Source organism: Garra rufa, chromosome 6 (genome assembly GCF_049309525.1).
Source record: "Garra rufa chromosome 6, GarRuf1.0, whole genome shotgun sequence".
Classification (NCBI taxonomy): domain Eukaryota; kingdom Metazoa; phylum Chordata; class Actinopteri; order Cypriniformes; family Cyprinidae; genus Garra; species Garra rufa.
Window position 1 is genome coordinate 14,707,404 of NC_133366.1, and position 72,089 is coordinate 14,779,492.

Here is a 72,089-nt window from a genome sequence, read left to right on the forward strand (position 1 = left end):
ACATTTACTGCAATAAAACAATTAACCTGAGAAATTGCAGACCACCAGAAATGATTAACTAAGCAATCGGCCAGGAAAACACTCACCTGTTACCAGAGATTTAAAAACAACAGCACTAAAAGGATTTATATTATACACTAGTGGTCTAAGAAAATTTATATGAAAAACTAAACAATCTGCAGCACAGATGCATATGACACCCACAAAAATCACTCTAGAAAAACAGTGAAAGCACACAGCAATATTTACACACACAAAAAAATACATACACACAAATGAAAACTGAGCATATTAAACACCTAAACTCAAATACCTTACCAATCAAGTCAAACACAGCAATGAAGAAAAAAAAGAGAACTGGTGCTGCTTATATAGTGGCGTCTAAAACCCTGCTTGCAAGCTTGTTGCATCAGAAAGGGAAAATCACTGTTTAGGGCCAGTCATCACAGGGCAGAGCCTCACGCACATAAACCTGCTGCCCTCAGCAAACAGAGCAGGTGATGAAACACCGGCTAACAGAAAGATGGACAAATGACTTGAATTAATGGAGGTGAGAAGGAGAGACGTTTAAATAAATATTCTTTAGCAGGCCACAGTTCTTTGATGCAATGCAAAGCTGTTTGAAAGGGCAGTAATGGTTTTAAAGTAATAAGTAATCTTGTTTTTATGCTACTCAAAGTCGATAATTCATGCCTGGATCGCATGACATCTTTGGAGATTACTGGAACAGGAAATGACATAGCAACCAGCACTAAAGGGTTAGCACAGGTTAACACTCTCATTAGGACGGTAATCAACTTAACCACCTCCCACAAGGCCAAAAGACGAAGAATCTGCTCAGCATCTGACCCAGATAAATTTAGCCATTCAAGCGACCCAGTTCAGAGAGGGAAAGGAAAACACAGGTCAAACCAGGTGAAACTACTGTTCCATATTGGCCAGTATTACAGCAAAACCTAAAATCGATTTATCATCAATTCAACTGAATGCACCTAAAATAAACAAAAGCTAACAGAAAAAAAAATATGAACTAAAAATAAAGTGTTAAATAAATGTTAATAATTTCCTTAATTCCAGCCAAACATACTCACAAGTATGTACAAACAAGTAATTTCAGATGTTAAGGAACCCTGACAGAGTACACAAAAACAAGCTTACTATTTTTAAAATACAACTTGGATTAAATTATAAACAATCAGAAGCCCTCTATATTGTCCAAGTTTGACAGATGCAGACCAATTTATTATTTGTGACCCCGGACGACAAAAATAAATAGAACACTTATATTTGTAGCAATTAGGATAATACATAAGATCATGTTCCATGAAAATATTTTGTACATTTCCTTCCGTAAATATATCAAAACTTCATTTTTGATTAGTAATATGCATTGCTAAGAACTTCATTTGAACAACTTTAAATTGATTCTCAATATTGGGATTTTTATTGCTGTCCTATCAAATCACTGACTATTGACATAAACCATACATCAACGGAAAGTGTATTTATTCAGCTTTCAGGTGAGATATTAATCTCATTAATCTCAGTTTAAAAAAAAAAGACCCTTATTACTGGTTTTGTGGTCCAGGATCACATTTAGCAATTATATCCCTTGATCTCAGTAGGAAAGTTTGCCCATCCCAACTCATCTATTGAAAGTCCTGGGAGAATTTTCTCATTCTCACAAGTTGTGATTTCTTACTGTAACCGTTTCTACATAACCAAAGGTCGATGGCATCCCACAGAAGAGCGTTTTACTGAAGACAATGCGCTGGGCAGCACAATGGAAACGGATGAGGTTGCACTGCCAGGCGAGAAATCAGATACCGCATGTAATACACAAAAGCCACTGCCCTTAAATACTAGGGTCTTCTGTGGTGATATGACAGCAGATGTGAATTGCAACTAATCTAACACTCACAGCTGCTGGATCTCGACTCAGATCCTGCTCGCTTCTCATTTTGAAGCCACAAACGTGATTGTTACGCAATGTTCACATCAAACTGCACATCTAGACACCGAGCTGACTGGTCATCATTAAATGTCAGTGGCCTCCACATGATATTCCTTTAGTTAAGCGGTCAGTGTCGTAATGAGGAAGACAGGCCTAGTTACAGCGGCACATGAACTCATGTCCATCAGAAGCTAGCCAGGTGGCTAACAGTGTCTCCTCAAACATGAACCTGTCAGGATTATAAACAACACGGTCGTTCTGCTGTTAACAGAGTCTGTGTTGCGCATTCACCCGTGTCCTAACTTACCCGTCATCTCCCTTATTTTTCTGTTTCTTTCCCATTATGTCTCTATGGCTGTAACCTCCTCGTTGCGGTGCAGTGTAGTCGGTGTTAGCGCTTCAAGTTAGTCGTGCTCGCATTGCGCATGCGCACTTGACAATGAGTAATAGTGCACCGCGGCCTCGGCGCAGATCTTTAGCGCACATGGACAGTCTATAAAGCTAAATATAAAAAGAAAAGATTCAGTTTGACTGCAATTTTTTGGGAAATTTGACCTTAATATAATGTCGTTCTTGTGCTAATTCTTAAATTAAACGCACAAACGACAAAGAAAAAGGTATGTTTACAAATATGAAATTATAGGCCATCCATATGATATACTCTGTGCTAAACTGCGCTTTTTTTTGTCAGTAAAAGCGCGTCAAGAGCGCTGCGCATGGCAAACATGTTACCAGACAAATATATGAACAAAACTATGTATAATTCACATTTAAATAATTTTGTACACGCACACTTCATATTAAATAGATAGATAGATAGATAGATAGATAGATAGATAGATAGATAGATAGATAGATTATAAGAAATACATTAAGATACATTATATTAATAAAATATATAAAATAATATATATTACATAAACATATATGTAAGTATATATAAATATTTAAATAAATGTTATATATATGTGTGTTTATATCATATATACACACAAATGTATTTTATATTTTTTATATGTGTGTATATATAAATTTATTATATATATAATTTTAGATTTTTAAGAAATACATTATTAATGTTAATATGATAGATAGATAGATATTAATAATATAATGTATTTCTTAGAACATAAAAGTATATATATATATATATATATATATATATATATATATACAATTTTAGATTTTACAAATACATTATATATATATATAATTTTATATTTTAGGAGATACAATATTAATATTAATACATATATAAAATATATACATTTATAATATATATATATATATATATATATATATATAACACAGCATATATATAATATATACACACATATATATATATATATATATATATATATATATATATATTTATATATAAGTAAGTTATATATATATAAATATATAAGTAAGTATTATTATAAATATCACTCTATTAATAAGTACTGTTGTTATTGTAAGTATTGCTTAATTTATATGCTCAAGACATTTGCAAACACTTAATGGTTTAAAATATTAATTATATGTGAATTACATTTGCAGTAATACAATCTCTGCCCAACGCTTAAAATCTATTTAACCAGTTTTATCATAAAATTAGTAGCATCATTTGTGCGTTTTTTAATCTCTGTATTTGTCTGTAAAGTGTGACTGTCCAGGAGACCACTTTAAAGTGAAACAAGTATCACAAAATGCTCATCTCTAATTCAATTTTTATTCACATTACTGAAACCACACCATCGCACAATCTATGAATCTTCTCAGCAACATCTGCTGTCATTGAACGAGTTCTCATGAACGCCGCCACCAGCACCGCAGTTTCATATGGACAGTATCTGCTGCCATTCAGAGTTGAAGTAAACTCATTAACCATCTCTGGAGGAAGCCAGTCTTCTGGGATTTCAATAGCACATCGTTCTACAGTACCATTTTTGATGTCCATATCAAGCTTAAGAGTCACACCATCCACCACTAAAGATGTGCAAACACTAAATTTTGGAGTTCTGCCATAAATCCACTCCCACGTCTGGAGATCCTGCGCCATCTTATGAATCCCAGGCATGAGAGCTTCATGAGTAGGGTCCACTGTAATGACTGGGCCGTCAAAACCAAATTCATTATTGTACTGGGAAGCAATAGCATCCATGATAGTGCTAGAATCAAGAGTGGGATCCACATCCAAAAGATTCCTGACAGGGGAAGGAACACTTGGAGTAGCATTGCTTTTGATAACTTCAGAAATGTTACTCTTTAAGACTGAGGACAATACTGAACGGTCAACAGAACACAATAACGTACAGTGATGATAAGCAAAGGTTCTGCCTAATTTGGCAGCAGTGCCTGAAATCTTATAATGGCCGTTTAACAAAATATCAAATCTGTCTGTCGCTTTGACATCTAGATCGGGTCTCAGTGATTTTAGGGCACTCGTAACGACTTTGAGATTTCTGTGACGGTCGTATTTTTTCTTGGAGGTGAAGAAGGTCATGTTGATGTTTCCAAAATCGTGAAAAACCGTCCCACCTCCACTGCGACGTCTCGCTAGCGGGATCCCCAAGCGTCTCATCAAGGGCAGGTTACACTCCTGCCAAGGGTTTTGATGCCTGCCTATAACAACCACAGGTGAATTTCTCCATAATAACAGCATGCTTCTGTTTTGCAGATCAACGTGATCGTGAATCCAGTCTTCTAAGGCCAGGTTCTCAAATATGCCGGTTGACGCAGATTTTAGTATGATGCCAGGTTTTCCCATATCATCGATGAAAGTTGACAAGGTGCTTTTGAAGCGAACTGATCCAGAGAGGACGCATGCCCTGTTTGACAGTCTCAAAATCATCGTTGCTTACTTTAAGACTCACGAAAAGTCTGTGAGGCGCTAATACACCACAGGTTATTAATTTCTGCTGTGTGTAAGGAAAAAGTTTAGACAATAATGCACATGAAAAACCGATCAGCAAAGCTTATGTAGTGTTTTCACACGCCTGCAGCAGCTGAACTTTGGCAACCGGGTCGACAGGATTCCGTTTCCTGTCAAAGCATAATAAAAGTCCTGCACGAGTCGAATATTAAATACGTGCAATTTTAAGCAAAAAAAAAAAAAAAATCATGGCGACATTAAATCACAAATAAGTTTTTTTGGGTCAGGGTTGGGTTGTTCCAACGTTTGTCAAATTTGTGCGTGTGTGTCTCATTTAGAAATAGAACATTTATTAAAGGAGTACGTTAAAGTACATTAAGTACATTAAGGGACTAGTTCACTTTCAGAACAAAAATTTACAGATAATGTACTCACCCCTTTGTTATCCAAGATGTCCATGTATTTTTTTTTTTCTTCAGTCGTAAAGAAATGGTGTTTCTTGAGGAACACATTTCAGGATTTCTCTCCATATAGTGGACTTCTATGGTGCCCCCGAGTTTGAACTTCCAAAATGCAGTTTAAATGCAGCTTCAAAGGGCTCTGAATGATACAAAAAAAAAAAAAAAACGTGACTTCCCACTCGTGAACTCGTACTAGAGCGATGTACTCCTTAAGAGTTCTGACGGAACATAGTGCGAAATATCAATTCCAGCCCTAAGGGGTGCGGTGTTTATGCAAGTAGTACATGGTGGAAAAATAGAGCTTAGGACAATATAACGTTGCAATCAAATAAATAATAACATAAAAATAATAATAATTCATAAATGTGCCCAGGCAGTTTGGCGTGACTTGCCTGGAACGCTACAAAGTCGTGAGTCGTGGTTTGAAGTGGTGATTTACCAGTTAAAAAATCTGCCTGGAACGCAGCATTATCTAGCGAAACAATGGGTTATTTTCTAAAAACATTTACAATTTATATACTTTAGTTTTTAATCTAAAAAGCTTGTCTTGCCGAGCTAGACAAGACGAGCATTTGAGGTTAAGAAAGATAATAAACGGTATTTTTTTTCTAGCAATCGTTTTGCTAGATAAGACCTTTCTTTCCTTGGCTGTGATCGTTTAGAGCCATTTGAAGCTGCATTTTGGAAGTTCAAACTCGGGGGCACCATAGAAGTCCATTATATGGAGAGAAATCCTGAAATGTTTTACTCAAAAAACATAATTTCCTTATGACTGAGGAAAGAAAGACATGAACATCTTGGATGACAAGAGGGTGAGTACATTATCTGTCAATTTTTGTTCTGAAAATGAAGTACTCCTTTAAATATCGCTACTATAAGAATAAGAATAATAAAAAACTTAAAGGCTTGAGTAAAGAAAACATGTGTGACCCAGGACCATAAAACAAGTCTTAAGTAGCACGGGTATATTTCTAGCAATAGCCAAAAATATATTGTATGGGTCAAAATTATCGATTTTTCTTTTATGCCAAAAATCATTAGGATATTAAGTAAAGATCATGTTCCATTAAGATATTTTGTAAATTTCCTACCGTAAATATATCAAAACATAATTTTTGATTAGTAATATGCATCGAAAAAAACTTCATCTGGACAACTTTAAAGGCGATTTTCTCAATATTTGGATTTTTTTGCACCTTCAGATTCCAAATTGTCAAATATTGTCATATCCTTTATTCATTTTATAATCTCAATTGACCCTTATGACTGGTTATGTGGTCCAGAGTCACATTTCACCACTAGGTGGTGCTAGATAATTCCTAATGCATATAATGTAGATTGACGGCTGTAATGTGATCACTACAAGATCCATGTTACTACTCTCCAAGTAGTTAATGATTAAGATTCAGAATGAGATTAGGAAATTACTAAATTCAATCAGCATGAAAGCATGTTGGCAAATGAAACTCTTAAGCTTAGTGTCTTCTTAGGTTAATATCTGACTTATTCAGAGAATTGTATCTTCCTTGAAACAAACTGCTCTTATCTATGCTTGCTTCCTGGCTTAGATCAGAGTTAGTTATATGTGCTCCAAATTTAGATTTTATCTGATGGTTACTGAATAGCAACTTTGAACTTATTACTTCACACCATATGTTGTAATATTTCAACCGCAAGTTAGTTAATCATATTTTCTTCAAAAGAAGACTCAGTAAGTCATGTGGTAAACTAGTCAAAAGTTTTTGAACAGTAAGATTTTTAATGTTTTTTTTTTTAAAGAAGTCTCTTCTGCTTACCAAGCCAGCATTTATTTGATCCAAAGTAGAGCAAAAACTGCAAAATTATGATTTTTTTTTGGATTTAAAACAACTGTTTTCTATATGAATATATTTTAAAATGTAATTTATTCCTGGGATTTCAAAGCTGAATTTTTAGCATCATTACTCCTGTCACATTAGAAATCATTTTAATATTCTGATTTGCTCTGCTAAAAACAACATTATTTTATATTATTATTATTATGTTGAAAACAGCTGAGTAGATATTTTAGGTGTCTTTGATAAATACAAAGTTCAGAAATCCTTTGTAACATTATAAATGTTTTTATCATCACTTTTGATCAATTTAAAGCATCCTTAATAAACAAAGTTTTAATTTGTATAATTTCTTTCACCCAAAAATAAAACATTATACAGACTCCAACTTTTAAATTAATGTTGCAAAAGCTTTTTATTTAAGATAAATGCTGATCTTTGGATCTTTATATTTGTCAAATTATCCTGAAAATTATTTTTAAATATTGATAATAATAATAATAAAAATGTTTCTTGAACAGCAAATCAGCACATTAGAATGTTTTCTAAAGAATCATGTGATTCTGAACACAGGAATAAATTACATTTTAAAATATATATTAAAAATGGAAAGCAGTTATTTTAAATAGTAAAAATATTTCACAATATCCCTGATTTTGCTGTATTTTGGATCAAATAAATACAGGCTCTATGAGCAGAAGAAAATTCTTTAAAAACATAATTTACTGTTCAAAAACTTTTGACTGATAGTGTATGGTTCGCATAATCTAGAAAGCTGAAAATAGACTAATAAAAATCGTTAATCACTTTTAATTTGTTCTTTTTAGGGGTTTCTGCAAAGACAATCATAAAACATAAGTCATAATTTTATGTCAGAGTACGCTAAAAACCCAGAACGTTTTGTAAATAACAATGGGGGAGGGAATCAGTAAAAGTCAATTTCCTGAAATCTGATTGGCCTGTTTGTCATCCCTGATTGGTTGTTGCACCAACTGGGCGGAGTCTTCACAAGGCTCTGAGCGGATGTTTCCGGTATGACCGTTACTGCCTTGACAGATCAGGACGGACAGTCTCTTTCAGGTATGATTATAAACCAAACATTATGTACGATTTACTCGTTATCCGGATTTTGTAAAAGAACAGTGTGTATTTAGTAATTAGTTCACAGCGTGTGTACCGTGAGAGTTTCCCGGTTGAGGTCGCAAATGGTGCGTTGTGTTGATCTGCCGAGGTCACCGCACAGCATCACCGCCAACAGCAGCCCTCCGGCCGGATCACTTTACAGCCCTGAATGCAGAGAGAAAACATTAAGATTTTACGGCTGAGTCACGGCTTTCAATACCAGACACTTATGCGATCAGTTTTTGTTTTAGCTGTCATCCAGGGCTTGTTTGCTTGCTGACATGTTGGAACCCATGGTCAGCTGAAACATCCATGTGATGCTCTTTCATCAACATTACTCCACCAACTGATCACGTGTTTTGCGTTTTATATGACATGGTGATGAGCATAATGATGTTTAATGGATTCTGGCTTCTGGGGCATTATAAGCCACAGCAGCATGTGGCCTACAGGATGAGATAGTCTTTGGGAGTGAAAGATACAAAATCTGTATTTTGGACCAGACTTTATGCTGGACAAGAAGACACTTAATGAATAGGATACAATTTATTGTCCCATTGCTGAGCAGAGGTGGTAATTCCATTAGCTGTCCATTTACTTTTATAATAATGAGACACTTAAAGGGACAGTTCACCTAAAAATGTAAATTCTGTCATTAATTACTCACCCTCATGTCATTCCAAACTCGTAAGACCTTTGTTCATCTAAGGAACACAAATTAACCACTAAGAAGAACTGTGCCTTGTTTATGCATACATTGTGGTACTCTCAAAAATGGAGGAAGACTTGGGGGTAGAGGTTGACGATATATCGATTGGCCAATATATTGGGCCGATATTTGCCATTTTTTAATATATCAGCATCGGCTGATATCCGTATTTAGTAGCGCCTATTTAAAGTCAGGCACGTCCGCGGGCAACCCCATGTTATTGGTGCGGTGGAACTTGCTGCTGCAGCATGTGAAGGACCCCAAGCCAAAACTTTTGTAAAATTCAAAAACAGTTCTGAGAAATAAAGGTAAGGCTTAAAGGTGCCATAGAATGCATTGATACAATATTTTAAATTGTTCTCTGATATCTACATAGAAGGTATACGGCATAGGAAAGGGCAAAAAACCTCCAGAAACGGTTTTACAGGTCCACTTACAACCCTAGGATTTGTCTCTAGAATGAAATGGTCTGTTATTACCTTATTTGGAAGGTTTGTGAATATTAATGATGAGCTCTGCTCTGATTGGCTGTCTCACAGAGTAGCTCGCTCTCACACAGCTGTAAGGAAACACATGGAGGAAATATATATTTAATTATGGAGCTCGAGCCGCTATTAATATGCGGTTTGTTGTTTTGAATGAGCAATCGTTTTACTTTCACTATTGTGATCACTGTGTAAGGTTATACTGCAGTGGCTTTACTTACAACACAAGTTCAGATGCTTGTCAGTGATGCTCAGGATCTGTAAATCATTCGCCATCATCAGGCAGTTATTTCTCCATCATTCACCATCATCAGCGCAGTCATCTCTCTGTTTATGTGGTAAGTGAAATCTTATGTACTGCCATGTAACAGGCTACCACTAGCATTAAGCTAACCATGTCCCTTCAGTGGCTTGCCTTATTTTACTGATGTACTGACGTTACTGATGATTGGGCTATGCAAATATTGGGGGCGTAACTATTAACGATCGCGACTATTGCGTAATAGTCGGTGTTATGTTGGAATTTACCTGTTTTTCAGTGGTCTTTTGCAAACACCAGAATTACTATTATTATTCAACTATGCCAAGGTAAATATAGTTTTCCATTCTATGGCACCTTTAAATTATGATATGGTAAGTCCCATGACCATATATTTACTATATATTACTAGTAAACTATGAGATAAATCAATAATGATGCAAACATTAACTACATTTTCTAAAATCTGAACCTGAGTTATGTGGTCAGGACCGTGGCTCCACCTTCTTTTTAAATATACAGGTATGTGCCATTTATTTCAATAATTAGTTTCAAAAAGTGAAACTTGTATGTTATACACACAAAGTGAAACATCTCAAGCCTTTATTTGTTTAAATTTTAATGATTATAGATTAAAGATAAAAAAAAATCCAGTATTTCACAAAATTAGAATATCATGACAAAGTTCAACATTGTAGGCTCCCTATGTCCCAATCTAGTCAGCTAATTAATGCAAAACACCTGCAAAGTTTTCCTCAGCCTTTAAATTGTCTCAGTCTGGCTTAGTAGGCTTCAGAATCATGGGGAAGACTGCTGACTTGACAGTTGTGCAGAAGACCGTCATTGACACCCTCCATAAGGAGGAAAAGTCTCAAAAGGCAATTGCAAAAGAAGCTGGATGCTCACAGAGCGCAGTATCAAAGTATATTAACAGAGTGTTAAGAGGAAGGCAAACAGCTGTAGAACTCCATGCGTCAAGCCATTCCTGAAACAAAAACAACGTCAGAAGCGTCTGTGCTGGGATAAGGAGAAGAAGTACTGCTCTGTTGCCCAAATTTTGCATTTCATTTGGAAATCAAGGTCCCAGAGACTGGAGGAAGACTGGAAAGGCACAAAAGTCAAGCTGCTTAAATTCCAGTGTAAAGTTTCCACAGTCAGTGATGGTTTGGGGAGCCATGTCATCTGCTGGTGTAGGTCCATTGTCTTTTATCAAGTCCACAGTCAACACAGGATCCTATCTACCAGGAAATTTTAGAGCACTTCATGCTTCCTGCTGCCGACAAGCTTTTTGGAAATGATGATTTTATTTTCCAGCAGGATTTGGCACCTGTCCACAAAGCCAAAACTACCAGTACCTGGCCAAGAAAGGTGACATCAATGTGACATCAGTGGTTCAACTGCTGTTTTATGAAGCTATTAGAATACTTTTCATGCGTAACAACCCCCCCTCCCCCAAAATGTCAACTTTACCGAATTCTTCTCCCCCAAGTAGAGATCGAGCGGTAGGGCCGATATCTTGAAGTTCTCCCCTTTATTTGCACGCTAAAATGTCACACTAATAAAATGTCACACTAATAATAAGTGGATGCACAACATTTCTAAAGTTAACATCATCATTTATTGAATACTGACTTGAACCATCTCTCGGATCTTAATTTTGTGCACTGCATGGTATTTAAATAAAATATCTATCCAAAGTTAACCAAATGAATCAATAAACGGACAAAGTATTAAATATATAAAGCAGGTCATATAAAAAACTGTCAGTCATTTACATAAAAGTTTTTTGAGATTAATGTTTTAAATATAAAATTTTAAATACAGAAATATTAAATGATTTATATAAGTGAATGAGATCTGCAAGCAGGTGGCGGGAAAAAACACTGATTTAATTACTGAATCATATCATTCATTTGATTCGTTCGAACAGCTGATTCATTCCTGAATAAAGCAAGTTACTGTCTTTATGAATGGCAAATTGAATCATTTCACTAGATTCATTTAAAACCGCAAGCTCACTCATAAACAAAACACCACTGTGTTTGAATGGAGATGCACAGCGGCTCAGTTGTGACTTGTTTCAGACTACTTTTGACGACAAAAGAGAGCAAAATCTTACTTTTGACGATGAAATAAAACAAAATCAGGCAATAGTGTTGTTCACTCGCCACCCACCTGCACCTATATTTTTCTCTGATTTAGCTAACCGCACACGATCTTCCTATTACAATTATTCTAATTCTTAGTTTTGTATGATGATATGATGAATGGATGGTTCATTTTAAAAGCTGATCTGCACATCGCTGCACACTTATATACGCTTAATCACTTGTGCTTTTAAGCCAAATCCATGCTGAAAAGAATAACGTTTACTGACATCTGGACGTGACCATAGGTATAAACTCGCAGTTTCTGGGGTGAAGGGAGAGGATTTGATACCATGATATTGGTAATACTGTTACATCCCTACAAAATTTACGTTTTACTTTAGCTGAAAAACTAAATTAAATTCGGGTAATTGAGTGCCTGAACTCTATATGCTGTTCAGCATGTCATGTACAGCTGAACCAATTTTACATATTACTATTCTGGCATTATTTGTGGTCATATTGAAGTGTATACACACTGCCGATATGTTTGCTAGTTTTGGCTTATACACCTTGTGTGGACAAAATATACACTGAAACAGTCAAAACAGTCAGAGAAGCACCTATTTTTCAGTTAGTGGTTTTGGCCCTCCCTTTTTTCCCTCATAGTTTTGGCTGAACATTTTTGGTTGCTGATCTTTTTAGGTTGCCAAAGTTGACTGACACCACAGTTTGAAGGTTAATGGGAGAGTTCACCCAAAAAGCTAATTTTGCAATATGTTTTGAAGTCAATGGGGACCTGAAATGTAAACAACCAGGGATGTAACAATATCAAAATCTCACAATACAATACATTTTGTACATTTTAAGTTAAATTCTGCTATCTAATGCACTTTGAGAGTTCAAAATGAAGAGCTCCAACCTATGATTTTAACTAACAAAACTTTAGTCAGAAAAACGTCAGTAAATTGACTTACCTGAACTTTAAAGGGGGCTCAACCCTCTTTTTAGTTGTGATATTTTCTCTTTTAGTCTAAATTACATTCACACTGGTGTTTTAGGAAGCCAAACTAATTAAATTCTATATTATTGTTATTCCTATTACAGTAATAGCCATATATTGTAAAATAAATAAAAATGAATATTTCATTGGGTATCTTATTTTTGCTTTACACTACAGTAGGGAAATTACAATACTTTCTTCCTCATTTCTACACTTGAAAGTGATAGTTTGAATTTAGAAAGCAGTAAGTATTTAAATCGCTTGCTGTCAGCAATTCATACTGCATTTTTAATCTTTTATTAGAAACAGCAGTAGAGCTTTTATTTTGACAGAAAACTCCAGCTTCAGTAAAAACAGGCTTACAAAAACACATCTCACCACAAATCTGGTGAAATACTGTAATCAAATGTGAAAGTAAAACATTGCTGGTGGCCATTGTGTTCCCAAACATGCACTAAACTCACTGCATATGCAATAAACAAGTTCACTGCATTCACAGTGAACTGAGCCATTCTGAGGTACGAAAAACACCAGATCACAAGCTGATCGAACGAAGTGTGCCTTTTGTTTTGAATGACTTGATGAAGGAATTAAGCCATATTGTGCTTTCGGTTTTTGTTTGACAGATACTGTGTCAAAGCATAATGGCCCAAAACACAACTTTAAAGACCTTTTATGTTAGATTAAGAAGTTTAAACATATTTTAAAACTCGACACTTTTTGCCTGGAAGACCTGAAGTTTTGTACCATCATGTGACCTTGATAATATCGAGACATAGCGATACCACGATATTGACAATACCGTCCGTTACATTGCTATTTCCATTCAGAATATCTTTGGAACAACTTCAGGGTGAGGAAATGATGACACCGTTTTCATTTTTGTTTGAACTATTTTTTTGAGCAACTCCTTTCATTATTGAATAAGAAAACAAAAAATGTTATTTTAAAGAGTTTCAGGCATTATTTTGTACTCTATTCATGGATACAGCCAGCAGTTGTTTCCACCAAAGTCACACTTAAATTTATGCATGAGTGACATCTGTATGCCTAAAATTTGAAATCAAAGATGTTCACAGCGTGTTTAGGCTCTCGGTCACACTGACTGAACATGTGGAATATCATAAAGGGGTCTGCATTGCAGCTTTGACGATTCTTATTGAATCATTGAGTGTTGTATTTGTCAGTTGGGGGCTTTAAAACAAAACTGTGTCTGTCAGTGTGTGGCCGTCTTTTCTTGTTCTCTCATGCTTAAGGGCCCATAGTAAGAGCATTGTTAACTGAGGACAATGGCTATTGGAAGGTGCCCATTAGTGAGTAACGAATACTGGCGTTTCAGCCTTTCTTTCTCGTCCCCCTGTCATTACTGCCCCTTGTTATTCTATAGCATGTTATTGAATGTCAGAGTTTTTCAATGCTATCTCTGCGTATAATTAATCTAAAGACCTGTACGTCTCTTTCATCTATATAAACAGTAAATCTCTCATAGTTTGCTTACATCTCCAGCCTTTACCAATGCATTTTCTACACACTCAGATTGAGATGTGGATGAATCTCTTTATTTCTGCTGTGATCTCTGTAATCTAATCCTCTCTCCACCCCCAATCATTGCAGTTGTTGGCCTCTGGATACTGTGATGTCATCAGTGGATGGTTGTAGATGGACTGGTGTTCAGTTTTTTAGGTGTAGATGGGTGTAGTAAGAGAATGTGTGTTTTTGTTGGATGTTGGGCTCTCGCACTATAATGTGTTTATGTGCTGAATGTGAGAGGCTTGCATTGTTTGCTGCATATGTCAGCAAAATCAGTGTGTGTGTGGTTCAGTGTACATGCAGTTGGCTCGTGCAACACTGATGTGAAAGGAACAATGAAGTTATGTGGAAAGACCAGAATGAAGATCACTCCCGCTGTACAGGCGTATGTGTGTTTTATTGAGTGTCTGGCAGGGATGATGACATCAGTTTAGGAAGGGGTTGTGATTGGATAGTTTCCTCTCCTGATGTTTGGCTGGCCTGTTTTTGAGCACTGTTTACATTAGCATTACTAACTAGTCTGAAAACAGTATTTGCATATTCTCTGTTTACTGCCAAATGAAATGAATCATTTCTGGCAGCTAACTTTCATTATTACATATTCAGGTTTTTAGCAACCTGGACCTATGTATTGAGCACGGATGGATCTCTAACTTCTGCAATAGCAAAAAACTCTCTTGATATTTTAAGAACAATTACAGAAGAATAAAATGAAGCATATTTTGTTACCTTTTGAAACTTAGAAGGGTTCAATTTTAGAAGATGATTTTACCATCACTGTCATTCTCAGAGTGCACTTCCACAGTATATTGAGCATCTGGCTCAAGTCAATATTTTGATTGCTGGCAGTTTATTCATTTGTATTTTATGGCATACAGTAATTACACTGCAGTAAAGCCAATTCAAACCAGTTACATTTTTGCTGATGATAATCTTTTGTTTTATGCCTGCGATGCTTATGATTAAAATATCACTTCATTATTGTCCATCAAACAGTGCCACCTCGAGGAATAAAGGTGAATTGCATGTATTGAGTCATCAGATAGTTACATATTTTTGCGCACGACAAAACATACTTACACTATTACACACCTCGGGTCTCTTGTGACCCTTGCGAATTTTTACAAAAATTAATCAGAAAATAGATATTCTTTTATATTTAATTTTTTTCTTGTTATATTGTTTATAATTAATAGATTGAGGAATACTAAGAAAGTTGACTGAGGAGGAAGAGGGCAGTGAATGACATCCCAGGTAATGCATTTAAGGGTTAAGGGACTGAATGTTATAGTAAAAAGTGAAAGTGAAGTGGCTATTGTTATAATAATATTTAGAAAATACTTTTATATAGGTTAAGATGTTGTAAAATGTCAAGTGTCATTTTAGTATTATTTACAGAACTGTTATGTTTATGTTAACTGTTATGTTATATTTTCAGTTTAGTTTAAGTTTTTGTAAATTTAAGTAAGTTTTAGGTTTTTTATTTTACATTTTTTATTTCAGTTTTAGTAAGTTTAGTACTTCAACTTAAACATATTTTATTGCCAACTTGCCCAGGCAATATTTCTGGCAGAGTTATTAGTATTATTTACTTAACTATTATAGCTTTTATTTGTATATTTTCAGTATTAATTTTATTTTCAGTTTAAGTTTTAGTCATTGTTTAATTATGTTCAGTTATTTATTAAATGTGCTTTTGTTATTCATCTTTAGTTTTAGCAATTTTAGTACTTAAACTTTTATTTAAATTCAGTTGCCAAGGTAGCATTTTTCATTTTCATTTAAGATTCTAAAGTTTTAGTGTTTCATCTTATATTCAGCTTCATTTAAATAAAAAAACACTAACATAGAGAAAATTTTTAAGAAATTAACCTTTTCATTAAGGTGCATTTTTTTCTATTTGTGAGTTAAATTTCTATAATCCACTTATTATTATTATATATATAAAAAAACATATGTTGTCTTTAATGTCAAATACTTATATTTACCAAATTGCTTCAATCAATATTTTAAACTGTTTAAAATTGTATCTAAATTATACATGTAAAAAACAGGAGCTTGTAGGGCTGCAGTATTATGACAAAAATCATTATTGTACATTATTGCTCTTTATATTGTAATAATGATTGCTTTGGGCATGTCCGTGACGTTAGTCCAGTCTAGCACAAGTTCTAGCAAAACCTGCTGTAATAATCACTAAAGCTGTGAAATGAAACATTACATCGCTTTCTACACTGTGTTGTTTATTATGAGGAAATTCGTGAGCGTGCACATTCATCAACAGCTCCAGCATTTTCAGCGTAGACTAATCTAAGCGCCTCTGATTGGTCAATGCATTCCTAAGTTCAACAGAAATGTGTTTGATTGGTTATAAGGCTCAATGCTGCACAAAACAGCGTGTAAAAGCAATCTGATGCAGTGTGAGTGAATCTAAATGTAATTGATGCTTTGCATTTATTTTCACATTTTAATCGCGATAGCCGTAATACATGGTTTAATAGTGCAGGGGCATTTTTTGCCCCTTTGTCTTGAATTTATGGGGCATTTTTGTTCATTTTGGTGGCATTTTTGCCACAAGCCCTCATTTCCGACCCTGACATAGAGGAAGTTTTAACAATAACAGCACGATAAAATGGTTTGTACATAATTTTAATTATTATTAATAAGCAAATTGTGTGCTATACTGTAGATATTATGACACTGTGAATTTTAGCCTGGCTGCAAAGCTTTATTGTTATCTTGTACTGGTTTATTTTAATATAAAATGTGTCCAGCTGATCTCTGTAATGTGCATGAACTTGAACTGAATACGTTCATAGCAAGCTTTTTTTTCAACCTGTAGCAATTCTTATTGAATGTGTGTGTGATGCTGATCTGTGCATGTTGTATGAAGCCTGTTGTCTTGCTATGTGTTGCAGTGGCTGTTTTTGATGGCCCAGCTATGCGTTGAGGTAGAATGGGACAGAGCACATCGGGCCCAGAGTCCCCAGAGCCTCCACAGGTGAGCAGCACCACCCTAATGCTTTACCTTACAGATATACACAAACCTGAACAATCTCTGAGTTTTCACACGTTTCCCAAATTACACTGTGGCCCAGTTTACCTTTGTAATTTACCCTGGTTAATGTTCTCATTTGGATATTAGTACAGTACATGACAAGCAAGCTGGCTGTTCTGATAACAGTTAGAAAAGCCTGCTGTAAATCAATTGTCTGCTAAGTGCATGAATATTTATTGAGGCATTATATGAATGTCTGTTGTACTACTATAAGACGTTTCTCAGTCCTGAGCTAAAAAGACATTAACCCATAGATAAGTATAGTGTGAAATTCCCTGAGGTTTTGAACTCTTAGCTGAATGTCTTTATCCATACATAGATAAGCAGCTGCACTGCTTTCCTATCATGCACCTTGCACCTCATTTATATTCTTTCAGAAACCCCGCCCCGCTTGTACCAATCTGTTCATTCGTCTATATCAGCAGCTGTTCGCTTTTGTTTTACCACCTACTTTTAAAAATTTGTGTAGGTCATTGACAGCTGTGTTTTGTAGATGGGCAGATTGTCTGCAGTTAATCTGATTATGTGTCTTGTTTAGAAAGGTTTGTTGTGTGAAATCTGTTTTTTGCTTTGTCATGATGGGCAAAGTATAGAAGATGCAAATAGATGCCTTGGGGTAGTCATGCAGAATTGCACAAATTCATAGCTTGGTCCAAAGATTACAAAATCGCGAGGGTGTATATGCTTACGACAAATGAATGTTGGACTGTCCCTGCATTTTTCAGCCCAGAAAGAGTTTATATTAAGGTTTTGTAAAAGTGGACTAAGATGTTTGTATAAAAGTTTTAAGTGCTCTATAGAAGGCTGGATTTATTGTACATACATAGTATCCCACTACTTCATCTCTGTAACCCTTCAAATGTTTAGTGCACATTTAAGACAATAGGCAGACACTCCTGTAATAAAAAAGTAAGTGACATTTGAGTGAGATTGTCAATACACTCTCTGAATTCGTAAATAATTATGTCAGAGGATGTGTTAACATTCACGCGCTTTTGTGGTTTCCCCCAGAGACATTGACGATAAAACTCACCCCTTCTGTTTTTTAAGTACTTCTACATTTAGAAAAATGTTGCAATCAGATACAATGCATACTAAGTTCATTTAAATAAAAAAAATCTGCAAAAAAAAAAATCATTACAATCTTAATAATTACAAAGCAAAAAGCTATTTTGTTGCTTGGTATTTTTGATTATTTGTAATCTTAACATTCTTAAATTGAGATTTACTTGAGAAGCTAAATTATTTAAGGTTCTAAAGCAGGGGTTCCCAACCTTTTTTACTCCGGGGCCCCCCTCCTTCTCCGGACAATTTTGCAAGGCCCCCCTATGCCTGACATGTCCTCTTATACTGTACTTCCGCAGTAAAGAAAAAGTATTTATTTTGAAACCTTTTTTTATTAACCAAAACATTTGTTTTGCCTTATTATTCTTCAACTGCATGTTATAAAAAAACTCAAAATTCAAACAAACTTTAAATTAAAACTTAAAATAAACCTTATAATCTTTAAAGAAAACCTCTGCTCAATTCTAACTTTTAAAATTATTTTACTTTAGACATTCTTTACAACTTCAGAGTACTTTTTTCTTAAATAAGTGAACCTGCAGTATAACAGGGAGATACCAAAAGACCACTAAACCTATCCCTTTGAACTTGACTGACTGAATATCTACTGTTTGTATCCATTAAAAACTAATACACAAATTCAAAACACAGCAAATACATTCTAAATCTGTTAAAACACATCGATGTGAAGGTTTGGGATCAGTGAACTCTGTCAGTGCGCGCCTGATGCTCATAAACACCGAGCCTCACTCCTCTTCTATGGGCGAGCATCCATTATAAAACACTCACAGGACAATAATTTGGACAACTAGGCAAATGTTTGAAATTTCACGCAAAAATAAGATAGGGATCAGAGCCCCGAGAGCGCGCATAGTTTGTGAATCAATAGCGGACTTGCGTGTCTCATGTACGACTTTGACATACACGAGTGTTATACATTAGGCACGCGCAAGTTCGTTATTATGACACTAATCATTTTTACCTTTACATTAGAGCGACGGTTTGCTTCATGCATGCAGCTGAGAGATGTAACAGTAGTTTGCGTACAGCGTTTGGAAGTTTTGAGCCGCCATTTAGTCTGTATTTAACAGTGCGATGAGGTTTGCTGTGCCAAGTCTGAAGCAATCAATCACAGAACCCGAGAGAGGCTGTGCTTTTATTATTTTCATTTAGCATATTAATAATGAAATGAAACAATTATAGGATAATATTTAAATTAATTTTAAGATATCTTGCGGCCCCCCTGGAGGATCACTGAGGCCCCCTAGTGGGTCGCGACCCCCCGGTTGGGAACCGCTGTTCTAAAGTCTTCAATTATTTAAGTCTTCTAAAACATTTCTAAATTAAGTCAGTTTGATAGTTTTTTTTTCTTCCAAAAAACAAAATATCTTATGTAATTTTTTTCTCAAGCAAATGCTTTAAATGTTTTAAAGATGTTGAGGTATTTTACGAAAAAACAAGACAAAAATACTTTTAGAAAATAATTGTTGGCATGTTTCTTTTTTTTCTTGTTTTACAATAAAAACTTCAACAGCAACATTTACTGGAGAAGCACATCTGCATGAAATAGTAAGACTGTTTTTTAGAGAATATTTATTCAATTAAGTTCATTGAAGATTATTAAAATAAGTTAAAGGAGAAGTTCACTTCCAGAATGAAAATTTCCTGATAATATACTCACCCCCATGTCGTCCAAGATGTTCAAGTCTTTCCTCCTTCAGTGAAAAAGAAATTAAGGTTTTTGAGGAAAACATTTAATGATTTTTCTCCATATAGTGGGCTTTAATGGGAGCCAGTGGGTTGAAGGTCCAAATTGCAGTTTCAGTGAAACTTTAAAGGTCTCTACACGATCCCAGCCAATGAATAAGGGTCTTATCTAGTGATTTTCTAAGACGTGTCGTAGATGAAAGTACTGACCCACTGTTTTAAAACTTAATTTCTTTGCAACTGAAAAAAGAAAGACATGAACGTCTGGGATGACTTGGGGGTGAGTAAATTATCAAGAAGTTTTCATTCTGGAAGTGAACTTCTCCTTTAAATCAAGATAAACTGGTTTAAAGGGTAGTTCACCAAAAAATATAAATTGTCATCATTTACTCACCCTTAAGTTGTTCCAAACCTAGATATTTTACATGAAAACAAGACAATTGCATTTAAGATTCATAACTGATTCTCCACTTAGCACACTAAACTACTGTAGAAACAGTTCTGCTGTTCACTTTAGAAACACTATGGGCCTTGTTAACAATGCTTTATTGAAAAGAAATAAGCTGAGAAAGGAAGAAGGAAGGAATGAGTGAGTAGGAGAGGTAGAGTGGGAACGCTTGAAGGAATGACGGCAGAAGTGGAAAGGAAAGGTTGACATTATTTTAGGACAGGAAAAAAATGGTTGTGTTCCAGTAACAAATGTTCATCTTTTGCGTATTTCTCTTCCTGTCCTTCACCTTTTCATTATGTCTCAATTCATGAGCCAGATCTTTAGCTAGTCTTTTCCTCATGTTCTCATTTTTAACCCCAGCGTTGTGTTTTTATAAACAGCTGTTTGTAATAACATCCTGTGTGTTTTGCAGCAGGACAGATTTGGAAACATCAAGAGTTTAGTGGAGGAGCAGCTGCAGACAAGCATGGTCAGTAAACACTCACTTATCACTGTTACACTGAATCATAGCCTTTGCAGAATTATGCAAATATTTAAAAAGTGTGTAAAGCAATATTAAATATGTGTTCTGAGTTTGTCACGCTACAGAAAAATGTTATTAACCACATACAGATAAATTTAAATAGCGAGACTGAGCTGTTAATATGCATTTACTAGACAAAGGCATAGCTAGCTAGCAAAAAACCTTGAACACAAAAATTGTGAAAAACTCCACAATTCAGAACTGCATAGTTCACAGTCTTTGTTACGTGTTTTCAGCAATACATTTCTAACATTTATAATGTATTTCTATTTCTCTGAATTGCCTTTACACAGACTTTACTTTTTTCACTATGAATTACCAATAAACACATTATTTGGGGTATTTTCGAAAGCAAAAGATGATATTAATCAATTTCAATGTCTGACATGCCACATTTGTATAAAATAATATTGTGAAAAGTATTTGTACAATTTAAATGAACTTTTTTCTATTTTAATATATTGTAAAATATATATTGTGATGCAAAGCTGAATTTTTAAGTCTTCAGTGCTTCAAAAATATCCTTCAAAATGATCCTTTACTGTCACTTTTTAATAAAACTTATATCCCAAACTTTTGAATAAAAGAGTGTATATATTAAATTAACCAGATTCAATTTTAAAGCCATTATTTATTTTTAGTTTAAATGATAAATGTTGCCATTAATTAAAATTAAAATTTGTTTTGAATGTTGCCCAACCTTGGTTTCATGATTCATACTGTCAAGTATACACATGTATCTCACACTGAAAGAAACTGACACAATTTTTTTCTTTCTTTCTTTTTGTTTCTTTACAGGTGGTGGGAATTGTAATCGGCGCTGGAGTCGCCATCGTTCTCATCGCTGTCCTCATATTTTTTGTCCTGCGCAGGATGCAGCTCCGCAGTTAGTTCTCAAAAATGAATTTTCTTTAATTAGTCTTAAAGGATTAGTTCACCTAAATTCCTAAATTTACTCAACCATATATCATCCAAGATGTTCGTGTCTTTATTTTTTCAGTCACAAGAAATTAGTTTTTGAGGAAAACATTCCAAGATTTTTCTCCATATAGTGGACTTCAATGGTGGCCAACGGGTTTAAGGTCCAAATTGCAGTTTCAGTGCAGCTTCAAAAGGACTCTACACAATCTCATTTGAGGAATAAGGGTCTTATCTAGCAAAACGTATAAAAAAAAATATTTTTTTCGCTAGATAAGACTCTTATTCCTCAGCTGGGATCTTATAGAGCCCTTTGAAGCTGTATAAAAACTGCAATTTGGACCTTCAACTCATTGGCCACCATTGAAGTCCACTCTATGGAGAAAAAATCCTGGAATGTTTTTCTTAAAAAACTGAAAAACGAAAGACATAAACATCTTGGATGACATGGAAGTGAGTAAATGATCAGAACATTTTTATTCTGGAAGTGAACTAATCCTTCAAAAAGTCTTGCAGACTCGCAGAAGCTCTTATTTATTTGTATATACATTTGCTTTTTTTTTTTCTCTCAGAACTTGAGGCTCAGGAAGCCCCGAAGTATCGTTTTCGTAAAAGAGACAAAGTCTTGTTTTATGGGAGGAAGATAATGAGGAAAGTGTCTCAATCCACCTCTTCACTAGTGGGCTCCACTTCTTCCTCCAGGCCCCGCCTCAAAAAGAAACAAAAGATGCTGAACATTGCCAAAAAGTAAGTTTCTGTTGCACCATTATTGGGTCATATTCATTGGCTCATGCAATACAACAGCATGTCTGTTTTTCAGGATCCTGCGCTTTAAAAAGGAAGTGCCCATTCTGCAGATGAAGGAACCTCCTCCGTCAGTGCTGGAGGCAGATCTCACAGAGTTTGACGTGGCCAATTCTCACCTGCCATCTGAGGTGCTCTACATGCTCAAGAACGTGCGGTATGCTCCAATTGTATCTGAATTTATTCACATCGAGTGAATTAAAGAGGTTATGGACATATGATACGATATGTAATGTATGTATTTGGTCTGGCGTGTCTCCTGCAGCGTGTTGGGTCACTTTGAGAAGCCGCTGTTTCTGGAGCTTTGCAAGCACATGGTGTTTCTGCAGTTCCAACAAGGCGAATATGTCTTCAGACCTGGCCAGCCTGATAGCAGCATATATGTGGTACAGGATGGCAAGCTGGAGTTGTGTCTTACTGCACTGGTGAGTGTGTGAATGCCAAGAAAAATCACTCAGTCGATTATTATTTTAGTGTCATTGCAATACTATTATAGATTTGATTCATTTTAGTAATAAACGAAAATCAGAAATGCTTCCTTGGCAGGTGCCAGATTTGATTTGCTTTGAAGCAACCTTTTTTTTTTTTTATTATGATTTTTTTAATGGGTTTAGTTTTAATAACCCTGAACTCTCTCTGTCATAAGGATGGAAAGGATGGAGTGGTCAAAGAGGTTTACCCTGGAGACAGTGTTCACAGTCTACTGAGCATCCTTGACGTTATCACAGTGAGTCACACCCACAATTACATTCTCAGCATTCTTATGCTGTTTTATAAAAGGTTACACAACCTTCATTTGCCTCTTATTATCTCTATCTTTTCCTACTTTTCCCTGTTCCCATTCCTTTTTCTGTTCTTGTTTCTTCCACTTTTTCCTGTCTTTTCTTTTCTCTTGTCCTGGATATCGCCACAGTTGCAATTTTTGTGAAAATACTCGCGGGAAATTACATATTCTGGATATTATGCATAATTCATGGGTGAAAGTGGTTTGAACGTTTGTGAATTACAGGGTCACCAGAGACCATATAAAACGGTCTCGGCAAGAGCGGCAGAAGTGTCTACTGTCCTCAGACTGCCTGTCGATGCATTCCTGTCCATCTTTGAGAAATACCCAGAGAGCCTTGTGCGGGTCGTTCAGGTCTGAAACCTTAAAATTGCTTAAGAGATTCCATTATTGTCTGTAAAGACACTTCACATAATTGGGAATATGTTTCCTGTTGTATCCACTCTGCAGATCATCATGGTCCGTCTTCAGAGAGTGACTGTTCTGGCCCTGCACAACTACCTGGGGCTCACCAACGAACTCTTCAGCCATGTGAGTGAACACACATCTAGACTTGATGCACACACACTTTCTTTCTTTCTTATGATTGCTTGCTAGCACACAAAATCTATACACATTTTCTAAAGGTTCAAATATTTTGTACTATCCAAACTATTTACTGTTCCTCCCTGTCCATCTTTCCATAGGAAATGCAGGCTCGTCCCTCTCCTGTCTCTCCCCATCCAACACGCTCCAGTCCTGTACGACACAGCAAACGCTTTGGCAGTCTCACCGTTCCTGATAAACATCGCGAGGCCGCTGTTCAAAATGCTACTGGTGAGGCATAATATAATTATATCTGTTTATTTACTATATAGTTGAAGTCAAAAGTTTACATACACCTTTCAGAATCTGCAAAATGTTAATTATTATACCAAAATAAGAGGGATCATAAAATATGCATGTTATTTTTTATTTAGTACTGACCTGAATAAGATATTTCACATAAAAGATGTTTACATATAGTCCAGAAGAAAAAATTATAGATGAATTTATAACAATGACCTCGACAGAAGGTTCAAACACTCAAGATCAGGGTACATTTAACTTACTTTGTCTTCTGGGAAACATGTACGTATCTTCTGTAGCTTCTGAAAAAAGAAGTTATTTAAGCAAAATAAGAAAGAAGTACACATCTTTAATCTGGCTCTCAATGCATTGTTTTTCCTTCTGGAGCATCAGTGAGCATTTGAACCTTCTGTAATAGTTGCATATGAGTCCCTCAGTTGTCCTCAGTGTGAAAAGATGGATCTCAAAATCAAAGAGACATTGTTGGAAAGGGTTCAAATACACAAAAATGCTGAAAAACCAAAGAATTGGTGGGACCTCAAGGATTTTTCTGAAGAACAGCAGGCAGTTTAACCGTTCAGTGTGTATGTAAACCTTTGAACAGGGTCATTTTTATAGATTCAACTATTATTTTCTCTTGTGGACTATATGTATATGTCTTTTATGTGAAATATCTTATTCAGGTCAGTACTAAATAAAAATAACATGCATTTTGTATGATCCCTCTTATTTTGGTAAAAATAATTAACATTTTGCAGATTCTGCAAGGCTTATGTAAACTTTTGACCTCAACTGTATATGCCTCTATTTGTTGGTGTTGGGAGACGTTAGGCCTTAGATTTTTGTTAAACAGTGAATGTTGATCTTTGATGAACCGTGTCTGCAGGTGGGGATCATGGAAAGGATGGTGGCGCAACACCAACCCTCAGTAGGACCATATCCATGCCTGTCGACATTGCGGGTAAAGTGCATGTGTCTTGACTGGATTTACGCTACTATTCAAATGTTTGAATGGTAATCCTGAAAAAATATCACCACTCCTTAAAAAGCTGCACAACTAATTTTAACATTGACGATGATAAGAAATGTTTCTGAAGGATCACGTGACACTGAAGAGTAAAAACTGCTGACAATTCCGCTTTGAGACCACAAGAAAAACTATTAAGTATATTAGAAGAGAAAACGATTTTAAATTGTAATAATGTTTCACAATATTACTGTCATTACTGGTTTTGAAATCAAATAAATGCAGCCTTGGTGAGTTCTTTTAAAAAGCCACAGATATCTTATAGACCCCAAACTTTAAGAATGTATAAAATACAATATACACAATATTCTAGAATTTTTGCAGTATGTATAGCAATATATAGAAATGTATAATGTATCATGCCTATGTTGGTGTCATGCTGTGATGTTATTGCTGACCTTATATGTGTTGTACAGGAATTCAGAAGAGTCTGCGTTCAGATTTTGACATGGCTTATGAGAGAGGCCGTATCTCTGTTTCTGCTGAGGATGGAGTGCCCATTCCACCTGCTTTTACACGAGTGAGTTTGTTTTTTACACACTTTACACACTAACATTTGAATTACAGTAATGAGAGTCTAATGAGAATAATCGTTAAAGAGAAAATCGTTGAGAGTTTACCCAAAAAGGAAAATTCTGTTATTAATTACTCACCCTCATGTTGTTCTAAACCTGTAAGATCCTCAACAGAATTTTCATTTTTGGGTGAACTATCCCTTTAAGAATAAGAATTACGAAAATTAAAGACCTTTTGGTTTCACACTGAAATATGACCCCCACACAGTTTTGAAACTTTTTAAAAAACACTTTTTTAGTCTAAAGCAGGGATGTGATTTTTCCGGATTAATCCGGAATTCCGGATTTTTCGACCTGAAAATGTACCTATGTCACGTATTTGCGACCGTTCGCAAATGGCGGATGGCGAAGTATGATTCCGGACCGCAAAGATGCGTCCATGCGGACCGTGAAAGCTTTTGACATAATAATAATAAAAAAAAATGCCAAACGCTATTTCTAATAAATACATTTATATCAAGCACACCATGGTCAGCGTTTGGGTGCAATCTTCCGTGCAGTGAGGAGAGCAGAGATCGGCAGACAGATGTAGCTTTCAGTGAGTGAAAAACGTTGATGGAAAATGCATTATTTTGGGGTTACGTCGCAAAATATTGTAAATATATCTTTTTATACTGTATTTTTATACATATTTATATTTTAAACCACGACGGTGAGCCAATGGATATCACACAAGCAACGTGAAAACTGCGTATATTAAAGTGAAAGTAAAAACAGCGCTTTCAGCATCTAATGTGCACATTCTCTAAGAGACAATGATAGACGAATATACTTCATATGCTGATATTAATTTACTTCCCTAATATTTCTCTTCTGCAAAATAAAAAGAAACATATTTTGTGTAGGCTAAGGGTTTTTGGAAGTCAGTTCTTGAAATAAAGCTCTTCATATTTATTGATGACTGTAGTGTTATTAGGGGTTAAGAAAGACTAATTATTTCAGGTGGTCTTAAATGTGGGGACTAAAAGGCAAGAATTGCGATGGAACTTTATAAGGTTATCCATTGAATAAATATGAGCGCTGCACGTTTCAAAGTCAGCTGCGGCGCTGCTTTGTGTATCATTCTGATAGCGCCTCCTGCTGGAAGAGAATGATCTGAGATTTTTTATCAGCTCGAACGTCTACTGTTGTCAAAAAGACCAATGTAAACAAATCAGTCAATGGTTTTAAGCACCAAACACGTAGAGTTGTAAATGTTATCTGATGGATCGACAAGATCATGTGTTATACAAATTTAAACAATTAAGGCAATAAAATATATGTAAATTAATATAATACTTGATTGACAATAATTGTTTAAATTAATATAAGAATTGATACTTTTGACTCTTGAAGGCTGGAATGTGAATTTTATAATTTAAGAAATCTTTTTTGTTTTGGGAAATCTGCATCTCAATTGTAAATCATGCTTTTTACAGTCATTTTAATTATTTATTTATTTATTAATTAAATTTTGTTCAGGTCTTTAAAAAAGTATTTAAATGTGTAGAATTTAAGATTAAATATGCTGCAGATACCCTGGTCTCGCGAAAAAAAAAAAAAAAAAACATAAATAGTTTTTTATATATAATTGTCTGGACCTCGAGCCGTTTTAGTTGAAGACCCCTGGATTAGATGATCGATTTTGAGTGATTTTCTACTATGGCAGGATGTTTAAGCTGCATTAACATTAACTTACTTGTATTTGCTAGCTATTAGGGATGCTCATTTCGGTTAATTTTCCCAACCAACATCCGCAAATCATTATCCGGGGTTGGGGGGGGGGGGGGTTGGGGGGGGGTCTTAGTATATTTTCCTGCTTTTTTGTCCTTAGCCAATCACATGCCTGCTAAAGACATTATGTTTGTTTTCCATGATACAGGAGCAGCGGGAGAGAAAGGTGACGGTGGATGAGATTCCTTCAAGTGTGTATTTGTATCCTGAGGAGGAGTCAGGGATGGAGAACATTTTTTGTCCATTTCAAGGACGACCTAATGCTACACAATTCGAGGAGGCCCAGAAAGAGATTCTCAAACTCATGAAGATTGAGGTATCTTCACGTACTTTAGTTCTCTGATTTCTGATGATCACACCTGTCTCTCTGATGTTGGACTGGAGTGATACTCTTTCCTCATATGCACTCTTTCATCTTCAGGACCCAGCACTGCTGAATGGGAGGGTGACGTTTCATCATGCTAAGGCTGGATCTGTGTTAGCCAGACAGGGAGACCAGGTGCTCATCCTGTCTAATCTCCTTTCCCTTGCCCAATTTAGTTGACAAACCTCAGATCTCTTATATTGAAGAAACAAATATTGAAATACCCTTCTTCCTTTTCTGTAGGATGTGAGTCTGCATTTTGTCCTGTCTGGATGTCTTCACGTCTATCAGAAGATGATTGACAAGCAGGAAGCAGTGTGTTTGTTCGTGACCCAGCCGGGTGAGATGGTAGGTCAGCTGGCTGTACTCACAGGAGAGCCGCTCATCTTCACCATCAAAGCAGAGCGTGACTGTACCTACCTCAAGATCTCCAAATCTGACTTCTATGAGTGAGTGTTTCTATACAGTCCTGCAGCCGATTTCGATTTTGGATGGCACTCTAGCTATTGCAAATCTCATAAAAAACAAAGAGGAAATCTGCATCAGTAGACACCAGAGTAATATTGTCTGTGTTTGTGCTGCCCCCTGTAGGATCATGCGTGAGCAGCCAAGTGTAGTTCTCAGTGCAGCTCACACCGTGGCTATCCGCATGTCCCCGTTTGTACGTCAGATGGATTTCGCCATTGACTGGATGGCTGTTGAAGCTGGACGGGCCCTGTACAGGTACCATAATATATATATTCTGCAAATATTTTTGAAAGAAGTCTCTTATGCTCCCTGCCATGCTCTACCATTTAGTGTTCTCAAAAATATCGATATTTCGATAAATATCGATACTGAAATATCTGAACGGTACCAATACTAATTTCCCAAAGTATCGATACTAGCCAAGCCGTCACTTTCACTTCTCTCCAAAGGCGCGTTGACAAACACCACACGTGACCGCAGTGCCTGTCTCATCTCATTCACTCTGGTTAAATAGCATAAGTGAAGCGAATACAAAGGCGAGTGTGGCGACCCTGTCACCGGCTTTGGCTGATAAAGAACACAGCAGCAGTGCTATCTGGAAATATTTTGGAAATAAATCAAATGATCAGTGATGCGCGGGTCAATGTATAAACAACCCGAACCCGACTGACAAAATAATAATATTTTATATATATTAATTGTATAGCTATAATAGTTGTATCAAATAAGTAAGGAAATTATAGTGCCTTGAATTTATTAAGTAATGTTTAATTTCGTTCATTTCGCTCTCTGGAAATGTAAAGAAAAAATGCTGTTTTTAATTGGAATTCGTTTTTAATCCCTGGTTTTAAACAAGCATACATGAGATAATTTATATATTATTGCTTGAATAAACGTTTACAAATAGTGCTAGAAATTTTATAATTAAGGAAATTAAACAGACCCAGGCCTGTGAAAAGACATCGTGAAATGTGTCTAATAATTCCAAAAAGAAAGAGAAGCATTTGACATAATCAAAATATTCGAGACATTTATTAGGAATACCATTTTCTTAACAATTAAGATGCTGCGTGTGTTTATTCAGTCTAATCGAAGTGTGCGACTTTCCCAACAAAAATCCCACCCCCTCTCAGAAAATACATAAAGCTGACATTACTGAGCTACATGCATTTAAAAGTAGTCTATTAAAATGGTACAATGGCATTGCTCAGTTCAACGTGTCGGGAAATCGGGCATTTTGTCCCGTGTCAGCATTTATTCAACAGTTAATAACGCTCAACATTCAAAAGGAAACTATTATTCAGCCTATAAAGTGTAGGTCTATGTATTTCATAGAAAATTGTGTCTAGTACTATATAAATTACAAAGGTTTAATTGGCATCTTTATTTCAAACGACTCGACCGACCGCAACCCGAATATCATTAAAAATATTTTTGGATGACTCGTAACCGCGGGTCACCGCAGGCACCCGCTCATTTTGGATCAACCCGCGCATCACTGGTTGCTACAGAGCAGTGCTAACAAAAGGCGCTAACACTACTAATTTCGCAAAGCACCTGAAAGACAGACACCTGGGTCTATATAAAGAATTTCGAGAGGTTGGTAACTGTTCTCATTTTAACATTACTGAATCATTAAATAAGATTGCCTAGCTGATATGTCTCGTTTTTTCACCGTAATTCGTTAATATAATCTGTTGAGGAATCTTAGACAAGTAAATACATCTTATCTTTATCTTTATCTTTAAATAAAAAAAGAAATTTACCCCTTTAATATCGTGGCAGTTTTTTTCTCTGTGGTATCGAAAATGGTATCGAATATCGATATTTTTCAAGGTATCGTATCGAAGTTAGAAATTCCAGTATCGTGACAACACCATTGGTCTTACAGTAAAATAGCAATATTATCACAATGTATACATTTAAAACAAGAGTTTTCTAGTTATATGTATTTAAAAATGTAATTTATTCCTGTGGTGGCAAAGCTGAATTTTTAACAGCCACTACTTCAGTCTTCAGTGTCACATGATCCTTCAGAAATCATTCTAATATGCTGATTGGTTTGTCAGTGTTGAAAACAGTTGTGCTACTCAATATTTTTCTAGAAACCATTACATTTTTTGTCAAGATTCTTTGATGAATAGAAGCGATTATTTGAAATAGAAATCTTTTGTAACTTTTGTAAATGCACACTAAAGATATTAATTTCTTTCAACAAGCATGTACAATTAATGTGCAAATAATTAATATCATTAAATTTGTTGTGGTCCATAGGCAAGATGATCAGTCGGACTGTACCTATATTGTGCTGAATGGACGTCTGCGTTCTGTCATCCGAAAAGCAAATGGGAAGAAGGAGCTGGTTGGAGAGTATGGACGAGGAGATCTGATTGGAGTTGTGAGTCTAAAGCTCTGGAGTGAAGGTTAAAGGGTCTAAACTAACCTAATTTACAATGCCTTGCGAAAGTATTAATTTTTTTCACATTTTATGTTGCTGCCTTATGTTAAACTGCTTTAAATTACTTTTTTTCTAATGTACACTCCATACACCATAATGGCAAAGCAAAAAATCATCTTTGCAAATTTATTAAAAATAAAAAACTTAAATGATTTCATTGCATAAGTATGTTTATAATTAAATTTAGCTCAGGGGCATTCATATTTCTTGTAGATGTTACTACATTTTGAGTGAAGTTAACCTGTGGCAATTTCAATTGATTGGGTATGATTTGGAAAAATTGAACAGCTAAAAATTCATATCGGAGCAAAAACCAAGCCCTGAGGTAAAAATAAATTGCCTGTAGAGCTCAGAAACAGGTTTGCATCAAGTCACAGGTCTGGGGAAGAGTTCAGAAAAAAATCTGCTGCATTGAAGGTTCACTGAAGCATGTCGTCTCCATTACCCTTAATGGAAAAAGTTTGAAACAACCACAACTCTTCCTAGAGCTGGCCTCCTGGCCAAACTGAGCAGTTGATGGAAAAGTGCCTTGGTTAGAGTGGTGACCAAGAACCTGACTCTAGTTGAGCTCCATGATCATATATGCAGATGGGAGAAACATACAGAAGGACAAAGATCACTGCAACACTCCACAGATCTGGGCTTTATGGTGATGTGGCAAGACTTAATCCTCTCCTCAGTAAAGACACATGAAAACACTTGGAATGTGCAAAAAAGCACCTAAAGGACCTTCAGACTGTGAGAAACAAGATTCTGTGGTCTGATGAACCCTAAAGAATCTGATGGTCTGATGAACCCTGATGAATCCAAGAATCATGTTTGAAGGAAACCAGGCGCTGCTCATCATATGCAGTGTACCATCCCAAAAGTAAAGTGTGCTGGTAGCCGCCTCATGCTGTGGGGCTGTTTTTCAGTGGCAGGGACTAAGGGACTCGTCCGAGTAGAAGAAAAGCTCAATGCTAGGGCTGGGCGATTTGGCCTAAAATCAAAATCTCGATTAATTGAACATTTTAACTTCATTACGATTAATGAACCATTATTTTATTTATTAATAAAATTATATTTAATTATATTTATATAACATTTATATAATATTTATATGTATGTAGATTGATGTGGGGAAAAAAATAATTTAAAACAGTTTAACATAAGGCAGCAACATAACAAAATGTGAAAAAATAGGGTATGAATACTTTCGCAAGGCAGTGTAGGATCGCTGAACTATGTCTCTCCAAAGACTATAGAATACCAAAGACGTCACTCCTGTAGTTTTGAATGGGGAAAAATGCAACGGTCATCATGGCCGCGAAGCTCCGCCTTCTTAGTGAAAGAGCCAATTGTTGATTAGTAAAGTCAGCGCGTCACTGCAGCTACCGTGAGAAGTTCCGGTTGCTATAGAAACAGTCGGCGCTCTAAGACGTGCGTTCAGTACTGCGCATGCGCACTGGCTCATCTAGCCGGAAAAATAAGCGTTTTTTTTAAAGCTATTAAAGCACAAGGAACTATATTTATGAGGCAGTTCTTGTTGGATTTCTTTGGAGATTTCAAATATGAAATTTAATCGTAAGTTTGGCAAACAGTTTTGGAGAATTTGATGTTTCCCCATTCAAATAGATAGGAGCTGCACTTGGATGCCCGAGAGGCGTTTCAAAGATGGCCGCCGAGTGACATGACTTGTCTTAAAAGGACTTTGGTCTCTCTTTCTCTCAGGTGGAGGCTTTGACTCGGCAGCCTCGTGCCACCACAGTCCATGCAGTCAGAGACACTGAGCTGGTGAAGCTTCCAGAAGGAACACTCAACAACATTAAGAGAAGATACCCGCAGGTGGTGACACGCTTGATCCATCTGCTGGGCCAGAAGATTTTGGGGAACCTCCAACAGGCCCGTGGACCTTTCTCGAGTATGACCAAAACCTCTTCTTTCACATCACATTCAATGCTTCAGTACAGTCTTGAGAAGAAATGTAATCTTAAGAACAAAGAATATAAAGCAGAGCTTTCTTTCATTTCTCTAGGCTCTGCCCTTGGTCTGCCAAGCATGGCGTCGAGTCCAGACGTCACTAACCCAGCCAGTAATCTCTCCACTGTGGCCGTGCTTCCAGTTTGCGATGATGTGCCAATCAATGCCTTCAATCTGGAGCTCAGCCATGCCCTCAGCGCCATAGGTACACTTAAGCAGTGATTGATATTCAAAACCCATGATCTAGACACATCTAACACACTTTTATTCTTTAATTAGGACCGACCTTGCTGCTCACCAGTGATATCATCAGAGAGAGACTTGGCGCTTCTGCTTTAGACAGGTGTGTGTATATATATAAGATCAGAACAACATGTATTTATCTCGATGATTTTTGATTTGTGATCTGAAATGCTTGTCTTTCTTTAGTATTCATGAGTACAGGTTATCAGGTTGGTTGGCTCAGCAAGAGGACATTAATCGTATAGTGCTGTATCAGACGGACAGCGGTATGACCCCATGGACTCAACGCTGTATCCGACAAGCTGACTGTATTCTCATTGTGGGGCTTGGAGACCAGGAACCTGCACTTGGAGAGGTACTTGTTTGAGTCTAGTGTTGTTTCTGTCCACATTCATGTGAATGTGTGAGGGGGAAGTAGTGATTGAAGATCAAAGCTATTACAGGCTGAAACCCCAGAGGGAAAGATTCAGAAACTTTTACTTATCAGCTTAAGCAAGGCACAACTGCAGGTTGTGCAACTTGGCACATTAATATTGAATGTGCAGCCACTACAAGTGTAACAATTCATTTTCTCGATGTAAATGTGAATCCTATTGTGAATCAATTAAATTGTTCTGAATTTGCAAAAATTATTCCTGAAAAGAATTAAGAATTTATCAATTTTGAAACAGTTCAGTGTCTATGCAAAGATGTATACCTAGTGCTTTAAATAACTTCAAATGGAGCGTATCCAATCAGAATTCAGATTCAAACTTAATAGTAAATGGTTCTGTTTTGATTCTCCGTGTTCTTACCTTCTCAGTTGGAGCAGATGTTGGAGAACACAGCAGTACGAGCTCTGAAGCAGTTAGTTCTGTTGCATCGTGAGGATGGGCCGGGCCCGTCGAGAACCGTTGAGTGGCTGAACATGCGAAGCTGGTGCTCTGGACACCTTCACCTCAAGTGCCCCCGTAGAATTTTCTCACGAAGAAGCCAATCCAAACTGGTAAAAAATAAACATGTTTAGCTTTCTGTTGCTTTCAAGGACAAAGATTGTTAGTAACCCTTGTGTTTGATATGTACGTGGTTGTTGCCTTAAACAGCGAGAGGTATATGAAAAGGTTTTCGAGAAGACTGCAGACAGACACAGTGATTTCTCACGGCTGGCCAGGGTACTCACAGGAAACAGCATTGCCCTTGTACTGGGCGGAGGCGGAGCCAGGTAAGTGACTTTAACTAGTCGTTATACCCAAGATGGTCTTATTGGGAGATAAAAAGATCCACAGCTCTACCTTTGATCTTCTTCCCTGCAGCATTACGTGTAACACATTTAATAACCCTGTTTTTTGTTACAGTAATGCTCAAAGTTATCTTTAATTTTGCAGGGGTTGCTCTCATGTTGGTGTAATCAAAGCCATGGAGGATACAGGAATTCCCATCGACATAGTGGGAGGAACTTCCATTGGCTCATTCATTGGTGCTTTGTATGCAGAGGAGAGAAATGCTGTTCGGGTCAAGCAGAGAGCAAGAGAGTGGTCCAAGGTAATGTGACTCTATCCATTAACTGACAACCTTTACCATGCTTTGAGCAATCAGATAAGATAGAACATGTTTAGTTATTAATCACTGAAATTTCATTTCATCTTTCTCAGGCAATGAATTCTGTATTCAAAACAGTACTGGACCTTACTTATCCAATCACGTCCATGTTTTCTGGCTCTGCCTTCAACACCAGCATCTCAAAAGTCTTTGAGGACAAACAAATCGAGGTGAGAGGTCACCATAGTTTTTTAGGGAGTGCATCGGTTTCAGAAATCTAACCTAGTCCCTCTACAACACATATGTGACCCTGGACCACAAGTAGCACGGGTATATTTGTAGCAATAGCCAACAATACATTGTATGGGTCAAAATGATTTTTCTTTTATGCTAAAAATCATTAGGATATTAAGTAAAGGTCATGTTGCATAAACATATTTTGTAAAACTTCTACAGTAGATTTCCAGATTTTCAAATAAGTGTATCACGGGCAAATATTGTCCTAACAAACCATACATCATAAGACCCTTATGACTGGTTTTGTGGTATATATATTAGTACTTAAAATGTAACTTTTTTAATCTTCAAATTAGCTGATATAATTAGGATAGGTGATTATCATATTTATGAAAACATGTCATGTTTTTCTTGCTTGTATTTGTAGGACTTGTGGCTGCCTTACTTTAATGTGACCACAGACATCACAGCTTCTTCCATGCGTGTTCATAAAGACGGTAAGTAATGACTGAACTTTGTTCTTTTCTTACTTTAGTAAATAGCTTTTCAAATGTTTAATAGTAACATATAACCTTGATAGAAATTTGGGATGTTCAGGCTTCCTCATTTTTGTTTAAGTTATTAATTTGTAATAATAAAGAAAGAGAAGCTAATGTTGCATGTGGGTTATGGAATTTGCTGAAATAACTGATGGCTTCTGAGAGAGATCTAGAAAATGCCTGTTAACTCATGCACCTGAACGAAATGCGATTGAATTGATTAATTTCCTTAACTGTTTGTCAAATGCATAATACATGTTGGGATTGACCAATGGCATATCATGTATCTCTGAATTCTGAGTTTGGTCCCCAAATTCAGTTAGTAATATATCTGTTCCCTGTGTTTATGAGAAATTAATTCACACTTGCTAAATCAATTAATGTAATGTTAAAAACACTGAGTACAGTTTAGTGCTGTAAAATGCTGGATTTGGGGGCCTTATAATGGTCATGTGTTCACCCGTGTTTGCCTAAATGGATTGTGGGACTGAATTTGCATGTCTCACTAACTGCAAGGACAAAGCTTGTCTCTGTTATCTTTCCCACTCCATTTTCTCCCCCTTTTGTCAAAGTTTTTGTCTGTCTTTCTTCTGTCCTACCCTCTGTCCTAACCTGCTTTTTGTGTCATAGAAAAGACTAAGCTCTCATGCACTGTCGTCCTTTCCATATATCTTGATCTTTTTTCTTTCTGTAAAATTCTAAATGCCCATGTTGTCAAGTATACACCATTAGCTGTTGTAGAAGGTAAAAACCCCTGTTAGTGGTGTCTGTAGGATCCAGAATGCATCACCCATTTGCTTCCCCCTGTGCTCTTAATGTCACTTCCTCTTCATTCTCTTGTTGTAGCATTGCTTAGACACACCTCTAAATCTCACACTGCACAACTAAGACATAACAGTTCCAAAAACTTTACTGCAACTTACAGTATGCCTTCACTCCAGCTTCTTACATTCAAATAGTTTCAAAATGTGAGAGCAAGCCATGTCTGCTTATTGAATAAGAGAAGTTTGTGAATTACCAGATCTATTGCTTTGTCAATGGATAGCGGACATATTTTGTTCAAAGCTGAATTTTCAGCGGCTATTACTCCAGTTTTGAGTGTCACATGATTCTTAGGCTATGTTCACACTGCGAGCCTTAGTGCTCAATTCAGATTTTTGCTCAGATCCGATTTTTTTGTATAGCTGTTCACATTTTTGATTTAAATGTGGCCAATATCAGATTTTCCAGTGTAAAAAGATCATGGTTCTGAACTGACCATGCACAGAAGAACAATACGAACAGAGTTGGCAAGTTTTAAATTGCTTCTCAAAACAAGCCCAATCAACCTACGGAGTTGAAAAATAACCTGCGGCAACAGTGAAAAATTAGCCCAGTTCTGTGGGAAAACTGTGGACTTGGCAACACTTGTGCAGTGTGCTGTCATATGAAAGTAAACATGGAGGACATAAAGTAAGCAATTATGTGTTTATTTATTGTGTGATCTGTTGCGGAAGACAGTGAAATTATGTGCAGGCAGTATGAAAAATAAAGAAAAGGATCTGACAGAAGAGAGCAGAGTTTTTAAACTTATGATATGAGCTCTCAGTTTGCTTGCATAGAGTTGTTCTTGTAATACTTAAGGACATGCATAAGGAAACTTCACTGTACTTCCAATGACTAGCTTTCACAACTGTCTTGATAACTTTGGGCATGTCAAATCTGTGTCTCCCATGAGTGCAGAATCGTGACCAATGTTGATCTAGTGACATAAAAGTGGCATTTTCAGACTGCGATCGCATTGCAAAACATCTGACCTGTATCAGATTTTGTACCACATATGGAAGTGGCACAAATCGGAATTGAAAAGATCAGATTTCATGTGATTTGTGCTGTTTACACTGTCACAAAAATCACATATGAGCAAAAAAAAAACATCTGAATTGGACCGCATTTGCCTGCAGTATGTAGCTAAAATCATGTGCTCATTTGGTACCCAAGAAACATTTCTTTGTATTATAATTGTTAGTTTAAATTCTTTTAACAAAGTTTGAAAAACTGCATTTTTTTAAAATAGATTTCTTTTTTGTAACATTATATATGTCTTTACTATCATGTGACCAAAGATATATAAAACTGTTTTTCTGTCCTGGAAAAAAATCTTAAAAGTCATTAAAAAATTTTTTTAAGTGAGCCACGAGAAACACAAATCACAGTGCTCAACACGCTCTTATCGTTATTGTGTGCTATAACACTTAACAGCCTGCAGATCTCTCAAATCTCACCCTCTCTGTGCTCTTCCACCTCTTCGCGCCCTTTCCAAATCTGTTTTGTCTATTTTGGCATGGCATAGACTTTACATTTCTAATAAATGCAGTTTATATTCATATAATCAGCATTCACTCCTTCTTTGGATAGGTAAACTGTTTAGACATTTAGAAATGTGATAAACTGCAATCAGGTTTTGTGTTTTCTTGTTTAAATCGAATGAAATTGTCTGATTGGCATAACGTGATCTCAGCATGATGTCCATGAAACTACGGAGAACTACAGGCGGAGAATTTTGGGTCCCTCCTATCATTCTCACTCATTTCCTGTTGTTGATTGTCCCTCCCTCCTGTCTCTCTCCACGTCTTTTCCAGTTTTGATTTACTCTCCATCTTCATTTTGCCAGGCTGTGTTTGGCGCTATGTTAGAGCCAGTGCCTCCTATACCCCTTATCTGCCTCCTCTCTGCGACCCCAAGGACGGCCACCTCCTCGTGGATGGTTGCTATGTTAACAATGTCCCAGGTCAGGATTTTGCCCCCTTTTCACCAAAACCTCCCAAAAGCCTAAAGGAGGTTTTTAAAAAGTATCCCTGCGACAACCAACCACTCAGTTACCCTTTGCTTTTTATTGTCTCTTGTCCTGTTTTAAACGAATTAACCCCCTGCTTACATTGGGAACCCATGGTTTGGAAGGAACACAGGATAGTTTTCAATGAGAGAAAGAATAGTGGAGAGAGACGGTGCTTTCATAAACACGATAAACATTACATTGAGTTGGATCTGATGAAAAACATGGTCTCATTTTTTCCCAAAATCAACAGTTTTTGGATTGTGCATAAATATGGCCTAGAATTTTTTTTTAATAGTGAGGTTATTTTTCATGCCAGTTTTACACAATTATTCCCCATATAATTTGTCCGGATGTATGGTTTTATGTATATAATTGTTTGTTGTTTTTCCTGCTTAATTGCCATGAGTGGTACAAAATAGGCTTAATGGTAGTAGAATAGGCTTTTTATTGCATTTTCTTTTAGCAAAATATAATTTATTTTTCAGGGTGAATTATGACTTAGACATTTTCTTTATCAGTTTTGTAAGATTCAGTTTTTCTATTTCCACCTAGTCATCCATTTGGCTCTTTTGTAAGACACTTCAGCCAATGTATGGTTACAAATACTTTACCAGTCAAAAGTTTTTGAACAGTAAGATTTTTAACGGTTTTTTTTTGTTTGTTTTTTTAAAGAAGTCTCTTCTGCTCACCAAGCCTGCATTTATTTAATCCAAAGTACAGGTAAAACTAAAAAATTATAGTTTAAAATATAATATTTTTACTATTTAAAATAAGTTTTCTATTTGAATATATTTTAAAATGTAATTCATTCCTGTGATTTAAAATCTGAATTTTAGCATCATTACTCCAGTCACGTGATCCTTATATAATATTCAAATTTTCTGCTCAAAAAACATTTATTATTATTATTATTATTATTATGTCGACAGCTGAATAGAATTTCTGGTTTCTTTGATGAATAGAAAGTTCAGAAGAATTTATCTGAAATAGAAATCTTTTGTAACATTATAAATGTCTTTATAATCACTTTTGATAAATTAAAAATTTTTACTTAATTTCTATCATTTGTTTCCTAAAATAATATATTGACTCCAAGCTTTTAAATAGTATAGTGTAAAATGTTACAAAAGCTTTTATTTGAGATAAATGCTGATCTTTGGATCTTTTCATCAAAGAATCCTGAAAAAAAATCTACTGAACTCTTTTAAATATTGATGATGATAATATTAATAACAGTTAATCAATCAGCATATTAGAATTCATTCTGAAGGTTCATGTGACACTGAGGACTGGAGTAATGATACTGAAAATTTAGATTTGATCACAGAAATAAATTACATTTTAAAATATATTCAAATTGATAACAGTTATTTAGTTTAGTAAAAATATTTAAAAAATTTACTGTTTTTGCTGTACTTTGGATTAAATAAATGCAGGCTTGTTGAGCAGAAGAGACTTCTTTAAAAAACATTCAAAACTTTTGACTGGTAGTGAATGTGCATATACATTATGTGTATTATTACAAAGGCTGTATGTAATAGTTATTGCAGTAACTTTTTTTATTTAATGTTACATTTAGCATTTTAAATTTGGTTTATTACCAGTAGGCTTCCAGAAACTATGGCATTGATTTGTTTATTCATTGTTGGTTGGTGAATATTGTTTGGCAGTCTAGTGTCAGTTTCTCTATTCTAAACCACTGCATATGTTGATTTGCACTAAGCTACAATCAACATTGATGCTGTGATGTGACTTTCAGTATTGACAAAGTAAATGTTGTCTGCTGGCCTGTCGATATCTGCGTCATTGTTTTAGTTTTGCTGTTGAAGCTGGTGTATTTTCCCCATGCTCTTCTATCATGTTCACATCACGTGCACTCTTCCCATCTACCTTGAGCTTGGCTGTCACAAGCACACCCTATGTGCATGCTGCTGCATGTTTATCTATTGTAGGCCTTTATGCTACACGTATTCAAAATTTATAAGGATAAGTGTGACGGGGAGATGTTGTTCTGGATCCTACAGCACAATTAGCCAGTAGCCAAAAGGATAACTTTTTTTAAAAGCCACAAAAATGTAAAGATGGTTGACCCAAAAAGGACAATTCTGTCATTAATTACTCGCCCTCATGTCGTTCCTAACCTGTAAGACCTTTGTTCATCTTCAGAACACAAATTAAGATATTTTTGATGAAATCTGAGAGCTTTCAGACCCTGAGGCAAAGACTGAAACAGAATAGAAGAAATTGTTGAATAAAGTCATTATTTAAGTTTCCTTTGTGCACAGAAGTATTCTTATAGCTTTGTAAAATTACGGTTGAACCATTGTTTTCTATGCAGGGTCAGAAAGCTCTTGGATTTCAGCTAAAATATCTTAATTTGTGTTCCAAAAATGAACAAAGACCTTATGGGTTTGGAACGACATAAGGGTGAGTAATAGATGTCAGAATTTAAATTTTTGGGTGAACTATCTCTTTAAGAGTGCCACATGCTGAATGCATGTGCCTCTGTGGATTTTTCTCTCTCCTTCCAACCCATGTCACTGTCGAGCCTGTCCTGACACCTGATGGTTGAGTGTAATACTACAGGCTAGGACAGGCTGGCAGTGCCCGATGTTTCACTGACTGTTTTTCAACTCTGTCTCCTCTTTTTTCCTGAAAAATACATCATTATTGATTAATAGTAATGTATTTAAGTGAATGGATTGTAAGAATATTAGATAAATTGGTATCTTTTGCATACTCAATAACATTTTTGATTTAGAACAGTGAGACAAGGTTAAAAGACAAGTCAACCTTACCTCATAGGTGTTTACACCTCTGTCGAGGTTGGATTCACTGAATGAGGCAGGCCAAACTAAACCACCGCACACCGTCCTTGGGGTGACCGTCACTGTATCTCCCTGCTGGTCTGTGCGCTACTAACCACAACTGTGACTTCAGGGACACCTCGAAACGCTGCCGAGGCGTTACGTAAAGTACTTTAGATGTTATTAAGAGGTTATTGTCCCCCTCCCGGTGTGGTAGGCTCCCTGTGGCGCTATGTCAGGGCGAGCATGACCCTTTCCGGGTACCTGCCACCCCTCTGCGACCCAAAAGATGGAAACCTGCTCATGGATGGAGGATACATCAACAACCTGCCAGGCAAGTACGGCCCAGGGCAACCCTAACTCCACTCAGAGAGAGAGGGCCACTGGGGCCAGAAACACAATCTGGTTTGGTCAATCACTTAACTTTTTGGTTTTAAAGAGCTACATGGCTCTGAGTAAGTATACTGTGATTTCTCTGTCATTTTGAGGGTAGAATGAGTGGTTTTGCTTTATCCATTTGAACTCAGAATGCATGTTTGTTTTAATATGTTAGTCAATTTGGCATTTTGGAGATTTCCAGCACAATTCATTTCAGGTCTGTTAAATTAGTTTATGAATTGTACAGAGACAAATGGATAAAGTTTAGCAGGGATTGGTTGGTGTGGACAAAGATGCTCAGTTGACTTCTTGTCCTGACCAGCCTATTAAAAACATACAATTTTATCAGACTTTAAATATCAATAATTGCATGCTGCTGTTGCTGTCTGGTATACAATTGGTCTTAAATTGTGAGTATAAATTTTTTGTATCTCTTCTTTACAATATAGAAAAGTGTAATTTAATGTAGTCAAATTTTAAATGGAATAGTTTCCAAAATACAGTGGTGGCCAAAAATATTAGTATATGTAGTATTTTTACCAGCTAAGAAATGCAATCTTTTGTTGTAGTGTGTCAGTAGGAGATAGTGGTTTACATTTCTGAACATACATTTTGCCATTAATTGTAATAATTCAGTGAGATTTTTGTTTGCACAAGGAGTCTGACAACAGCCAGTGCTCCACACAGAGATCTGATCTCATCATCATCCAGTCTGTCTGGAATGACATGAAGAAACTGAAGAAACTGAGACAGACTAAATCCAGAAGAACTGGGGCAACGTCTCCAAGATGCTTCGAGAGACCTACCTGCAAAGCTATCTGAAAAACTATGCGCAAATGATGGTCACACCAAATGTTGATTTAATTTAGTTAATAGAAGTTAATTGATAAAGAAAGTCTATTTATGACATTATTTTTTGACAGAATCCTCATTTTCTTTAAGCGCTCATGTCCTCAAGTGCCTAAAACTTTTAACAAGACTGTAGCTTTGCAGGTAGGTCTGTCGAAGCATCTTGGAGATGTTGCCCCAGTTTTTCTGGAGTTATTCTGTCTCAGTTTGTTCTGTTTCTTCATGTCATTCCAGACAGACTGGATGCTGGTGAGATCAGATCTATATGTGAATCACTGACTGTTGGCAGACTTCTTGTGCAAAATAAAGTCTCACTGGATTATTACAATTGATGGCAAAATTAATGTTTGGACTGACTCACTCATAACTGACTTAAAACCATTTAGCTGCTGAAAATACTAGTGTTCTAATAATTTTGGCCACCGCTGTATAAAAAGAAAATCTAAATTAACAGACAGCAATAGCATAATGTCCCTCAGTTTGCAGTGCAACATATTGTGTAGAAAGATATAGTTCCCATAGTTCAAATGTTGCATTTCAACTGGGGACATCTTAATTCAGGGGGAAAAGACAAGATTTTGCATGTGACATCACATTCTGTGTTATAATTTGATTTAATATAATTTAATGCATTAGTTAATCAAGCAGTTTGCACTGATAAAGATTATTCCTTGCATTAAAATCATCTGTGTAATTGCCTGTAAAGCAGATGTTAAAATTCCAAGGAATAGTTCTTAACCTTTTTGTAAATCATTACTTACTTTTTAAGCCTACATTGTTAGGTTTTAATTGCATCTTGTCTTGTCATCTTTAAACAGAATTGTCTTTTTCCACCCTTTATTTGTACTGATCACCTGCAAGGCTGTTTTACCACAATTCTCAGCTAATATTTTTAGAATCTGCTTAATTAAAGTTTTGTACTTAAAAGGATTCTTACTGTTAAACATCAATTTTTATTCGAATATATCACTGATTAAAAAAATGACAGCTTTTTAATAAGAAGTTTGGTGAAACAGTGTTGATTGGTGATCAATTATTCATTTAGGGATTATGCCTAAAATATTAACAGTACTTTGATTCTTCCTGCTACCTTGTGGATGTCTGTCTGTGTACGTGTGCATTTGTTTGCAATTCGACTGGCACTCTAATGCCCTGCAGCGGACATAGCTCGTAATATGGGCACAAAAACAGTCATCGCCATTGACGTGGGCAGCCAGGATGAGACTGATCTCTGTAACTACGGTGACAGTCTTTCGGGCTGGTGGCTGCTATGGAAACGAATCAACCCGTGGGCGGAGAAAGTGAAGGTGAGTCAATGTTGTGGGATATTAAAACACTTATGTAGAGCCGTTTCAACTTGGTATCAGAAAGCTTCTGGACTGCGATGACAAATTACTACTTAAATTCATGAAAGAAATTTGATTTGATTGTGCTAGCTCTGAATAAATGGTTTAAAAATGTCCTTTATTTCATAGGTACCTGACATGGCTGAAATCCAGTCCCGTTTGGCCTATGTATCTTGTGTACGGCAACTGGAACTTGTCAAGAAGAGCGCATACTGCGAGTACATTCGGCCACCCATAGACCGCTTTAAGACCATGGACTTTGGGAAATTTGATGAAATCTATGTGAGAACAAAAGCCCACATCTACAGTAAACACATGTAGTCTTAATTCTAAAAAATTAATAGAGGTATAGTATTTATTGTAGTGTACATAAAGCATGACCTCTCATAACTGATATATTTAAAGTTTTTCTGTTTTCTCTCAGGATGTGGGTTATCAACATGGTAAACTGGTGTTTACTGAGTGGGCTCGTGGGGACATTATTGAAAATATGCTGAAAGACCATCGCTCAGCGGACTACAATGACAGCAAGAAGACTGATGTGAGTTTTCTTAAAGGAGACCTATTATGTCCTTTTTTCTAATATGTAATAAGTCTAAGTTGTCCCCAGAATGTGTCTGTGAATTTTCAGCTCAAAATACCCCACATACTTTATTACTTCATTCTGAAAATACCTATTTTGAGTGGAAGCAGAAACACGCTGCTTCCGTGCATATCTCTTTAGATGCAAATGAGCTGCTGCTAGGGATGGGGCCGATCCGATCCAGTATCGGTATCGGGTTCCGATACCAGCTTAATTAATGGATCGGAAATTTCCGATCCAACCTAGAGAAATTTCCGATCCAGAGTTATGTCTACGTACAGTGCTGTCTGCTGAAATGACTTCACAAGTGATCCCGGGCTAGGTGACGTGTCTGTGCTCCAATGAGACACTGAGAGAGATGACATGCCTCCTTTCAGAAAATCTTCAGTTTGCAGGTAGCAGTTTAGCATTGAGCGTCATACATGTCCGCTGTGTGGAAATACTTTACGGTCGGAAACGCCGCAAAGACAGCAACGTGCAATGTTTGCAAAGCCGTTGTTCCGAGAGGTGGCACCTCGTGGATTTATTTAGTAGATTAACTGTTAAATATTACCCATCATAGAGTAAAAGTTTATAATTTGTAGACTTCGTGCGTGTCATTTTCTGTTTTTAACGTTGCCGCACACACCTGAAGCGAGCACGCGCACAGAGAGAGAGAGAGAGAGAGAGAGAGAGAGAGACGTGATTCAAACTGCGCGATTCACAGACTGATTACTCTTTAACGTCTCTTGAACAGAAACATTCATACAAAGTTATGTTTAAATACCCGTTGTTTTATTCTGGTAACACCGTCGGTTATGTCTTCAGTGAACCGAAACAGCTGAGAAGGAGATGCGTGCCAGTATTACGTGCATTAGGCCTTAAAGAGACAGCATCCTATAAATACCTGCAGTGAGAAGCACTAGTTATTTATCAATGAATTATTAAATTTCTGCACCTGAATACTAGTATTATTGATTTTATTAGTAACTTTATGTTGTATTCATCTACACTTGTCATTTGTGTTAGTGTTCTTGTTTTGTTACTTATTATATTAGTTCAGCTAGTTTTTGCTGTGGATTAGAAGTACTTAAAGTAAGCATTCAGTAATTAATAAACAACAAACTTTTTTTTGTTTTGTTTGTTTTTTGCTGATCCGAAAAGTGCACTTATTGCACTTTTATTCAAAATGTTTAACATTTGAAAACCTTATTTTGTTGCTGCTACACAAGCAAGAATTTACTGAATTTATGTTGATCAGATGCACATTGTTCTATTTATAGTGTGAATATTTATTTTTTATTTCAAATATTTGAAAACCTTTTTGTTTTATGCAACAAGAGTGTATATTGCACTATTATCTAGTAACCCTGTCTTGAAATTTAAATAAATATCAATTTAAACCCTTAAAGTTGCATATTTGTTTTCAGGATGGGATTTCTGCCATTTTCTAACCTCATACTTACCTCAAGTTGCTTTTTGGGAGATACTTAGACTTGCTTGTAGAGAAGTTTGTTACAGCCTCATAAAATCAACAATAATGATAATAGTCATAGTGATATAAAAGCAAATAGAGCTCTGGTATCGGAATAGTATCGGTATCGGCAGATATCCAAATTCAGGTATCGGAATCGGATCGGAAGTGAAAAAATGTGGATCGGTGCATCCCTAGCTGCTGCTTCTTGCCCCCTTTTTTAGAATGAAGCTGACTTTAAAGATCGTACATCAGATACATCTATTTGGTTTTGATTTTCATGTCTATCACAATGAAATAATGCGTTTTAAACCATATTAGTATACATTTCTGATATACGGTTTTCTGAGCGCACACATCCAAGGCACGCGCACAAAAAGCAAAGTTCTCTTTCATGTTGTATTGTGCTTAAACTGTCAAATACACACAAGTTTATGTTAAAAACACACAGGAGTAACACAAACAGTCATACAGGTTATGTCTGTGAAAGTAAACAGCTAGGAAAGAAATTGCATGTTTATATTAGTAAATAAATCAATGAATCCACTGCTCTCTTGTCTCCTCTGAGGCTGGGACTCTAAATAGTGTTCTGTGCTCATCTGTGCAGCCAACGACAGAACAGTTAGCATGCTTTGCTCGAACTTTCAATATGGCGTTAGAACTGGTACACCATTGTCGCTTACGAAAACACAATGACAGCACCGTGGGTGGAAACTTGCAGATTAAGTGTTATAATAAATATATATATAATATTTATAAAATATTTTATAATATTATAATAAAATCCCATTTCAATGTCACGAGGGGAGCGAAATCTGAGCAGCTTGTTTTTTCACATGCTTGCAGAACAAGGCTTTCCACAAATAAAAAACAGGGTTCTTTTTCACATTTTCTCACATTTTCTGGCTTTCCGGTTTCATGATATGTCATCTTATTTTATTAATTAAATTGTGTATTAAGTTGTAATTTGTCTATTAATATCATTCTGTATTGACTGTTTTATTGCTATTTGTTTCAGTCCTGCACGTGTCCTAGTGCAGACTTCACTGATCTAGCTGAAATTGTGTCCAGGATTGAGCCGGTGCAGAGCTACTTAGGAGCCGATGGTCAGTTACTCAAAAACAGTTTAGCCCATTACATTTATTTGAAGATGAATTGACAAGCTATTTAAAATTACGATGATCAGCAGAGTTGGGATTATGTACTTACTGTATATGTCCTTATTGTGCTTGTACATAACTGATGTTGATGTGTCTAGCAGAGGAGTCTGACTATGCGACGGAGTATGAGGAGGACGGGATGGACATAGTAAGAGAGGAGGAGGGTGAGGAAGAGGAAGAAGAGGAGGCTGAAGACCCTGAAGACCAGTCTCCTGGAGAATGGGGACCAAATGGGATCTTTACACCAGTAAGTATAAACACATGACCTTTTATATATATGAACTTAAAGGCCAGTGAAATTGAAGTCAAGTGATATTAAAAACAAAATGATTTGTGTAGGATGAAGAGAAGACAGTCCGTCAGAGGAAGAACAACACCAGGGACCCCAATATGGATTTCTCTGGAGTGTCAGATTGCTGAAAAGGGAGTAATGCAGGGTCAGAGGGCACTGGAAAGAGAAGTAGAGTCCCACCAGGGGCTGAAGAGTATAAAGACAAATACAGAAGAAAAGACTTCTGAATTAGTAGGATTTCTGGAAAGTCACCAAAGATACTGTGATTTAGACCCTATTAACACTACATTACCCAAAACTTGTAACTCTGTTTTACGTCTTTGGGATTTTTTTCACTCAAAGACTCTACAACAACAGGGTCCAGGGACTGTGGGGCCCACCAAGGCAGAGGAACCATTCACTCCAAGAGATACTTTGCCACTAAAATTAGGGGCTCTACATCTTTTGGGAGTTTCTTGGGGAATGATGTCTACAGTAGTGGCCAGTATACACTATCCTTAAGTTCTGGTTTCTCGTCTGTTTCCAGACGATACCAGTTCAGTAGAGATAGTGTGTGGTGTGACTGATTTGTGGCTTTTATTTAATTTTATTTAATTGAATTATTTTTTTTTGTGTGTGTGTGTGTGTGTGTGTGTGTGTGTGTGTTTGTGTCCACAACCTAAACATTCATTGGCAACTTCTCCCATTAAATGCCTTCTAGACTGAAAATGGCTTCCTAGGATGCATTGTTGAAAGTCTGAAGCTGAGACAAGATTGTTGTCTGAAACACTTCAAGAGGGAGTGATGCTGCTTCATAGAGACCCAGTTCCATTACAATGGTTAGATTGCGTTTAGATGGTATTTGATGTACATTTGCAATGCTTGCACATAGGGATGTGATGAGATCCAACATGTCTCACGATATCTGACTGGTCTCGCGAGAACATGACGATATCCTCACAAAACATTTTGCGGTGTTACATTAGAGCTGCTCGATTAATCGTTAAAATATCACGAACTCTATTCAAACACCCACGCAATCTTATTTCTGAATGACAACGATTCACATTTCACTGCTCACGCTCCACTGACGCTTACGATGTGAAACAGGTGTTAAAGAATTCAAATCTGCATTCATGCTGCTGTTGATCCAGAAAGAGCAACACAAACGGTCTTTTCAACCACATAATGATAATTATTTCTGTTACATACATTTAGTAACAGAAGTTCTAGGATAAAAGTTTGTAGTTTGAGTATAAAACACTTATTGTCTACAGTAACGATTAAAACAAAAGTGTCTTAACATGTACGTATTGTAACGCTTATTCTTCTGCCAGGACGTGGCGACAACTGCACATTTAAAAAAGTATCTATCATTGAATCAATTTATTCAGGAGATTGCAATAGTGAAACAGGTCTTCATTAATTGAGACACTGACTTCTGTTTGAATATATATTTTTAAAAGATTTAAGCAATTGACATTTTGTCAGAACCACTAGTGAATTGTTGTTTTGTTTAGATTTTTTTTTTCTTCAGAATCATGAGAATCGTGATCTCCAATTTATTTAAAACACTTGTGTTTTTCAATATATCCAGAATCATGCAGCTTTAGTTTACATGTTTATTTTAACATATAATTCATTAAAATAGAAGTTTAATTTCATAAAGTACATGTTTATATCAAAATGCACATGCATTTTGTGTTTTTCAGTTGAATAAAATACTAGTTTTCCCTATATATTTCATGATTGAGGAATTCTTTAAAAAGATTAAAAATCTCATCTTGTTTCGTTCTCGTGAACCCAGTCTCGTGTCTCGTCTTGTGGGATAAGTGTCTTGTCACACCCCTACTTGGACATTATTAGGAAAAATCACTGCAGTTTTTGCAGGTAGTGAGCAAAAAGTGATTGCGGTAGTGAGCGAAAGAAATGACTGCGGTAGTGAGAGAGGAAGAGAATCTAGTAGAGAGAGGAGTGATTGCGGTAGTGAGTGAAAGAAATGATTGCGGTAGTGAGCGAAAAAAATGACTGCGGTAGTGAGAGAGGAAGAGAATCTAGTAGAGAGAGGAGTGATTGCGGTAGTGAGTGAAAGAAATGATTGCGGTAGTGAGTGAAAGAAATGATTGCGGTAGTGAGCAAGAAAATGAATGCTGTAGTAAGCGAAACAAATGATTGCGGTAGTGAGAGAGGAAGAGAATTTGGTAGAGAGAGAAGGAGTGATTGTGGTAGTGAGTGAAAGAAATGATTGCGGTAGTGAGCAAAAGAAATGACTGCGGTAGTGAAAGAGGAAGAGAATCTAGTAGAGAGAGGAGTGATTGCGGTAGTGAGTGAAAGAAATGATTGCGGTAGTGAGCAAGAAAATGAATGCTGTAGTAAGCGAAACAAATGATTGCGGTAGTGAGAGAGGAAGAGAATTTGGTAGAGAGAGAAGGAGTGATTGTGGTAGTGAGTGAAAGAAATGATTGCGGTAGTGAGCAAAAGAAATGACTGCGGTAGTGAAAGAGGAAGAGAATCTAGTAGAGAGAGGAGTGATTGCGGTAGTGAGTGAAAGAAATGATTGCGGTAGTGAGCAAGAAAATGAATGCTGTAGTAAGCGAAACAAATGATTGCGGTAGTGAGAGAGGAAGAGAATCTGGTAGAGAGAGAAGGAGTGATTGTGGTAGTGAGTGAAAGAAATGATTGCGGTAGTGAGCAAAAGAAATGACTGCGGTAGTGAAAGAGGAAGAGAATCTAGTAGAGAGAGGAGTGATTGCGGTAGTGAGTGAAAGAAATGATTGCGGTAGTGAGCAAGAAAATGAATGCTGTAGTAAGCGAAACAAATGATTGCGGTAGTGAGAGAGGAAGAGAATCTGGTAGAGAGAGAAGGAGTGATTGTGGTAGTGAGTGAAAGAAATGATTGCGGTAGTGAGCAAGAAAATGAATGCTGTAGTAAGCGAAACAAATGATTGCGGTAGTGAGCGAGGAAGAGAATGCGGTAGAGCGAGGAATTGTTTGATTTAGTTCATTCACAGTTGTTTTCCGGAATCTGTGCATGCTTTACACACAACCCGTAAAGACATGTGACGTGAGGTATAATGTGACGTGTACATTTCACTAAACTTAAACTAACCTGATGAACAATCTGTGCTTCAGCGCTGATAGTGAGGAGCTCCCTGATCGCTGCTTCATTCCACTTTGCACGTATTTTTTCGTCGTGAAGAGTCACACAATAACGTGCATCATCACTACAACACTGCCTTTATGGCATTTGGTTCTGGCTTTTGTTCACACAGCGCTCGTTCCCGTAATTTTCCGGAATCGGTGCGCAGTGTGAAAGGGGCTTTACTAAAGCAACAGTTATGTAGCTTACTGCATTCGGTGTTTGAAAAAGAAAGAAACATTAATGATCATTCTGAAATATCCTGTTGAGTATCAGCAGGCTAGGCTCTGGGCTAGGCTACAGCATACATGACCATAGTTACTTGTGATTGGCCTGGCTGTGCGTCACTCAGAAAACAACAGGCCAATCAGAAGAGAGGCTCATGAATATTAATTAGACGGGCCAAAATCGACCTGTTTTTGACAGAGCTCCTAAAAAAGGAGCTGTAAAAATATATTGAGATGGATTTTGGCACTTATACCGCAAATATATATTCTTAAGGACATCAACAACTAAAATAAACCTCCAGAAATGTGTACAATATGGGACCTTTAATCAAAGTTGTCCTAAAACCAACAATACCTGTTCTTGTCTTAGGACAACGCTGATGAACTTTTTTTGATTCACTTCAAATGTTGACTACTGTATAGAGTGATAAAGGTAATGCGGTAAAGAGGGGGGAGCGATTGTGGTAGTGAGCGAGGAAGTGAGAGCTGTAGAGAGTAAGGAAGTGGGTTGTGGGTGTGAGCCGAGGAAGTGAGTGTGATAAGGAGTCAGGAAGTGGATATGGAGAGTGAAAGCGGTAAAGAGTGTGAGAAAGTGCAGAGCGGGAGTGATCATGGGAGACAGCGAGGACATGAGAGCAGCAGAGAGTGAAAAATGAGTGACGGACTGAGAAAAGGGAATGCAGAAGGCTTTCATGAGGAGTTTCATTAATGCCAAAAATATCTCATGTGGAATTGGATGTATGTCTTTTGCCTGTGTGTGTGTGTGTGTGTGTGTGTGTGTGTGTGTGTGTGTGTGTGTGTGTGTGTGTGTGTGTGTGTGTGTGTGTGTGTGTGTGTGTGTGTGTGTGTGTGTGTGTGTGTTTTCAGCCTTTCAGAAATGCAGAACTACTTGTGCTTCAGGTAGACAAGGTGGATGCCTTATTTTATTATTGCACATTCACAAAGCAAAAAAAGAGATGAACAAAGACACCTGTAATATAATGCCATGAAGACATGGGGAGTTTAAATTGTTGTATTGCTGAATGAGTGCCAGGAAAGCAGTGTCTAGTACTGGAGCAGATCTTCCTTGCACTCCGAAGCCAAATGTCATCCTTCCTATATTCGCAAATCTAAAAATTGTCCGTAATCAATGTATATATCTCTGAAACCTCACTGAGGTGTACAAATTCCTCAACCCTGATGCTTTTGCTTTGTTTCAGTCTTTTGTGCTGAGACAGTTTATTTTATATGTTAATGAGGACTGAAAGGATTGCCAACTACTATTTAATTTATCTGTTTTACCACTGGCTTTTTTAATAGCTTTTTAAAACACTTTAGAGATCATAGAGAATAACAGTAAGCGGTTTCTTATTTTGCTTGATTAGCATTTTTGCACTGATGATAATGAAGAAATAATTTTGAATGTCTTTACTGTCTAATACGAGAGGTGGCTGAGGTACAGACATGTCATGTGTATGACCATTTGAAGCCTCAGAAATAAATGCTGAATAATGAATAATAAAATCCTATTTAATGTCATGCTGACTAAATCACTTTTTGAAAGATCTGAATAAAATGTATGTCTTTTTAAAACGTAAAGCAACTTTATTCATGGGAAAGACTTAAATGAAAACTATTTTTTAAATTCTTTGTCAACATACAGATAATTGTAGATTTAATAAATAAACGGTCAGGTTTATTTACATTAACAAACCTGATGAAGGAAATGAAAACTCTCTGGGTCATCAGGATACGGCTGCTCCTTTGATTTGTCCCTCTTTCTGTTTCCATCGGGTCTGATGTGAGATCACAAGCATCTGTTGAGATTGGTGAAGAGAATATTAATATGAAAGGTTTGTTTGTGTTGTGTGTAGGTTTGAATATACTTGGTGTGAGATCTAAAATGTCCTGGCTATTCAAAAATGTCCTAATAGTGTAGGTGAGCCTAGGGCTGGGCGATAATTTGATAACGATAATTATCACGATACAGTTTTTTTTCTCTCTCTCTCTCTCTCTCTCTCTCTCTCTCTCGATAAAACGCTAATGACAGTTCGATAAGCGCTCGATAATGTTTACGCACTATCCGTAACGCTGCGCAAGCATTTTGCAGCCTGCACTTCCGGATGCCGCAAGCAGTATTTAGTTTACAGAAACATGGGCTCTACAGTGCGACCATTTCACTCGCATCGTACGTGCAACTGTAAAAAAAATTTAGGAGCACCATGTGAGACTGACCCGATCAGCATATTCAGCGAGCGTTGTTGATTATAATACAGTGCTTTGTGATATCGCGAACTAAGATGAGTGACAGCTTTTAATAATTTTTAAGGGAGTTTGTAAATGAGATATTGATTTAATACAGCAGTTAAATAAACAAGAAGTTATTATTAAGTGACTTACACTGACTGACTACAACAGGGTTGGGGCCATTCATGAATTGAATTGAGAATGAATGGTAAATTCTAATTCACTTCCTGGAATGGAATTGGAATTGCATGCAGCTGACAGGAAATATAATTGGAATTGAATTGGAATGCCAGGAAACAGAATTGAATTCAAATAAATTCCACTAAATTCCACTTGAGTTGCTAAATAAAATAATTTGACTTGATTTGCTTAATAGTTTATAGTACATTAAATATTGTAAATCACATAAACAACAAACATATAAAAGAAATACAAAGTACTGTATGTTTAGTATGTTAAGCGTGATCATTTCACATGACAAATTTCAGGAAATGATAATTCGATGCAATAAAAAGTGAATGAAATACATGAATGAACATGACTCATTTTTTTGTGAGTTGAGACATATATCATGTGGTAATCATATATTGAATGTATAGTACATCCACAAACTTATCACCACTGTCATTCAATTATTAATTCATAATGTACAGTTCTCATTTTTATTTACTTGCATTTGATCAACTCTATTTAATACATGGTATTTGTAAAGCATCATAAATAAAGTTCAAATTTATGTCTCTAAATGTAATCACAAATAAATGCTCAGAAACAGCAATAAACAGAATTCAGTGGAATTTCCCTGAATTGAATTCCACTTCCTGTAATTCCAATTCAATTCCAACTCTGTTTCCTGTAATTGTTGTTGAATTCCAATTCCAATTCTTTGAATTGGAATTGTTGAGTTCATTCCTGAATTGACCCCAACCCTGGACTACAACACTATTGCCTGATTTTGCTCTATTTCGTCGTCAAAAGTAGTCTGAAACAAGTCACAACTGCGCGCATTTCCATTCAAACACAGCGGTGTTTCGTTTATGAATGAAACGTGAGTTTTTAAACGAATCTAGTGAAATGATTCAATTTCCCATTCATAAAGACAGTCACTCGCTTTATTCCCGATCCGTTCAAAGGAATCAAATGAATATGATTCAGTAACTAAATCAGTGCCTTACCCCCACCTGCTGGCAGATCTGTTCAGTTATTTAAATTTTTGATATTTCTGTATTCACATTTTTTTATTTAAATCATTAATCTCAACATGAATTTATGATTTAGATTTTTTTGCACTCATGTCACCTCTGAGCCTCATTAAACATATGAAAAGGTAAAAACAAAGGTAAAAAACAAAATTCCCCTGTAAATCACTTTGAGGAGTCAAATATCTCTGCATAATAGGAAGGCAAATTTTTATCAGAGTTTGGATTATTGTTTAGAATGTGCTCCTAAAATTTTGACTGTGCTCCTAATTTTTTTTTTAAGTTAGGAGCACAAGTGCTTCTAGCAAGAAAAGTAAGCGTAGAGCCCTGAGCCATTTTTTTTATATTGTCAGACAGCTAAAACATTTGACAAAATGTGTAAAATCAGCTACACAAAGGGATTGGCATGCTGAAAAGATTTGTCTATTTTTATTTTTGTTGAATGATAAATATACTTAAAAATCACTTTAACTCTGCATTTACAGTCGTTTTATATATGCTATTGCTATTAATAATATTGTATTCTATCGATGTTGATTTTACTAGTAATATTCTAATCTGTATTCTACCCACTGATCTATATAATATATAGATATAGTTCTCTATTATAGATCAGTGATTCTACCTCAATTGATCATTGTTTGCAAAGTATTTGTCATGTTCTGACAATAAACCATAAATAATAATTAACTGTCTGGTTTTTCTTTCATTCAGGAGTAAAAATCTGCCCTTAAAATGGATAGATATAAAGACTTGTCATTTATCGTGATAATTATCGATATCGACTGTTATGATAAAAATGATCGTGATAATTTTTTTTTTGCCATATCGGCCAGCCCTAGGTGAGCCTAATCACCAGTTAAAACGTTTTAGAGATCTACTTTTTGTATCTGTGTTGATTTTTGTAAACCCTTTGAACCATTTTTAAGAACGAGTTTAACTTTTATAACTAGGAAACAGGTTTTAAAGGTATTATGTACATTTGTCTTACCTCTATAGGTGCGATTTTAAATCTTTTTTGACTGACATGTTTAATAAATTAAAATAGCATGTGTTTGTCAGTAGATGTGTATGTTAATGTACAGTGAGTACAGTCATACTCAGAAAATAGACATGAAATATTCATGAGAATATAAAAATAGTCCAAACAATGTAGTAAAACTCGACAACAATTGTCTCTTACCAGTTCCCATGTTCTTTTGCTTTGCTTCCTTGCTTTTTAACCGGAAATTATTTGTATCTAATTATCAAAAGTCCTTCGAGACCGTTTTATCGTAGACAGTAACGTTAACCGTTGGAATCTTGAAGACGCAAACGTTGGCGCCAACCTTTTTAAACCTGTTTATGTGAAGTGCTCACGCGGATTGATACAAGAGTTGTAGAAGTAGGACCGGTAAAATGGTACCGTTTTAATTCTTTCATTTAAATTCTCTTTTATCAAAAGACTGTATACATATACATTTTTCCATCGAGAATACACAAAGCCTTAAATTAAACACCAAGGACAATGAGGATGAGTTTGTCGAAATAAGTTAATTAAATTAATTATAACTAAATTTATGATTTTTTTTTCTTTCTGGCTTTTTGCATTTTGGGCCGCTGTGCCAAGAGTGTGTTTGCATTAATTTAGTACATATGGCAATTTTAGTACCATAATATTTTTAGAGTAAAGACAAAATTAGGAGATTAAACTTCTGTTGTATTGCCTGAATAAAGTTAATCAATAAGAAAATCCAACCTACTCAAAACAACAAAAAGGTCTGTAATAGTTAAGTGACTTATTTATGAAAATAAAAGATTATAACTGTAATGCTATTTACATGCCTTTCACTGACGATTTTCAAACATTGATTGATCGATTACATGAGACATTCGTTTTATTAGGCTGTTCTGAATTTTTTTAAACATGACTTCTGATATTATGTCACGATTGGTCCGTTACCTGGATGCGCTGCCATATTGGAGATACTCAGATGTAAACAACAGCATGGATTACACAGTTAATGTACTACAGAATTGCTGTTCTGCTAATTTATGCTGTCTAAACCATGGAACACGTGTGAAAGCTGCCAAATCATATTGAAAAGGACTTAGTAAGCAGGAAAAGTTGCAATATTTTGACAAACTAAAATTAATATTTGGTAAAGATACATACAAGCAGTATTAATTAAGATATTAGCCTAATATTTCACCTACCTGACTGGAAATGATAAGAACAAACACAAATGTTGTCAAGATTCTTGCTCTGGAAATCCTGGTTCAGTTTGGCCAACCACAAACGCCTTCATTCCTCAGTTCATTGCACTCTTCTCCAGAGCCGTGCAGAGACCTTTAAAGGGGCAGGTGCTCAAAGTATAAAAAGGGCATCTGGAACAAGGCATTAAAGAGCCCCTCGGGTCCATCACCTCATTGTAGGCATCCAGTTACTTACGTAATAAGTAACAATGTCATTAATAAGACAAATAATGCATTATTCGAAGTTTTAATTGCATTTATGTTTAGTTCAGGACTCAAACAATAGAATTAGTAATATTTTTGTTCACTATAAAAGGGGCTCCCTAAATATGGCTGTGCTCAAAACATCAGTACAGCAATACTGTACTGTAAATTGTGACACATTCCTTGCTGATATACGTATTATTACAGAGGCTTCTAGCAGCCAGTGCTGTGAAGCAGTTTTGGAAAAGAAACGGAACATAAAAGACCATTTTAATGTTTAAAAGATTAAAAATATTTTCTTTGGACCTATTCATTTTGATTAGAAATTGTGTATTAAATTGTCAAACCTAAAGATTTTCTTCTCTCTGTTAAACACAATAATAAAGAACAGCTGTTATATTAAACTCCGTGTGGTCACTATTGAAAATATATGTGACCCCTGATGTATTGTAAGATTGTAGACGGTAGAATATTAAGGCATAAAATGGCATGATTTATAATTCAGGTTCACACAAAAACAAAATATCTTATACACCTTTATACCATTAAAAGGGATAAATCGAGCTTATCATTTATTATATTTATTTAAAACATAAATATTAGTCTTAATTGTTTAGATTTTTAGAAGGCACATTAACTTATTAACATTGACAACTCTGTGTTTGCTGCATAAAAACGTAGGTCGATAATTGCAATGATTTGACCATAAACAGCTGAAAAAATGTGGAAATAAAAATTCTTTCTCTGTCACAAGGGGGCGCTTTAGGAGCGCTGAAATATTACGGTTTCCCTAGTAACGGCTGTATACAAAGCACCATTAACGCTGTTTTATCAGGCATCAAAAATGAAAATGCCAAATACACGTTTCTGAGGACAGTCGGTTCCCTTCAGATACATTCATATAAAGACATCCGTGCCGCGTTTTGACTTTGAAATGTGCAGCGCGCATATTTATTCATTGACATCATTGCCTTTTGAAGTTTAATCCAGCCCTATCGCGATTCTCGCTAATTATTTGCACTACAAACCAGTGTTAATAATTAATTTAATACATTAAAATAGTATGTGACCCTGGACCACAAAACCAGTCATAAGGGTCAATTTTTTGAAATTGAGGTAAATAGGACAATATTTGACGATCAGGGGTCCGTTCTTCGTACCTCGCTTACTACATCCAAGATCAAATGACACATCCAAGATCAAATCATCGCGCTAACTATGAGCTCGCTATTCCGGTTCTCCGATCGCACCTGTTGTTGATGATTAGTATAGCTGGATGAAGTTATTTGAGATCACTGGGTGGCTTAAAAGGGGATACGTATCGATAGTAGAAACATTGATGGGCAACGCTTTGATTGGTCGGCGAACATGACGAAGGAGCGCGCTCAGTATTTTTCTGCAGCAGAGCAAGAACTCTTGATTGAGGGATTTCAGGAGTTTCAGAGTTTATTTAAAACGCAAGCAAGGGAACACTGCAAAGGCTGGAAAAGCAAGGAGAGAGGGCTGGCAAAAAGTAGTGAACACATTAAATGCGTTAATGCTGCCCATGTTACATGTTTTTTCCTTGATATGTTATTTTATTTATATTTTTATTTTTTTATACACTACCGTTCAAAAGTTTGGGGTCAGTAAGACTTGTAATAGTCTTTAAAGAAGTCTCTTATACTCATCAAGGCTGCATTTATTTGATTAAAAATACAGAAAAAACAGTAATATTGCAAAATGTTTTTACAATATAAAATAATGTTTTTTTTTATTATTATTTTAACATACTTTAAAATATAATTTATTTCTGTGATGAAAAGCTGAATTTTTACCAGCTGTTACTCCAGTCTTAAGTGTCACATGATCCTTCAGAAATCATTCTAATATGCTGATTTGTTACTAGAATGATCAATGTTGGATAATATCAACAGTTGTGCTGCCAAATATTTTTTGGAACCTGTGATATATATATATATATATATATATATATATATATATATATATATACTTTCTTGCGAGATACTTTTTTTTCCCCACATGAGTCAGTCCGCGTCAGTCGTGCTCTTTAACCAATCAGATGTGACTTCGCCATTTCAACCAATCATAACCCGCCAGGAGCGCACCCTAAATCCTGTTTACATGAAATAAACCTGCTCCAGAGCAGGTTTAAGCTTGCGCACCTGTTGCTATGACAGCAAGTCCCGGATGAGCTTCGAAGAACCGAGCGATCCAAGATCACGCAAAATCGTCAACAATCAAATCCAGCTAACTTAGTTAGCGAGGTACGGAGAACGGACCCCAGATTTGAAAATCTGGAATCTGAGGGTGCAAAACAAAAATCTAAATATTGAGAAAATCGCCTTTAAAGTTGTCCAAATGAAGTTCTTAGCAATGCATATTACTAATCAAAAATTAAGTTTTGATATATTTGCGGTACGAAACTTACAAAATATCTTAAGGGAACATGATCTTCACTTAATATCCTAATGATTTTTGACATAATAGAAACATAATTTTGACCCATACAATGTACTGTTGGCTATTGCTACAAATATACCCATGCTACTCACAACTGGTTCTGTGGTCCAGGGTCACATATGGTAACACATACCTTGAGACTAAAATGTACAAATGGCTCTTTTGTGAAAATAGGTGGATAACCAAAAGAAAACTTGACTAATTTTGATTAACATAATTTTTGAAGAATTTTTAACCACCACACTTGCAACCCATTGTTGCAGAAAGCTCAGTAAGAGTCTGATTGTAGTAGCCTACATAAAAATAAACCACACAAACACTTTTTTTGTATTTTATTTGTTTTAGGTTTTTGAAAGTTTAATTTTTCCCAAAAGAAAAAAAAAATCCTGAGGTATTCACAATATAATGGCATTTCTTTCATTTGAAATGAGGAAACAACAAAAAAGTGGGGAAGGGGGCATCAAAACAATGATAAAACTGTGATGGCTGTCTCTCAATACAATACAACAGGTTGGGATACTTCTGCTCCATATATAATATTAAGATGATACCCCAAAAAAAGCTAAATAAATTAAAGTAAAAAAATAGAATAAGACAAGCTACATTATTCGTGCTTGGCTGTTGTATTCGAGTCTTAATTTTAACATACCACATCAAATGTCTTAGTTGAACTCAAACTAATCCCAAAACGTTAGCAAAAATGTTGCATCATAATATCTATATTCTAAAAAATTCATATATCCATATACCAGAGAACATGTAAGGTCTAAATTTGTTGGCACAAAGCATTTTTTGCAATGTATTTTTTTTCCAAGCCAACAAATGGTTCTTTTTGACTCAAACGGCCACATCAGAAGAAAATTAGCAGGTTTAAACATTTTTAAACTCCATCTATCAAGCCAAATAGAATTTGGTGAAGTACATGATTCTAAACTCCATGTCAATTAATAATAATAATAATAATAATAATAATAATAATAATAATAAACCTCCAGTGCAACAGCAGCTAAAAATTGTGATTTTCCACATAAAAACACAATGTAACCATACAGCAAAACAGAGCTCTAATAACAGCTCCTGGGCAAAAAAGGCCAATGCGCTATCCCAAAAAATAAAATAAAAACAGCAATAAATGATTGCTTAGCTTCAACAGAAAAAGACACACCTTTGACAGAACATTCCCCAGAAACATTTTGAAACACAACTCGCAATCTATCCCACTTTTCTCTTAATTTGGTGTGATCTTAACCCTGAAGATAATAGTAATAATATCCATAATAAGAGCAAACAAAATGGTAATTGTATTCAAAATTGAAAAAAAAAAAGGTTACAAAGGACAAAAACGCATACAAAACAACAGACTTTTGGTTTTCTAACAGCTGAAGACACAATGTCTTGCTAAAACCTCTTTCAGCACTCATTCATAGATCAAACACAAATACAACAAACAAAAGGTCAAGAATCAATACAAACGACAATATCATTAACAGCTTAGAATCAGCCAACAATGATAAAAGTAAAAATTCTATAATGCATATTAAGATCAAAAAGTCAGAGATAAAAAGGCAAAAGTGTGTCTTTTTCTAAAAAAAAAAAAAAAAAAAAAAGAACGTTTTGGAAAAAAGTACAGTATATATATATATATATATATATATATATACACTGACACTCAAAAGTTTGTGATCAGTAAGACTTGTAATGTTTTTTACAGTCTCTTACACTCATCAAGGCTGCATTTATTTGATCAAAAATACAGAAAAAAAAGTAAGATTGCAAAATGTTATTACAATACAAAATACAGGTTTTTATTGTAATATACTTTAAAATATAATTTATTCCTGTGATGCAAAGCTGAATTTTCATCAGCTGTTACTCCAGTCTAAATGTTACATGATACTTAAATCATTCTAATATGCTGATTTATTATTAGAATTATCAATGTTGGAAACAGTTGTGCTGCCAAATATTCTTTGATGAATAAGTTAAGAACAACAGCATTTATTCAAAATATAAATCTTTTCTAAAAAAGTAAAACTATGCCATCACTTTTTATTAATGTAACATCCTTGGAGAATAAAAGTATTAATTTTGTTCAAAAAAAGAAAGAATGAAAATGTACTGAGCCCAAACTTTTGAACAGTAGTGTATATTGTTAGAAAACCTATTTTTTTTAACCTTTTATTGATCAAAGAATCCTGAAAAAAGTATCACAGGTTCCAAAAAAATATTAAGCAGCACTGTTTTTAACTGATAATAAAGCATTTTAGAATGATTTCTGAAGGCTCACTGAAGACTGGAGTAATGACGCTGAAAATGTAGCTTTGTATCACAGGAACAACTCACATTTTTAAATATATTCACATAGAAAACAGGTATTTTAAATTGAAATATTATTTCGCAATAGTACAGTACTAAACACAGCCTTGATGAGAATAAGAAACATCTTTAAAACCATTCAAAATCTTTCTGATTCTGAAACTTTTAAGCAGCAGTAATCATAAATAAAGATGAAATATTTATGCATCCCCTCCCCGCTCCAAAACAAAACGAAATGTAAAATCAATGGCAGTTACTTCAGAGATCATAACATGCAATTGATATACTTACAGCACTGGACAAACTATTTCTCCAAACTACCAAATCGAACCCCAAACCCATCCCACCCACCCCATCCCATTACAATCCTTAAATATGTCAGCTCATTGAAGAAAAACAAAAGAAAACACTCTCTATTGATCGTAAATTCTCTCTCCGCTCTAGCTGAGGATGTGATATTCACTCGCTCATCATGGAGACTCCAGTAGTTGCGTGTTTGTTTGTGTCTGTGTGTATATATACACACATATCTATATACACACACACACAGGAAGTTCCAGGGTAAAAACGCAAACGGCCTTGATTTGAGTGACTGCATAGTGAGTATTTGGTTTAATTACAGATGGGGCATCATGATAATTTAACAAAATAACAATAACAATTCTAAAAAGTAATAAAGACTTACAACATGACGGCGAGGTACACGCCAGAGCACACACTCCAAAAATAACAGTGATGCTGCAACACACACACACACACACACACACACACACACACACGCACGCACACTCGCATAGACAGATAAACAATAACTAATGAAACAGCAGCACGCACTGGTTTAGTTAACATTTGGTGTTCAAAACGTGTACGACTACCGTCAGCAGAAATGGGTTTGATATCTCTGTCCTATTCACAGAAACGCCTATTTCAGCAAATCAAAACACACACACACACACACATTTATATAAAGAATTGATGCTTTGATTTCAGAGAAGCAAATAAAAAAATAATTACAAATTAAAAATAGTGCCAGAAAACAACAGTGAATGGAAGTACACTTTAAACCAAGCATAAACCATATAGATTAGCATCTCAGAGGCGTGTTTGTATACGTGTGTGTCAGCAAAATAAACCCCAACAGTGATGGGTGAGCCATCACTGTTTTACAGGAAATTACATCCATGAAGCTGTATATCCCTCGGAATAACAATCCAGCATCATCTAGTATAACAGTAATCATCCTAATGACAACAACGCCACTGGTTTGAATTTGTTTTATTGATGACACCTTTGGTGTGTAATGCTGCGGTCGTATCTATAAGGTCTACTGAGAGAATGACGGACAGACAGACAGGCAGGCACCACAGTATCTGTGATGAACATCAACACCAAACAGGAAATCAGAGTTATGTTGACGGGAAGAGAGCCCTGTTAGAGATTCTATTTGGCATCTGAGTGAAGAAACTAGTGGGAGGTAAAGAGTTACAGATTGTAAATATAGTGTTAGGACAAGGAAACATTTTACATACACTTCCAGTCAAAAGTTTTTGAACAGTACGAATTCACCTGCATTTGTTTGAATCGAGGTACAGCAAAAGCAGTACAATTTTGAAATAGGTTTACTATTTAAAATAACTGCTTTCCATTTGAATACATTTTAAAATGTATTTTATTTCTGCGATCTCAAAGCTGAATTTTAACATGCGAGTTAAAATAACATTACCATTTAAAACAACTGCTTTCAATTTGAATACGTTTTAAATGTAATTTACTTCTGTGATCTCAAAGCTGAATTTTTAGCATCATTACTCCAGTCACATGATCCTTCAGAAATCATTCTAATATTCTGATTTGCTGCTCGAAAAAAATTGAAAACAGCAGAGTAGATCTGAAATTATCATCACTTTTGCTCAATTTAAAGCATCCTTGCTAAATAAAACTATACATTTCTATCATTTCTTCCCAAAAAAGGAAAAAAAAATACTGCTTCTAAGGTTTTGAATGGTATAGTGCAGGGATCACCAAATCTGGACCTCGAGATCCATTTTCCTGCAGAGTTTAGCTCTTACCCTAATCAAACACACCTGAGAATGCTAATCAAGGTCTTCAGGATCATTAGAGAATCACAGGTAGGTGAGTGTGATCAGGGTTGGAGCTAAACTCTGCAGCGCATTGGACCTCCAGGGTAAGATTTGGGGAACCCTGGTATAGTGTATAATGTTAAAAGCTATTTATTTCAGATATTCATCCAAAAAAAAAAAAAAATGTACTCAACTGTTTTAAATATTATGATAATAATAAAAGCAAAGCGATTTCTAAAGGATCATTTGACACTAAAGACTGGATTAATGATACTGAAAATTTAGCTTTGAAATCACAGGAATAAATAAAATTTTAAAATGTATTCAATAAGCAAAGAGTTATTTTAAATAGTAAAAATATTTTAAAAAGACTGTTTTTACTGTACTTTGGATCAAATAAATGCAGGCTTGGTGGGTTAAAAGAGACTTGTTTAAAAAAAAAATCTTACTGTTCTAAAACTTTTGACTGGTAGTGTATTTTCTGACCTTTTGATTGATTTGTTAATTCATTGAAAACTAACAGACTTCCAAAATAGCACAATTTTGGGCTTCTTTGACTAAAAAATTTAAATTCAACACAATAGCATAACCAAAACAGACAAAATATTAAAAGAGGAGACTGTATTACAACTAATGAGTTCGATTAGAATAAAACTCATGAGTTCATCCACCGCAGGACGGACACAGGAGGACAATTACAAACATATCTGCCTGCGTGACCCACAGCTAATGGTGGAACAAAGGAAATCTAGCTCAAATATATATAGATAATACCTGGAAGTAACTGGAAGTCATTCTGATTAGTCGCCTACAGTGAGCGGTGACATTTGTGTGAGTTGGCATAGTGGCGTAGTTTCAAAAAACAAACTATTTCGATATAAACATAGCTATAGGATATATATTCTCCGTTTATTTCACCTCCTTGTTTGCTTTCTTTTTGCCTCTTAAAGGACGGCGTTATGCATCTTACAGGTAATTATTATCGTATTTGGTAAATGTGTAGACATTGCAGAGTTTTATGCATTTGGTTCAGAAACAAAAAGGATTTTCCTTTGGGGAATATAATCACTGACAGCAGCATCTAAAGTAAACAGTAGCAGCAAGTAAGATAATAAATAAATATAATAATAGTAATAATAATAGCAAACAAAGTTTCAAGGATAATGAAAAAACAGTAAGACGCAAAACATCAAGCTAATCCTAATCAACCCCTAGAAATAAAAATTGGTACGTTGGTTTAAAAATCAAAAGCTTTTATGCAACATCCAGCTAGCGTTCTAAAAATCAACCAATCTTAGCAAACCTCCATAACTTTTCTCAAGACTTCACTGGAGACTTTCTTGAATACTTTCTATATGCCTTCCCCCCCTATTTTCCTCTCCTACGTTCATTACTCTTTCTTCAATTCCTTATATAACACCATACTTCCCATCTCAACATACTGTTACCCTCTAAATCTCTCTTTGCTCATTCGTTTAGTCACCTTTTCGTTCTTCTCGCACTCAGTCTAGCAGTGATTTGGCTTTTTAAAGCAATGAATCTCAAACTCTACAGCTTTGGTTGTGAAAGTCGCTGAACATTATCAGCACGACCCACGAGCAGGTGCTGAAATCCTCTGAGAACAACAGCTGGCCAGAAAAAAAGCAGTGCTGTGTCAAAAAAAAAACAAGCTTTGGTTTGCAAGAACTCAAATGCTCATGGGAAAAAGAGAACGGTGAAGAGAACGAAATGATGAACGGTTGTCTGGGTAGATGAGCCGGGTGAATCAGAGCAGAAATGTCACAAAAAACGAGCCGTTTTTATCCGCGTCGAGGAAACACTCAAAAAGAAACCGAACAAACTCCAACTCCCCCGCTGGTATCTCAACACCACTCTGAGTGACTATGACAACATCTCTCATCTATGCTTTTTTGGTGACTCGACTGCAGTTTCTTCCACACTCTAAGACTAAAACACAGCTAAATCTGGTTAAAATACCCATTTCTAACACTTGTCTTCCTGAGGTGTGCATTGTGTATGACTTTACACATTCTGGGCTAATTTTTTTGTGTTTTCTCTAGTGATAAACCAATACAAAGTCCAATATTTTTTTCAGGTTTTCCAGAACATTTCCTCTGTCTGCAATTGGTCAGACAAAGCAGATAGTCCCGTCCCAAAGTCAAAAATTGTCCGTTTATAGTTGTCGCCGCTTATTAAATTGAATCGGTCAACCACTAGTTTTATCTTAATATACAACCGTCTCTCTTAGCCAATATGTCGATTTCAATATATGAAATTCCAGACCAAACTAGTTATAACAATCTAAACATCAAGGATTAGAAATTCTACGACTAAGAATCACGCTTACAGGTTACAGTTACTGAAATATCTGCTGATGCTTGCTAGCAAAAGAACACTTCTATAAAACATAGTTTTTGATATATCACACTGCTATTACGTTGCTAATTTCTATTTGCTTAGAATCGCCTAACGGCTAACTGTACTTAAACCGTACAGGAAAGTGAAGAGCTAGGACTAATAAACGGATAACACACACACTCATACACACCATTGCACAGTGTTGTTCGACTACTCTGTTCAGTCCCTGAGTAAGGGGCTACGGAGGATTTCATGACTTGTGGATTTTGAAGTGAACGGACTGTATGCTCAACTCTTAATATATACGGTGGTTTAGTGAAACAGTGTGTTACTGTAAATGTGCGTGTGTCACAGTGACTGTGTTAGACTGCAACCTGTAATGGTCCATCCTGTTCGATGGGTGGATGAGAAGGACAAAAATATTTCCGATTTACATCAAACCTGCCCAGGATTGTCTGTCGATCAGTCAAACTCCCAAATGAACATTCTCTCTCTTTTGTTTCAGCCTTTTCTCTCTCTCAAACGGTCCATTTCCACACTTGTGTAGAGTTGTCAAAAAGTACAGAGTTCGGTACTTTTAGTAGTGAGATTTTAAGAAAGTCCATTTCCGGCTCAACAACGCTCAAATCTGAACGGGAAATGGACATTTTTTAAATTTCAGTACTGTTTTTGACAACTCTACTCTTCCGTTTACATAATTTATATTTCAGACCTGTCCATCTGTGTCTCTAAATCAACCTCTCATAACCGCATCATGCTTTCTCTCCCGCCATCCCTCCATTTCTCTCGTTCTCCGCCTGGCTACCTGCTGAAGAGAGAGTGGAGCTGGTGATGGTTGAAGCACTGGCTGCTGCGAGGAGACTCTGTGCGCTCCATCACCGTCTGGAACCAGCCCGCCACGTCTACTTCTGACACCTCGTAACGACGGATGAAACTGTGTTCCTATGGAAAAATTTAAAAAATGATCAGAACAGGCTATACAAGATGTTTGACAAATGCTTCAGTTACATGGGAGATTAAGACTTACAAGCAGCTTGTGGTATTTTGGCCTTTTTCTGTGATCCTTTGTGAGGCTGTAGAGACAGAGATAACTTAGATGGGAAGAAAACTCATGCATAAACCCAACAGACAGATACTGGTGCTAAAATTGTATGTTTGTGTTTATGTAATTTCATGTGAGTGTACCAGTCTTTGACGAAGGACTGAAAGTCAGGGGAAAAGTCCATGCTGAGAGGAAGGACCGGCGGGTCCTCTTGCAGAACTTTGGTGAGAACCTCAAAGTCTGTCTTGCAGTTCTTGTAAGGAAACTGTCCCGTGGCTAGCTCCACCTACAGGTGAAGAGGTATAATTGCTTGTAGTTTAAAAAAAAAGATAAATTATGTTTTAAAGAACAGCTATTTACTTACATTGACAGTACTATTCAAAAGTTTGAAGTTGGTAAAAACTTTAATGTTCTTAACTAAATTTAAAATAACTGAAGGCAAAGATGAATTTTCAGTTCCTTCAGTTTACTTCCAGAATAGCAAATTTCCTAAAATTTACTCACCCTATGTCAAGATTTTTATGTCTGTCTTTCTTCAGTCATAAAGAAATTAAGGTTTTTGAGGAAAACATTCCAGGACTTTTCTCCATACAGTGGACGTCAGTGTGAAACTGGTTGAAGGTCCAAATTGGCTATACACGGATCCCAGCCAAGGAGTAAGGGTCTTATCTAGCAAAATGATCTGTCAATTTCTAAAAAAGATGTACAAATGTATATACTTTAACCACAAATGCTCATCTTGCACTAGCTCTGCATTGGTGACTTAATGTATTACTTAAGTTCTTATGTGAACTTTCCCTTTTTTTTCTCCTCCAACTTAAAATGAATGTTTTTCCATTTTTTGTAAAGGGCGTTTGACTTTCTTTGCACGTTTGCTTTGTAAACACCGGGTGGGTACCTCCACCTTTGTCACATGTGAGCTTTCCAACGTGACTACGTAATATGTGAAGTGGAGTTAGTGGAAGATGAGCATTTTTGGTTAAAAAGTATATAAATTTGGATTTTTTTTTTAGAAAATGAACAATCGTTTTGCTAGATAAGACCCTTATTCCTCGGCTGGGATCTCATAGAGCAATTTGGACCTTCAAACTGTTGGCCACCATTAAAGTCCACTATATGGAAAATTTCTTTGCAACTGAAGAAAGAAAGAGATAAACATCTTGGATGACATGGAGGAGAGTAAATTATCAGGAAATGTTTATTCTGAAAGTGAACTAATCCTTTAATTTCTTTCCCCAACCCCAAAAGTTTGAAAGGAAGAGTAAAATCCACATCTGAGCAAATTAAATGATTGATAATATTTAATTATGTAACACCCCTACACAAATCCAACTGCTGGCCAGCAAAAAAAATCAAACAAGTGTTTGCATGCTCAACAAAACGCAGAAAGAAAAACTCACCAGAGAAATGCCAAGACTCCAAACGTCAGCTCTAATGTCATAGTCCGGCTTACTGGGGTCTGGAGGGTCTATTCTCTCAGGCTAGAAAAAAAAATGCATGATGCATAATATTTTAATTTTACATCTTAACATTGATTTATTTAACATTTTTCAACTCACTTAGAAACTCTAGGACCATGGGCTTACCGCCATGTACGCAGCACAGCCAGCGCTGCGAGTCTTGGCCTTAGAATCTACAAGTCGGCCGCTAATGCCAAAATCACACAGTTTGATCTGCCCTTTGGCGTCCAACAGGATATTAGATGGCTTCACGTCTCGGTGGATGACACCATGTTTCTCTTTTAGATAAAGCAGAGCCTTTACAATCTACATATGAGAAGAAAAAAAAGCAAGATGGAAAGAGAATCTGAGAGGTTCAACTTATAAACAGATCAGTATCTAACCAATAATAGATGCCATTCTACATCAGGTGAATTTAAATGAAGTCTTACGGCCACGGTCATCTTTCCCAGAATGGCCTCTGGTATGGGCCCCTGGATCCGCTTCTTCAGCTTCTCTGCACACGTGCCCATTAGTTCCATGGCGATGAACACATCAGTCTACAGAAGAAGAGAAAACCATTGAATGATTCAAGCAATTCAATACATTGAACATAATAGAGTTCAAGCACTGTAAATTTCTTTGCAAGGAAATGTCCTAAAAATTAATAATACAGATTTCAGAAATATTCCCAAAATGTCAGGTTGGCAGCTAAAACACTGTAATTAGTCCTTAACTGTCAAAGATTGTTGATTTAAGACCCATTTTTTTTTTAAAGATTTTAAAATAAATTTTTGAACCTTCACAAAGGCATCAGACTACTTGCACTATTTTTAAGAGTAACAATGCCTGATTTAGATCTAATAATGATTAATATAACTAAAATACTAATAAAATTAAATCAGATCATGAGTGTACTACTCACATTGGTGACTATTGCTCCATAGCACTGAATGATGTACGGACAGTCATGACTCTTCAACACAACATCCAGATCCATGAGGATTCTCTTGTTCTCGTCTTTATTACCCGTCCTTCTCATTTGCTACAGGGAAAAACACACAAAAGAAATACACTCAAATAAACACTACTAGACTACACCAATCAAGAGCAGTGATGTAATTAGTAAACAGTAATTACTAATGCGGAGTACTGTTGTTTTAATGACTCGGTAAATACAAGGATAGTTTAAGACGGCAAACACATGAATACACAAACGCCTTCATCCAAAAATCTGAATAATAATAATAGTTGCCAGATAATATTTGAATTTCTTTTGACTTTAGTACAATGACAACATAAATGGCAATTACTTTAATGTTTGCTATCACACCTACTATTTATTTTTTAAGTAAACAGTGGTGGCCAAAATTATTAAAACACCAGTATTTTCACTAACTAAAAATGGTTTTAAGTCAGTTATGTATATCTTTTGCTATAATTTGTCAGTAGGAAATATCAGTTTACATTTCCAAACATTCATTTTGCCATTAATTGTAATAATCCAGTCAGACTTTTGTTTGCACAAGGAACAACAACCAGTGCTCCACACAGAGATCTGATCACATCCTCATCCAGTCTGTCTGGAATGACATGAAGAAACAACAAACTGAGACAGACTAAATCTAGAAGAACTGTGGCAACATCTCAAAGATGCTTTAAGAAACCGCACTGTTAAGTTTTAGGCACGTGTGTAAAAATGCTGTAATATGAGGATGCTGTCAAGAATAATGTCATAAATAGATTTTCTTTATCAACTAACTTCTATTAACTAAATTAAATCAACATTTTGTGTGACCATCCTTTGCATTTAAAGCAGCTTTTGCCCTTGGTGCACATGCGCATAGTTTATCAGGTAGCTTCTCTTGAAGCATCTTGGAGATGTTGCCACAATTCTTCTGGATTCTGATGAGATCAGATCTCTGTGTGGAGCACTGGCTTTTGACAGAGTCCTTGTGCAAACAAAAATCTCACTGGATTCTATACAATTACAATTAATAGCAAAATGAATGTTTGGAAATGTACACTGATATTTCCTACTGAAACACTACAGCAAATGATGGAAACTGACTTAAAACCAATGCAAATCAAGTTATATTCAAGAATGTTGGTTACTAAAAAGTCTCGGGTCCCATTCTATATTATTGACAAAGAGGACCCAAATCTGTTTTGGAACAGGTTTGGAACAACATGGTTTACATAAACTATATCATTGATTTTATAATTTAGGAACTGCATCCCTTGCAAGGCAATCATCATATTTAGGGGGCATTGATAAAATTTTTCCTATTCAAGAAAAAAAAAAAAAAAAAAAGGCCTGAGCAGAGAAACCGACTACTGAGAAACTGAACCAACCTTAACTGCGATGACATGGCCAGTCTTCTTAAAGCGAACTTTAAACACCTGTCCACAGGTTCCACTGCCGATCTCACCTTCGCTTATCAGATCCGTCACCTCTGCGGGGTAACGCTGAAGATACACACACAAGAGGTTAGACACTTTTTCCACATTCAATACTTCCAACCTATGACTGATGACTCACCTGTCCGTCAATCTTCAGATATCCTGTTTGTTTCATAATTTCCTGTAGCTTCTGATCTATTTCAGCACTGAAGATAAAAATTCAATAATGAACACCCCATTTTATACTCTTAAAATGCCAATTAAGCAAACTACATGCACTATGTGTGACATACTTTTCTAGGCTCTTCTGTAGGCTGTAGGGTGGGGTGGGAAGCGTAAGCATTTGTCGGGGTCTGTTAGGGTACGAGGGGTGTTGAGGAGAGCTTTCCGAGGAGGACGAGCGACTTCCTCCATCGTTTGCCAATGGTAACTGTAGAGCTGGAGAGAAAGACAAGAAGGTTGGAAGGAGTGGAAAACAGGAAGTCAGTGACCGTCATTTCACGGTCATTACTGGGACAAATGTTCTTGGACACTAAATTAACATCCTCAGATCTGGGTGCCCAAAATATGACTGATCTAGATTCAATCTGAAGTCTATTTTTTCTTTCTCATAGTACAGTAGGCTACTGAGAATTGGGGGTAACGTGTAGGGCTGGACGATAAAACAATAACGATAATTATCACAATATAATTTTCCTTAATAAAATGATAACAAGAGAATGATAAATGTGATCCTGGACCACAAAACCAGTCATAAGGATCAGCTTTTTAAAACTGAGATGTATAGATTATCTGAAAGCTTTGTTAGGAGATTGCAAAAAAAATCTGAGAGTGCAAAAAAAATCTAAATACTGAGTCTTTAAATTTGTACAAATTAAGTTCTTAGCAATGTATATTACTAATCAAAAATTAAGTTTTGATATATTTATGCTAGGAAATTTACAAAATATCTTCATGGAACATGATCTTTAATTAATATCCTGGCATTTTAAAAAAATCGATAGTTTTGACACATACAATGTATTTTTGGCTATTGCTACAAATATACCCATGCTACTTATGACTGGTTTTGTAGTGCCAAACTCAAGAAATAGAGATTATAAAGAAATATATTATGATAATTATCTGAAAAAACAATATTTGAAAAGAAAAAAGAAAAAAAAAAAAGATATGAAACATTTTATGGTGATCAATTTTTTGGCCATATCACCCAGCTCTATGGGTATGAAAATATAATAATAATAATAAAACAATGTAATAATAATATAATAATAATATTAAATTATTATTAATAATAACAATATTAAAACAATGATAATATAATATAATATTGTAATATAATACTAAAAATACAAAAAGCTGTTTTAATTATTACATTTTTATTAACAATTATTATTGTTATTACTGTTGTAAAATTTATTTTCTAATAACAAGCATTATTATTATTTCATTTTCATAACATAGTATAAAACAGAATTAAACAGATTTGTTATCTACTAAATAATAAGAATAAGAATTACTTTTGATAATAAAACAAATATTTTATATAATATTAAAATTTTTATTATTTAT

General features: G+C 35.8%; 4 protein-coding genes and 1 long non-coding RNA gene across 5 annotated transcripts in view; 2 read left to right on the plus strand and 3 right to left on the minus strand.

The window, feature by feature from the left end:
* eif5b (eukaryotic translation initiation factor 5B) overlaps positions 1-2,362 on the minus strand; it is an 18,293-nt gene extending 15,931 nt beyond the window's left edge. Inside the window, exon 1 of the mRNA XM_073842435.1 lies at positions 2,262-2,362. Within this exon, the coding sequence (XP_073698536.1) occupies positions 2,262-2,296 (35 nt within the window). The 5' untranslated portion in view covers positions 2,297-2,362. The remainder of the gene's footprint in view (positions 1-2,261) is intronic.
* A 1,287-nt stretch (positions 2,363-3,649) lies between these two features.
* Positions 3,650-4,954, minus strand: lipt1 (lipoyltransferase 1). The gene has a single exon (XM_073843113.1). It carries the CDS (start codon positions 4,788-4,790, stop codon positions 3,672-3,674), a length of 1,119 nt encoding a protein of 372 aa, XP_073699214.1. The 5' UTR covers positions 4,791-4,954; the 3' UTR covers positions 3,650-3,671.
* A 12,244-nt stretch (positions 4,955-17,198) lies between these two features.
* Positions 17,199-50,140, plus strand: pnpla6 (patatin-like phospholipase domain containing 6). The gene is made up of 34 exons (XM_073841760.1): positions 17,199-17,282; positions 20,975-21,031; positions 21,884-21,971; positions 22,576-22,750; positions 22,824-22,964; positions 23,073-23,232; positions 23,454-23,534; positions 23,817-23,945; positions 24,042-24,122; positions 24,278-24,407; positions 25,306-25,380; positions 25,863-25,966; positions 27,883-28,050; positions 28,156-28,233; positions 28,342-28,547; positions 28,690-28,821; positions 30,841-30,964; positions 32,735-32,924; positions 33,039-33,188; positions 33,263-33,326; positions 33,413-33,581; positions 34,029-34,211; positions 34,309-34,427; positions 34,591-34,747; positions 34,858-34,974; positions 35,409-35,478; positions 41,363-41,479; positions 43,531-43,679; positions 43,848-44,000; positions 44,143-44,259; positions 46,773-46,860; positions 47,013-47,161; positions 47,254-49,175; positions 49,440-50,140. Exons 1-33 carry the CDS (start codon positions 17,238-17,240, stop codon positions 47,332-47,334), a joined length of 4,047 nt encoding a protein of 1,348 aa, XP_073697861.1. The 5' UTR covers positions 17,199-17,237; the 3' UTR covers positions 47,335-49,175; positions 49,440-50,140.
* A 34-nt stretch (positions 50,141-50,174) lies between these two features.
* Positions 50,175-52,069, plus strand: LOC141336210 (uncharacterized). The gene is made up of 2 exons (XR_012355694.1): positions 50,175-51,344; positions 51,419-52,069. It is a non-coding gene; the product is annotated as an uncharacterized lncRNA (long non-coding RNA).
* Positions 52,070-59,195: 7,126 nt separating this feature from the next.
* The window catches only part of map2k7 (mitogen-activated protein kinase kinase 7), a 20,280-nt gene continuing 7,386 nt past the window's right edge, over positions 59,196-72,089 (minus strand). Inside the window, exons 2-11 of the mRNA XM_073842014.1 lie at positions 70,811-70,955; positions 70,657-70,723; positions 70,470-70,583; positions 69,040-69,159; positions 68,567-68,674; positions 68,262-68,441; positions 68,076-68,156; positions 66,819-66,961; positions 66,661-66,706; positions 59,196-66,575 (exon numbers count right to left, since the gene is read on the minus strand). Of these exons, the coding sequence (XP_073698115.1) occupies positions 66,435-66,575; positions 66,661-66,706; positions 66,819-66,961; positions 68,076-68,156; positions 68,262-68,441; positions 68,567-68,674; positions 69,040-69,159; positions 70,470-70,583; positions 70,657-70,723; positions 70,811-70,955 (1,145 nt within the window). The 3' untranslated portion in view covers positions 59,196-66,434. The remainder of the gene's footprint in view (positions 66,576-66,660; positions 66,707-66,818; positions 66,962-68,075; positions 68,157-68,261; positions 68,442-68,566; positions 68,675-69,039; positions 69,160-70,469; positions 70,584-70,656; positions 70,724-70,810; positions 70,956-72,089) is intronic.

Bases quoted from the DNA above. Each gene is read 5' to 3' on its own strand.
- lipt1 (XM_073843113.1), bottom strand. From the start codon at position 4,790: ATGATTTTGAGACTGTCAAACAGGGCATGCGTCCTCTCTGGATCAGTT.
- pnpla6 (XM_073841760.1), top strand. From the start codon at position 17,238: ATGGGACAGAGCACATCGGGCCCAGAGTCCCCAGAGCCTCCACAG. The intron at 41,480-43,530 runs GCAAGTACGGCC...AATGCCCTGCAG, and splicing joins ATACATCAACAACCTGCCAG to CGGACATAGCTCGTAATATG. The intron at 43,680-43,847 runs GTGAGTCAATGT...TTTATTTCATAG, and splicing joins CGTGGGCGGAGAAAGTGAAG to GTACCTGACATGGCTGAAAT.